Here is a 72,089-nt window from a genome sequence, read left to right as displayed (position 1 = left end):
CAGGAAATAGAGATCATTGTGGCTACTTTTAGAAGAATGAGGATTAATATAAGGACCTAGTGCTTACAAAACCTTTGGAAGGGCTATAGGTTTCAGATGTCCGTCAGGCCCCTGGGAAAGACCTCTAGGAAAGCCTATTAGACTTGCTGTCAGGGAAGCCTCTCCCCTTGCCAGGAGGAGAATGTGGGGAATTGGGAGGCTGTCACTGGAACAGCGTCCTCAGGAACACCTTGCCTGTGATTCAAGGCCAGCTTCCTGATTTTCTCTACCCCAGTCCCCTGAGGCTAGGGGCTGGGCATCAAACGCTGCCGCAGTAAACCCCAGTGTTTTCATGACCGTGTTTGCAATGGCAAAAGCAAACCATAAAGAAGACCTCTGCCTCGTGCTCACCTTCAAAAACCACATGACAGTGCTTCTAATTTAGTGGAAACTAGTTTATATGCAAAATCTCTCTTAAAGGAGTCTGGGAAAGGTAGCTGTTAGCTGTCCGCAGTTTACGGAGGAAGTTGGCAGGGATGCTGAGTGAACTGATCTACCAGAACCCATCACAAGCCCACGTCAAACATTAGGACGAAACTGCTGGTTCTCACTTGGATTTCAGAATTTCAAAGGTGTGTCTGGAGAGTAGGCTAGTTTCTTTGCAAGTGGAAGTATTGTGTCCTAAGGGACCCCATCCCCTGACTATGGCTTATTGGTCCAAGGAGGAACCCCTAACCAAAGCCAGTGACTCCATTGTCTCACCAGTAGCTAATTGGAATCTTTCTGCTTGGAATTTGAACTAAGACACACAGAACGGGGTTTAACAAGGGGACCCAATCTGAAGGATCAGAGGCTGAGGTCCCCATTACGGGCAAGGTGTAGGATGAGTAAACCAAGAAACTCAGGAAGAGAAATGAAGAGAACAGAGCACAAAAACAGAGATGGAGACAGCCCCTGAGAAACAGATAGAGAAGACTCAGTTTCCGAGTTTACAATTTCCAGGAAGCCCCCACTTTATTTACTCTCCTGCCTTTGAATGTTCAAATGCCTATTATAGCCTTGTGGTAACACCCACCCTTCCCCTCCCCAACCCCGTTTTTCTTGAGCTAGTTTGATTTTCTGTTGCTCACAACAGAAAGTTGATTATAGTAAAAAAAAGTTTACAACTTTTAGATGGCATTTAAATAATGGCATTGCGCTAGAGGAAAACAGTTCACATATATTATTATCCTCAGTTTCCCAGCTGCTTCGCTCTGCGTTCAAGGAGAAGGAAGATCGTTGTTGGCTGAGAGGTTTATCAGGCCAGTCTGCACAGTGATACACACAGAGGCCACAGGAGCTACGTGAGGCAGAAGGGTTTTGGCCACTTGGAAATAATCACTGTTGGTTGAGAGAAAAGCATAAGGAAAGGGAAGGAAAGCTTGGCGCTGTGTAGATCACAACGGGCTTGAAGTACGTTGGAACCACTTAATAGTTGTGCTGTTTTTCTTTGAATGGAGTGTTCTTTTTTTTTTAACATTTTTTTATTGAGTTATAGTCATGAATGGAGTGTTCTGATTGAATCACGTGAGGTTATAGATTTCCAAGGGCTCCATCTATATGTTTTTATAGAAAGACTTCTGGTGTATTTTGGCTACAGGTTGAAATATATGCGTATATTCCAACAGCATTGGGTTGTTGTATATTCATACTCATGCCCACACACACACGTCTCAGTGTTCCTTTGAAGAGAATAGAACTATTTGGGAAGTGCCCCCACCCTCCCCTTCATTCGTGGAACATTGAGTTCACATTGCTTGGGTGACAGATTGTGGGGAACATTTGTCTAGAAGGTGTTTTGTGGTCTTTCCACAATGATGTAACCTCTTTTGCAAGTGATGCCTGGTTCAAATGACTAAACAGGCTCTGTCCATAAATATGATTAAGTTCCGTAATAATCATGAAAACAAAATTTTCAATAGGAGTTAATTGTGGCTTGGATAGGTATAAATGTTGGTGACCGGAACAGATGAACATATCCTTTTAAGATAAATGCTTGTACGAACCATGAACAAGTACATCTAAAAGCCATTTCATGGGGAATTTTTTTCACCGACTCATTGCCTGGTTTTAACTACATACAGAAAAATACTTTAACCCTGCACCTTGCAAACAGTCATTGGGAATGGTTCATCGTCCTTTGCTTGGCAGAGAGACAAGGTGCTTTGAAGTAAAAAAAAAATCTGATCTCTGTCTCTGCTGTGTGGAGCACACTCTATTTCAGAAAATACAAACCCTTCTTTGTTTTCAGGGAAAATAATATACGAGGGCCCAACTGTGGTGTTAATTGCAAAGAAACGTCTACTGGGAGAAGGGCTTTCAGAGTTTCTGGAAGGCTAGAGGTGGAGGTACTGTTCACTCCCTGGTTGAAGAAGTGGACTTTCCAAACCTTAGATGCTGTTGGGTTTAGTTCAAGAACCAGGAGAGCCCAGTGTTTGTAAATAACCCCTTGTGTCAATAGTTGGTTCTTTTGAAATAGCAATGGCAACAGCAGAGCAAGAAAGTGTTTATTTTTAATTTTTTAAATTATTTTTTAACATAAAGAATATCATTGGCAGCTGAATTCTCAGGGGCAGGGGAAGAGCCCACGCCAGGTATTCTGCATCTGTGCCCACCCTGTGCAGCCCTTGCTTTCACTAAGATTTGCATCTGGTCTTGTGGATTACAAATGGATTTGAACTACTTTTTAATCAAGTTGGTAAGTTGTACTGTTTTTTTTTTTCCTTGAATGGGGTGTTCTGGTTGAACTACACAGGTCTCCAGGTTTAATAATGGCCAAATATACAAAGAGTGTGATACTTCCAGTGTTTCTTTTCTTTTCTTCTTCTTTTTTTTTATTAGCCATGTTCTTGGCAGAGGACAAAAAGAGGTCCTAATTGGTACTTTAAAGACAACTTAATGACAAGGCTATTTATAGATGTGTGGGCAGGGTTAACGGTCCCAACAAGAGAGACTGAAGTGCCTCAGACCTAGCAAAGAGGAGCTGTTGTGTCCCTGAGCCTCAAAGATCAGGCTGAAGTTCTCAATGCTCAGGAATCAGGAAAACACTCAGGAAGAAGACATCCCTCTTGGACAGCTAGTGTGTAGCTTTGACATCTTTCTATAAGTCCTAATCCATTGATGGGGATCCTTGAAGTCCAGAGTTAGAGACCAGAAAGTAGCAGTTGATGTACATTAGGTTAAACATGATAACAGCTAGGACTACGATGCTAAGGACTGAAACAGAAGAAATGGATTAAGAACAAGTACATTGTGAGAGTATACAGTATTTGGAAACTGATCTGTAGACAAAAGAGATAGGTGAATGAAAAATTATTTTCAACAATGCCAACCTAGATAGACATAAAAGTAGCGATTGCTAGGTCAATGGATAGGAAAATTGAGAAGAGCTGGATTTATTGGCATCAAAGATGTTGAGATTGGTTTTTGATATATTGGCTTGAATTCCAAGCAGAACTGCCCTGGAGATGCTTAGAAAAGTGTCTGGGGAGCCCTATCAGTGGTCATTTAAGCTGTGGAAGCAAGTGAATACCACAGAGATCGATGAAGGCATAACTGCAGAGGGAGAAATATCTAGAACCGAATTCTGAAGAATATTCTTGGACAACGCAAAACACATTCAGCATAACATAGGTTCTGCTTAGAGAAGAATCAGAAATAAGATGAGAATGATTTCAGTACATTAAGATTTAAAAATGTATTTATACATTTTTTTTTGCCTTTTTAATCCTTCCTTTTTATTGGTATCTCTTTTTAACATTTGGGTACATGCTATATGGTACCTGTTCCTTTTTCAGGGCAAAACAGTTGGCATTTAATTTATGACATAACTTGATATATTCAGTAAAGTAAAACAATGATCGGCTTATTTTTTTCTTACTCTCATACAAATCGTTATTTGACAGAGCCTTGATCTGTAACCTGTGTCTTTGTATATCTATATAGAACAACAGATACTGAATCCTACAAAGGAAATCACATTTCTCATCTTACTTTCCACACTATTAAAGGAACTACTTTTAATTTTCCCAAAGTTACTTGGTTCTCTTTAGCTGATTTTTAAAATAACCCTCATTTTATTAAAAATAATTGGATGAGTTATGATGATGAAGCAGGCTTGTGAAATATATTTCCTGCCTTGCGTTGTTCATTTGCTTGCATGGCTTTAACCTCTCTCAAAGGCAGATTAACAACAATTAACAACCCCAAAGGAAAAGTGAAATAATTAATAATGAATTTAAGCAGATGGCACTGTAGCAAAAATGTGAGAAGTAGGAAGCAAAAGGGACTGGTACTCAGAGGAGGTAATTCGGAGGCATTTTATTTTTCTTGATATGTTGCATAACAGCCTCTTTCATGATGGACTTTGAAGAAATCCTCTTAGTTTAAAACCTCTGATAGGAACGCACCAGTGGGCTTCTTCAACCACAGACTCTGCCCTGTATCTCTCAGTTTTTCCACAGAAACATATCGGTGAGGATTTAATAAAAAGGAAGATTAGAAAAAAAGAATTTTCTGACACAAGTTGTTTTAAGAGACTGTGGAGGGATGGGATTCCGACCGAGGAGGACCAATCTCTGATCACTCTCACGAACTTGAAAAGTTTCCGGGGGTACTGGAAGCACGAGTAAAAGTATCATATTTTTCTTATCAGTCATTGTTCAGTAATGAATTTACTGATGAAAGTAGATGTGTTTGAATGTGTCATGATAATTAGTAGCTGAACTTTTTTTCCTGGAAGTTTCTCTAGGGTGTGTGTGTGTGTGTGTGTGTGTGTGTGTGTGTGTGTGTAAACAGATGAAAAGACTCTGGGATTTAGGCACCATTATTAAATTAAAAATTATCAAAAAGATAAGGTATTTTGCTTCCCTGTAAAGACAATATAGCCTCTTATTTTGACTCTTTGTTTCCCCAAAGTATAACAGAGAACAATGGGGGAGGCTCAGGTACTGTGGCTGGAAACACAGAATGCAGTGTGCACTGAATATGATTTTATGATTTGCTTTTTTATTCAACAAGTATTTAACGTGTCCTGGTGTGACTCTAGCTCTCATTCTGAGAATCCAAAACTTACACTAGGGTTCTCGTTTATTGATGGTGAAAGCAAAGAGAATTGAAAACATTTCGCATAAACTGATGTCTTCCACCAATGAGTTAAAAGGGGACATGATATCTATATCTTGGCCTTCAGGTTTAAAGAGTTTAGATTTCTTACTTCTGTTTCCATTTATTTCCTTCTGTCCCTGAAAATATCTGAGAGTTAACAGGGAAACCCTCCAATCTTCTCTGAATGTGACAGAATTTGTGTCTCAATTGATTAGAAAGTCGAGCTGTGCTAAGGAGTGGGGGTGACCTTGGCCTTGCTGACTTGTACAGAGGTCTCTGGGGGTCAGTACAAGTCTCAGGGTGGGGACCTGTTCCCCTCTGAGGAAGCTGCTTCTAAGGCATCTCTGAGGAAAGGAGAATGAAAAATCCAGGCAGAGCTGGGAGGCTCTGTGGGTCAAGGGAGCACACACAGAGCAGGGGCCTGGGGCTGTGGATCTCCTGATGTTGCTGAGGGAACTAGCATCTGGCTTCAGAAGTGCCTAAAGGGTCAGAGGTTAAAAAAAAAAAAAACTAGGAAAAGCTACATGTGCCTTGAAATTGTATATGATACTTATCAAAATTTAGGAGGTTTTGAAGAACATCTAAGAACATCTATATTACTACTTTGCAGATCAGGAAACTGAGGATAAATTTAGAGTTTGGGTTGGAACCTGTATCTGCTGGCAGATTTCACTTTGCAAAGCAGAATTAGAGTTAAAGGCCTGGAACATTCAATAAAGTGTTTCTGCATGTACTGCACCTGATTAAGATCGGCAATTATGTTCTAACTAAAACCAGTGTAAGAAAAATAAACTCAGAGAATTTCAGCATTTGAAAACCTTATACATGAGTGTTCGAATGATAACCAGATCTCTAGCGAACAAGAGGCCCTAAGAAAACAAGGAGTAAGCAGTTGCCTGAACTTCTTATATTGCTCAAATTCAGGCTGGTGCTTGATTGCGAGACTCAAGCAGGGAGTCTGGGGGTTCTGGCTGTGTGTGTGTGTGGAGCTAGGCTTGGCCCAAGTCTGCAAAATGAGGAGCTGAGAGAGGTCAGGAATTCCATATCCTTGCGTGATGCTGAGTTTGACAGCCCATGCAGACAGGATAGACTAAAACAGGTAACTGAAGATACTGGTCTGAGCAGAAAAAACTGAATATGAGGCAACTGGTTGAAAACGAGTACAGCAGAGAAAGAAAGGCTGGGTCACCCAGATTATGGGTTGATTATGGGTTGACATTCTAGGGACTTTCAAAGAAGAGCCTAAAGCCGCACCCAAGGAAGGAAATTTTAAGGGTATTAAACCAGTTTGGACCCCATTGTCTGTGACTGTTTAGAGGAAGCTGGGCCATGAGATGGAGGAATACGGAATGGGATAGGTGTCCTCGGATTTGCTCTAATGCTTGACTTAGGAAAACGTCCTCTGGCCCGATGTGCAGGTGTGGGTCTGGGTGGCTAGAGTACAAGATGCTAACTGGGAAAAGCTGTTGGCTGTAACTTTTTTCTTCAGGCTACAAAGGTTTATCAGGCACCAGTTTTGTACCAGGCACCGGAGATGCAACTGTGAGCATGACAGACAGGGGCTCTGTCTTCATGATGCTTATGATATTTAGAAAAAGGCAATAAGCAAGTAGATACATGAATAAAAGTAAGTCCAAATGTGCTATGAAAGAAATAAAGAATAGGATATCACATAATGGAGGAGATTCTTTAAAGTAGATGATTTGGAAAGATGTATCTGATAAGGTGATGTTTAAGCTGATGAGAAAGATTTAACTACTTGGAGAACTGATGAGAAACATTCCAGACATAGGAAAGAAGAAACAAAAAGGAACAGAATAAGGAAATATTTGGGGGAACTGTGTAGGAACTGTCAAAAGACCATGTTACTGGAACATAGTTTGCATGGGTGAATGGGAGAGAATGGCATGAGGTGAATTTGGAGAGACAGGCAGAGAGGAGATTACACTGGACATTATGGGTCTTGGTAAGTGTGGAAGCCAGCATCCCAGATGGCCCCCAATGGTACTCGTCTATGGTCCTTTCACACATTGTACTAGGGGTGGTCTGTGTGGCCAGCAGAATATGACAGAAGTAATGGCATATGACATCTGAGACTAGGTTATGAACAATACATGAGTTCTTTCTTTTTTAATTCTCTCTTTCTTGGATCACCTGCTCTGGGAGAGACCAGCTGCCACCTTGTGAACAATCTTATGAAGAGGCTCACGTGGTAAGAAAATGTAGCTTCCTGTCAACAGCCGCATGAATAAGCATGGAAGTGGTCTTCCAGTCCCAGTCAAGCCATCAGATCACTGCAGCTCCAGCCAACAGCTTAACTGAAACCTCATTAGGTTACCCTGTGCGGGAACCACTGAGCAAACCACTTCCAGATTCCTGACCCTTAGAAACTGTAAGATAATAAATTGTTGCTTTAAGCTGCTAGATTTGAGGACATTTGCTGTGTAGCAATAGTATGTAACATAGTAAAGAATTTGATTTTATCTAAATACAATGCCTTTTTCGAACTAAGGGAAAGAGGAAGGGTCTTGGTAACCATCAGCGGCTTGAAGGTTAACCAGTTAACCTCTTGAGATTGCTGTTCAGTGACTGTTTGCTGGACTCCTTCCCTGTAGACAATGATGTAGTCAGCCTCCTTGTGTTTAGGGCTCAAGTATCAACAGCATGAGAAAGTCGTTCTATTTGCAGTTGCCTTGAAAACAAAGACAGAGCTACATTTAGAACTTTAATAAAATAGTGTTCCTCTCTTCAGTTACAAACTGGGAAAAGGGACACTTGGTGTATTGATGTCTACTCTAACTCAATCCAATAAACGTTTGTAGAGTAACCTTGAGGAACAGCTCTGCGTTCAGCATTGCGAGGAAAGGACTATGACCAGACTAACAGTTGTTCCTGTCCTGTAGCTGCTCACAATCTAGGGTGGAAATAGACCATTTTAGACTCTGTGCAAATTTGTGGTACCTCTCTTCTCTTGGCCAGAAAGCCCTTGATTCCTACCAATGACAAGGAGACTAAGATTGCAGAACACCAAAAGACAAAGACTGGTTTAAGGGTTTTCCTTCCCTTTGTTTCCCAACAAATGTAAGTACTATTTGTATAATTTCCTGACCAGTACAGAAACTGGGACTTCTTCCGTCTAAAGAGTAATGGGTCCAGGAGTTGCTAAGGCTTTCCTGCTGTTAAGTTGGGTGCTTATGGGGTTAGTCTGAAGCTTGTAACCAAGTCCATGTAGAGGTACCTGGTGACTTATCTAAGACCAGAGATGCTCTTACTCCCTTTACTGCTTCACTCAAGACACAGAAACTTTGCATTTATCCTGACATCCAGTCACTATCTTGTATTATCATCTTTAGGACATTGAGCAACAAGCTTTTCTCTACTTTTCCAAGCCCATAGAAAGCAAACAATCACAGTTTAAAAACAAAGAATCTTGAGCATCTACACATATCTCTGCTGCAGACACTCTATCTCTTAATGATATACAGAGGCCTCTGCACATCTTCCTTCAGAAAAATGGACAATAGAAATTGTCTTTTAATTCTTCCTGATCTCCAGAAGAAGCAAAAATCTGTACCTGGAAGTGACAGGGAGGCTGATGGTAGGAATTTTTTCCCAAGGGCCTCCTAAAACACAAACACACTCAGAACAAACAATATTATAAGATAAAATCTGATAGGTGTCCCCTTGGAGGTACATATTTCAAGGTGCCTTTGAGATTTGGGGACCTTGTTTTGAAATTCTGAGCAGTCTTAATAGGCAGGTCCATCATCTCAGTGAAGAAGGAGGTCAGCTGGGTGCACCAAGGCGGAACTGATTAGCTAAATTGCCGGTGGCCGCAGAATGATCCAGCAACAGCCTGATGCCAGGGAGATGGAAACAGCTGTACCCAAGCTGCATGGAAATCTGTCTCTAGTTACATCCACCCAATAAAAGGCTGGTTATTTACCATTGGAGAAGGGGTCATAATGGCACTTACATCTTTCATCCTTCAAAATAATTTCACTAGTTTTTTTTTTCTTTGGCACATAGTTTTGAGGTGCCAAATATTGAGAGAGCACATGTCCTGTTTCTTGCCTGGCAACAATGTGAACTCATCTAGCGGTTGTGAATGCTAAGGGGGTGTGTCCTTCTTGAAAAAGAAAGCCAGTCTGCTCACCAGAGCATTGCCGTATCTGTGTCGTTGTCCCAAGAATATGAAGCAGCCAAAGTTCTTCATTTATCTGATGGCAGGCAGCCCAGGCTAACTGTATGTTTCTGAGTTAGTCCTAGTGATTGCAACTGGATACAGATTTTCACAGTTCCATTGTTGATAATGTGCTACTCCGTTAGCACTGGGAGTGACATTAACAAGTCAATAAAGACCCCATAAAGTGCTTTATATACCAATGTCAGTTAGGCGTAGCAGGACGCTGGTAATCATTAGGCAGGTTGTGTCTGCTGAATGGTGTTCATTTTCAGTCTTGTCAGTGTTATGTTCCTAAACAGAAGTGTTACCATGACACATGGGGATTGTACTGTGTTCTGAAGTCTCAGTCTTAGGCCAACGAACTGCCTGGCTGTAATGTGAAAAATGACATTTAGTGGTTTCTGTATAACATAGTGGTTACTCTGATTAGCCTTGGGACCAGACAGACTGTTTTTTATATGATGTGAGCATGCGTTCTTTAACCTTTCTGAGTCTTGGTTTCTGTCATGTACCAAGCGGGGATAATAGTACAAATAATGTAACAGGGGGATGACTTTTCACCATTCCTGATTCTAAGGGAGATATACTCCTGGCTTTGATAATATAGGCAAAATGCTTAGAATGTCTAGTACATATGTTAGATATTCAATAAGTGATTGTTATCATTATGGAAAGAAAGTCAGACCCCTTGTTTACTATTAGGGAAATTGAAGGCTAGTTGATGTCTCTGGTTACTGTGTGAATTCATTGTGAGGACAGGGTTAAATGTCCTGGTTCTTGATTTCCAGTCTGATGTGGTTTTCATAACCTTTATCTGAGGGTTTATACTGAAACAATCTGTGTAGGAGGCATCTTCACAGATTTTATGCTAAAATAAATAGAACAAATTTCTCCTTTTTCTCTCAAAATAAGCACTTTGCACAGGTCAACCCACTCACTCTCCATCCTTTCCATCTTATTTTTTCAGCCCACATGGGCCCACTCTTCATTCTTACTCCTCCTGAGACTGAAGACTTGTCAGCAAGCATCTGCTGCTCTCAAATGCTCTAGTTTTCCTTCATTAGGGAAGAAGCCCAAGAAGCATAATTAAAAGAAGCACAGGAACAAAACACAAAATGTAGCTCTTTGTTTTTCAGTTTTCTGCTTGCTTTGTTTTAACCTCATTAAATATACTAGTAAGGCTGAGAAATAGGCAACTAGGTTCCAGTTCCCTTGCCAGTTTGGATCAGTTGGCAGTGACCTTCTGGAGTGTTGTCTTCTGAAGGCTTCTGATGGTGTGTTTAGGTTTGACAGTGAAAAATTATAGTGGTCAGTTTAAAAATGACTCCTATGAATGAGTGAAACAGAGGGGATGTTTTCTATCCATTCTTAAGATTTCGGGTTAATGGCAATGATAGAAAATCTTTTCGAACAGGAGTCATTGTTGACCCATCTTGATTCATCCCAACGTATATTCAGTGCTTTACATTTTGTTTCTCACACTTACTTATTTATTCAGTAAATATTTGTTGAGTACCGACAGCATTTTAGAAACCTGGCTGTTCAAGCAGGAAAGTGGGTTCCACTGACAATACACAAGATGTACCACATTCTGTAGCTTATCATCCACTAGTTCTATATCTTTCTCTTCCTTTCATTGCTGTTGTCTCTGTTCAGGCCCTCATTATCATGACAGGGACTGTTATCTCACAGTTTTCTAGGGAAAGGGGAAACCATGTCTTTCTACCAACTGCACGCTGTCCAAGGTCCTAAAACACACTTACAAGTTCTCCCAAGAGTGGGATGACACAATGGTGAGAGAAAAGAGAGAGAGAAACAAGAGACAAAAGGTAGAATCAAATAGATAAGTACCATAACTGAGAGATTACTGGGAGAAAAAAAAACCCTATAGTTTTTTGAAGAGAGTTTTCAATGAAGCACAGATACCAAGAAAGACAAATTTTCTCTCTCTTAAAATTTGGCATGTGGGCACATGCCCTTTTTGTCTTTCTTTGGAAGCTGTAACAGCTTATGACTGCTACTATCTCTTAAATGAGGTCCTATCCATCATCTTGCCTCATTCATTCCATCCATCCATCCCGTGTTTCTAGAGCAATTTTTCTAAAATATGCCTCTTCAGTTCCGTTACTCCTCTGCTTAAAATCCTTTGATGGCTCACATGACTTACAGTAGAAGTTCTTTGTAAGGACCTATTGGTGCATTAGGGTAATTTGTGAAGTGTGAACTGAATGTCTGCTACTAATTGAGTTAAAGTATCAAAGATCAAAGTAGTGATTTACTTTTTCTAATAGGAATTTTACAATTTTGAACTCCAATATTCTTTCCTGAATGCAACAGAAAGAGATGAGACTGTGTGTAATCTTTTTCTGTGTCATGGGGTCCATTATGTGGTAACCTCCAGCAGTGATTGTGATGATGTTACACAAATTCTGGGATTGTCCATGGATATGTATCCAAAGATGGTTTATTTCATCATCAATTGTCATAGATTTTACAGTAGAAAATTCTCTGTCTCATTGAATAAATTCCAAATTCCATAAAGACTATATAAGGATTTTCCTGATAATTTTATCTCTGTAGACAAATCTTCAAGAGTACCACTCCCCCCCATCTATTTATTCAATCTGCTTTCTCTTTCTGAAACATTTTCACCCCTTCCAATCAATTTGGTAAACTCCTCAAATATTTTAAGATCACAATTCATTTCAAGCCTTCCTTCATCTATGAAGTCTGCTTTGATACTCCCTCCCCACCTCCAGTAGAATTGAGTGCTTATACAATTGCACAAAAAGGGGAAGAATGAGGTCTTTTCTTTGTGCATCTTTCTCTTTTCATTTCTCCTTCATTCCATCAGGTCCCAGGAGGAAGTCTCTGTTGCATGAGTCAGGGCAGTTCAGGGTCTGCTATGGAAAGAAGCAACTCCAGCATCTCAGGGACTGCAATGACAAAAGTTTACTTATTGCTCATGCTCCGTGTCTGTTGTGGATTGGCTGGGGTCTCTTTCTATACCAGCATTCAGAGACTCAGGATGAGTAAGCAGCCACCATCTTAAAATAACTGGTTACTGTGCCAGAGAGAAAAGAGAGGACTTCTTTAAGCCGTTAAATCCCAATGTTATTTGTATTCCTGATCTATTAATTATAGATTCCATGATTCCATCCAAACACAAAAAATGCTAGGAAGGACAAGACTACCTTGTGCATGTAGGGCAGAGAAACATAAATATTTGGCAAATAGCACTAATTATGACCATATATGTCCCAAATAAAACCAATCATGGTTATCCCGTCATGTTTTGAGGGGATATTTACATGATATTGAGAGAAGACCTCTGAAGGTGACTTCAAAACTTGAGTTACTTGTCTGAGAAGTGCTGGAATGGCAGCTTTATCTACCTGATCATGCTGTGTTGCTTCAAGCACAAAGTCCATTCTCCTTATAATGGCAATAGTAGCAACAGCTCTGAACCAGAAGAGATGCCTACCTTGGAGCTGGGTGACCAAACTGTGAAAAAGGGAAAGAGAGCAACAAATTTTCCCTAGGTATATTTACATGACGTATCTGGTTGCAACTAACATGTCCTTAGCAAGGAGGAGGGAGGAGAGGTGATTGGATAGATAACCAACAGTGACTCTCATACGTTATCCCTTCAACTCCTGCCGCTCACTTCTGGGGTTGCAAGGGTCTAGGAGCACCACAGAGCATATCATATTTTCAGTTCCATGGAGAGCCATGTCACCTTGAAACTAATAGACAGCCAGATATTTTTCCAGCAACAATTGGTTTATTGGTGATTATCAGAGAATCGTAATTTGGGGTCTGCAACCATGGCTAGTCATGTGCAAGAACCACCCCCACCCCCCAACCAATGGCCAGGGAAAAGGACTGCTTTTATAGAGGGGAAAAGGAAATTGGGAGGGCACTAGTAAACAAGCAGTCTGTGGCTTTTCACTGGCTGTGTCCTTGCCAGGAAAGAAAAGGCATCTTCCTTTTTCCTGTTGGGCTTTGCTGTTGCAGGGTATGAGGGCTCACCCTTCTGGTCGCTGAACTCTATTTAATTAAGGTTTCTGTTTACTAAATTTTTACAGCTCTGATAAGCTTGGCATAGCTGACACTGCTTTGTGAACTGTTGCTTTGGGAACTTCTTATATAACATCTACCTATAGTCCAACAACCCGATGAGCTAGGCATTATTTTCCAGATGGGGATACAGAAGACCAGAGATGATAAATAGCTTACTTAAGGTCACAGAGCTAAAATGTGTTGGAACTAAATTTAATGCCAGCCTGCCTTGTGACTCTGGAACTCTTGCTCTTTTCTTCATTTCTGCAGATTCTTACATGAAACAACGGGAATTATGTCAACGTCTTTTAATGTTAAACTTATTTTTAATCTGTACCCACTATTATAGGAGGGTTCTTTAAGTTTGTCTTCTGCTATGTAAACCACATTTTTTTGTTTGTTTTAAACATTTCTCTATCTATAGTTTTGAGAGAAGGTATCAAGGGTTTATCTTTTTACACAGTCCTGTTCTGACAACATGAGGGCATTTTGCAGTGACAGTGTGCTTTAATTCAGAAAAATGGATGGCACAGTGCTTATCCTGCAGGAGGAGATTTATACTTATTTCCTCCTCTCTGTTAACAGGATTTATTCATATGCCCCGAACAACACACGCCAAAGGCTGCATTTTTTCCTCCCCACCCATCCTCCAAAAGAGCCATTAATATTTAATAAATAATCATTGTTATGACTTGAAATGTTTGCTATAACCAGATCAAACAAGGTAATCAGTTTTTATTTCTTAAAGCAATAAAAGGCAGTTAGCTTATTGTGTCTCTTTCAGAGAGTTTAGGTGAGGGTTTCAGGGTTTCAGCCACAATGATGTCACCGTGTTATGAATATTAGTGGAATAGACTGAAATTAACATTTGATGACTTCTTCATTGATACCCTGACATTTTTTTCATAGACAGACCCTAATAAAGCAGTCAGTTAGAGCTATTAGACATATTTTAGGAGAATTTTTTTGATGCATATCTTCACTTAGATTATGAAATTTAAATCATTGCTGCTATCAGTGTGAATACTAATGATATAGCCTGCCAGATGGAAACCTTTCATAAATTTTCACTTTTCTCATGCAGTCAGTTGTAAATCTTAAGTAAATGACTTCTAGGGTGAACTATGTTGATGTCAGCTTTAATGCCTTATGTCCACACTGATTTCAATGTCATAAGTACCTGGAAGGCAGGCAATTCTTAATTAAATGTCATTTTCTTTTTTCATTATTGAACTAGAGCGGAGATCAGACTCTCCCAGCACTGTCTATGGCTTCCTGGAGAATCGCTCAGCTCTAGCTTTGTCACAAGTGGGTTTTTTGGAGCTATTTTAAATGCTTTGGTGTCATGCAGTTTCTCCTCTCTTAACTAGAACTGTCTCCCTCAATGTGTCTTTCATATAGTAAAACACCCTTTCCTTAGCCCTTTGTTCTTCATTTTGACAAAACACATTCTGTAGATTCCTGCCACATTTTAACTATTTTTTTTCCTTCAGAAATTGATGTTTTAGTTCTCTTCAGGAGTGCTAATCTCCATTCAAGAACTGCACTGCATAAAACTTCCCTTTTCCCTATGGGAATATATCAGTTTTCAGACCCAATCTTCCAAAGGACTTTTCTTACCAATTACAAGGAGCCTCTCTTTAACTTGTGGTTACTTATCACTTATATTTCTTGTGGAATTTTTCCCCTTTATTTGCTTTCTCAAACAGAGCCAAACTTTGAGAGGTATTATCCTTTTTTTTCATTTAAACTAAACAAGAGACAAAACAAAATTAAATTAAATGAAAGATTGTTCAAACGATCTTATCTTTGGAAACCCAAAGGAAAAAGATGATAAAAAAAAACAAAAACTCAACAAAAATACTTCGGTCAGTCAATAAATATTCCCGGTAGAAATCTTAGAAATCCTATAGGTAAGACAACTTTGTACAGTTATTGAGTTATTTTCTCACCAGTTGTTTATTTATTGATTTGTTTTGCCATTAAACCTATGAATCTGGTGATAAATGTGCTTTCTTTGTTGTTCCAATGTAATGCACTGAGCTCTCCTTGAAGCTTCATTAAAATTATATCTAAAGCACTGATTATAAGAAAATGATTAATAGTACAATAACATGGAGCCACTGCTCTGTGGAGCTGTTTGGGGTTGTGGGCTTTTCTATCAGCTTCATCATCTGTTTTGTTCTCTGCTTCCATCCATCCAGGGAAGCAAATGCCCGTCATCTTTTTTTTTTTCTTCCACCAAGCGACCAGAACCATCCTTCTGTAGAAACAAAGGCACCAGCAAAACATTCTAAACCATTAAAATAATTTTCTGACATGGTTTCAATAATTAGTGTATTTCAGTTTCAACAACTGTAATTAAACCTGACCTTTAAGCTAATTATGTCTTGACATTTATGATTTTAACTGGCTTTCCCTGTGGGGATGGTGTGTGATATTCTGGTTCCAATGAATAGTTTGTAGTATTTACCTGTTGTCAGAGGGTCTCTGTTGTGGCTTGGAGGGGACCACCTCACTCAGCTTCCTGTCACTGGAGACATAATAGTGCCACTCTGTAAGAGTATTATCTGTCACAGTATCAGGCTGGGATTGAATTTTTGTAAGAATGTTTTGATATAATTACAGGAACAGTAAAATCTTTGCTGGAAATTTTCAAAGAACAGGCCAAAAATTAGCTCAGAGTTTGAGTGCTGATGAAGCGGGCTTTCTTGGGGCAGGTGAGTAGGGTGAAGCTTCCTAACTGCCAAGAGAGAAAAGCTGTGTCGGAGAATCAGGGAGGGAGGAGAAACCAAGATGGCAGGCTGGGTCTTTCTGGCTCTCCTTAAGCTTGAGTAGTGGTGGAGTTTTACTGTGTTTTTATTGTCTCCTAGGCTACTTCCAACTCAGCTTCTTCCTTCTTGATAATAATAACAGAGCTCACATTTGCCAAGCACTTACTATGTGCCAGGTAGTGTGTACAGCGCTTTACATATATTTTCTTAATGTTTTAACAGCCCTATGAGGTAGGGGAAACTCTGGCATCTAGCACTGTCCATCCATAGTCTTTTGCTTTTCTTCAAGTGTTAAAAGCCAATACTTCGTGAAGTCTTTCCTCAGTTAAATGCCAATATTGGGTGAAACCAGATAATATTTCAAAGTATTAATGTCTATGCTTCTTTTATCCCAACTTTCTTTTGATGATCACCCCCACTTCCCCACCTCACCCTGTTAATCAGAGGAATCCACATTGCTTTTAGGAACTGTAAGAAACAATCAAGTTTGCTTTTCTGAACTTGAAAGGAAAGTGGGTCCTAAGAAAGCAGGACCATAACCAGAAAACTGGACAGAGGTTAGAGTAAGACCTAGAAAGTCAGGCTGCCCCTCTCCCCACCTCACTAAAGGCAGGTGCATGCATGAAAGAGAACAGGGCGGCTGGGTGACCTTAGTGGAGGGGAAGTGGGAGGAAGATGAGTTAATGGGGGAAGGTGGTGAAGACCAGGTGGAGAAGTGGTACAAAGTAAATAATAGGAAGAGCCAAGCAGAGCACCAGGGAGTGCCCGGGAAACCCAGCCATCACAGGCAGACCGTTTGCTGCCAATGGAGAGTGTGGTTGGCCTTCCATATCCATGGGTTCTGCATCTGCAGATTCAATCAACCTTGGATCAAAGATATTCAGGAAAAAAAACCCAGAAAGTTCAAAAAAACAATAACTTGAATTCACTGTATGCTGGCAACTATTTACATATCATTTACATTTTATTTACAATTATTTACATAACATTTACATTGTATTAGGTATTATAAATAATCTGGAGTTGATTTAAAATGTATGGGAGGATGTGAGTCGGGTATATGCAAATACTATGCCATTTGATATAAGGGACTTAAGCATCTGCAGATACATTTTGGTGTCCACAGGGTGTCTTAGAACCAATCCCTGACAGATGCTGTGTAATGTTCATTTTCAGATAGGCAGAGAAGCCATGTTGGTGGGGCTATTAATCTCATTGCCCTTCGTGAGATGTGGACTTTTCATAAACAGTTCCCTGCAGGTAGCTCATGGATTGTCCAGAAGGAAGACACCTGTTATAAGGCCATCTAACTGCTCTGGGGGGACATTCACCTTTTACTGTGGCCCAGGGCATACATAAGGGTTCCAAAATCTAGCATAGAGGTCATTATGCCCAGAGAAGCAGAGATATTGTGGAAAAAAAGTCCAAGCTTCATGCTTGGATAGGATAAAGATGGTGAGGGAACCCTCTCCTACTATATGAGTTGAGATTTAAATTCTCACTGAGTATTTATTTTTAACTGAATAATTTTGGCCAACAATAGCAACAAAAAGCAATTTTTCTTCAAGACGCAACCAACAGATCTCCCAAACTTACTTTGATTAGACTATGTGTTTCTTTCTCTTTGCATAAAATGAAGATGAATCTGCTTTCTGGGCAGCACCAAGAAAGCACCAGAGTAAAATGCATGATTCACCATCACATGGTGTGAAGGAACAGGTTAGACCCATTGTGTCCATGGAGCAGTGAGAGTGGACTCGGGGAGTAGGATCAATAAGCAAAAGGGGAGCAGGCAGATATGATGTGGTTGAAAAAATAGGATGTAAATTTTGCCAAAGCTACTCTCCAATTTCAGAGTTGTTTTGTAGTTTTTCTTTAGCATCATGTTCTTGAAGATATGGAGCCTCTGTTTGGACTGTAATACACCAAGTGTACTCTAGGTTACTAACCAAGTAACTTAGGTTACTAACTTGCTTGGTAACTAAGTTGCTAGAACATTGCATGAAGAGGTCTCACTTTGGGTAGATTTCACATAAGGTCATTTAGCTTCATTTTACTCATTTCATCTACATTGGAGGGAACTGATGGAGGGTTGGTGACTCTAAACTACTGGTAGTGAGAAAGGGGGAGGACAGTGATTAGAAGAATATTAAAGAGCTTAAATCAATTGCTACTGGAATTTGAGATCAGCCTTGGGCATTGTCTTAGCCCAGGGGTTGCTGGTGATGTCAAGCATCATTTACTGTTTGCCTACGTCCCTAGAGTGAGAGCTATGAAGTCAAGGTCGATTGTTAGTTTTGTTTTGTTTTTTCATTTGCAATGCCTGAAGCTAGTTATAAATGCTTCTGGTTGAGTAAGTCCAGCTTTGGGAAAATATTTGCCCTTTCATGAAATGGTCATCCACATGTGGCCTCTCACTCCACTGTTCTAAACACCATCTCTCTATTCCAGAACCTGAGAGGAGTCAGCTTTATGAGACTGGAGGCTGTAAAGACTTCCAGAACGTTGACTTCTTGGTGTTTGAGAATCTCCTGTTTCCACCAGCATGTGGACAAGACAGTGTCAGCCAGCTGATAACTTCCAGGTACACCTACAGTGACAGAGGACCCTGGACCACCCTTGCTGTTGGCTTCCAAAGGAACTAGGTGGATGGACTGGTGGTTAATTTGTTCTCCTTCTGGGGAAGCCTCTATAGAAATGGGTCTGCTACGCAACAGCACCTCAAAGGAGACAAAGAGACAAATCCAATCAGCACAAATGTGTTTTTATGAGTCAGATGTCTGACCTGATCCCTGTAGCTCTGACCCCTGGTGGATTTATTATCTGGGTCTTATAGTCCCTTGGTGTCTGGAAGACTATCGTCTGTTAATGTGTGGTGGATAAGACAGCTAGCCAGATTGCCATTCCTGACATGTTAGTGGCCTGTAACTCTGCCAAGAAGGCTCAGAAAGCCATAAATCTGATGTGAATTTATAGTGGCAGACTGAGGGGTAGTCAATGACAAGATGTCTCCATTACTTAGTAACAGGGGATCACTAACATATCCAGACCCAGAGCGGATCTATCATGAGTTAAACAGCATCCAGTTTAAATTGCTCTTAACCCAGGCCAGCTCTAAATATTCACCATGTGTTTATTCACCTCTGTGGCTCCAACTCTTTCCTGACCCACATCTTTACATTTCTGTGCTTGCAGTTCATTCTTTATCAGTGATGATCTTTCCCGAGCTGTTTGATTTGTCTGTGCAGTGGCACATGCTATTTGGATAAACTGCTATTTATTTCCTCTCTGGCTTTTTGCACATGGAGCTTGGTGACACATTTCACAGGAGGTCACCTGTGATGAAGACAAAGGTCAGTGGAAAGCTGTTCACACAGAGAGGTTTGGCCTCGAGAAGGAGTCTGTCTGAACCTCACCGCTCGACCTGTCCATTGACTGTGTTTGTTAATTGGGTCTTCAGTGCAAAGCAAAAAAACAAAGTTCAGCATTGCTAACTATTTGTTTAGCCACAACATGAAAATCAATCTACCGATGACCAGAAGGGCATAGCAAACAACATCCCTATGGAGTTGAATGTTTTTGGCCGTGACATTCAACAGATGTGGTCTGAGAGCGCCCACAACCCGTGTGCAGATGTGGTTCACATAATTAATGCGATGGTTGCTTCTCGCATGAAGATTTTCTTTACGACAGGTAAGGCTGGTGGGAGATGGATAGAAAGCAACTGAGTCTGAGGTTAGTAAAAATAAGTGACCTGCGAAGGTTGTTTGAATCCAATTGAAATGATGGTGTGCATTCTGATGTCATGCAATGTATTCTTTCCTTTAATCAGTGAGATGGAAAGAATTTTACAGCTGGTGATGGAAAATAAACGATGCAAACACAATGCAAATGCAAAATAAACAATTTATTTCTCTGAATAAATTGCTCCATTAGACTCTGAGGATATAGCTTGTCTCGCTGGAGAGAAACAACATCAGATGGACCTAGTGGATTTTGGGTCCCTAAGTTTCCCTCGTAGTTCTCCTGATGTTAGCATCTGAGAGAAATAAAACAATTAATCTCATCTAAAAATCGCATGGAAAGTAGGAATGTTTTTATCATACAAAAAATGAAAAAATTAAGCCTTTGACTTTTCTCAAGTTAGTACTGTCAGATCCCGAGGAAATTAAAAACGCTTATGTTTGAATTTAAAAATCTGATTAAAGAAATATCTTGGAAATTAGCCCCCTAACACTGGACCTGCTCAGGTAAAATTTATTAGAAAGATCCTGAGTGGCAGGCATCTCTATTTTTTCCCCCCTATTTAAGGTTGAAAGCTCTTTCTCAGAATGCTTGATGCTAAACTAAGTACAAAACGGGAAAATATATTTTAATCAGGGTGAAGTATTTTCAAGATGTGTAACAGTAAATTATCTTGGATCTATCCAGGAAGACATTTTTCTTAATAACAGCACCTCTTTCCCCTGCTGTAACTTTTGAAATTTTTCCCCTGTCAATCCCATTTCACCTGCTTTCTTTTTAACAAAGGAAGGAAAGAAGAGAGAAAGTAAAGAAGGAATAAATCGACTGTAATGTGGCAGATGACTTTCTTTCTGCTTGTAATTGTGTAAAGTAACAATATGATGCAGTAAAACTTGGCAGATTTTATTTGGTTTATTAGCTCTGACTGCATCTCAAGCCGTCTCACCGCTCCAATTTTAGACAACACATGACATCATAATTGCTTCTGGCACTTTACAGTAATAGATACTGGTGACAGTTGTATGAGTGTCCCTCCTTCACTTTATGGGTACTTTTTTGGAAAATAGCAACCTCTTATTTGCAGAGCATGCACATTTTGACTAAAGTAGATTTCCACTATGTTGCCTGCAAAGAAAGCCTACCTCATTTATGTATGAAGGTAGCTTTCTCCAATCCACCAAATAAATTCTCAGAGTTTCCCATCACACCTACCAGCTTATTTAGTGCAGTACACCTGTCCAGGGTCCTGAACAACTAGCAACAAACAGCCGAGATGAGGGCAGCAATTAATCTATCCTCAGAAAAATCCAGATTCCTAAAGTGACAGCTTGGACCACTTTGTAGTAGTACTGAAGTAGTATTTAGATTCTCAAAATATATGGAGAGATTTACTTTCCCTCTGAATGGGTGATCTCTGTTATGTCCTGGAGATCCAGCTAAGGAAGCAGTGGCAAGGAGATGGCTAAATGAAGTCACCAAAGCAATATATATATATAAAATATAGTCAGTTTGCAATGTTGCATCAATTTCTGGTGCACAGCATAATGCTTCAGTCATACATGAACATATATATATTTGTTTTCATATTCTTTTCCACCATATGTTACAAGATATCGAATAAAGTTTTCTGCACTATACATCATGGACTTGTTGTTTATCTATTCTATTATATATATATATATATATATATATATATCAGCTAGTATCTGCAAATCTCTAACTCATAATTTATCCCCTCCCTTATCCCTCCCCACCTGGTAACCACAAGTTTTTTTCTGTATGTCTGAGAATCTGTTTCTATTTTGCAAATAAGTTTGTTTGTCTTTTTTTTAGATTCCACCTATAAGTGATATAATTTGGTATTTTTATTTCTCTCTCTAACTTATTTCACTTAGAATGACAATTTCCAGGTCCATCCATATTGCTGCAAATGGCATTATTTTATTATTTTTATGGCTGCATAATATTCCATTGTATAAATATACCACAACTTCTTTATCCAATCATCTGTTGATGGACATTTACAATGGTTCCATGTCTTGACTATTGTAAATAGTGCTACTATGAACATTGGGGTGCATGTATTTTTTGAATTAAGGTTTCCTTTGGATATCTGCTTAGGAGTGGGATTGCTGGATTATGTGGTAAGCCTATTTTTAGTCTTTTAAGGAATCTCCATACTGTTTTCCATAATGGCTGCACAAAACTGCATTCCTACCAACAGTGTAGGAGGGTTCATTTTTCCCTACACCCTCTCCCATCAATGCAATTTGAGTTTACAATTGATTCACCAAGCACTGGACGATAAGGATATCTTCATAAGTATATGAAGCTGAAGCAGGCTTTGAGTGCCACACAGTATATTAGCGTTGTTAAATTGTGATGCATTCCAAACAGTGCCTGGCTGGAATATTTATTATGTTCCTTAACTTTGCTGACTAAACAGAATAGATTTATCCACAAAGGGAAGGAGCTCTCCTTTTAAGAGCCGATGTGTCCAGAAAGGCTTCATAAAGACGTTCATTGTTAGAGCTGGCAGGGTTGGTGAAGATCATTTAAACCCCTCCTTAACAAGTTGGGGGAAAGAACCAGAGATGGTGAGTGACTTGTCCCAGGTCACATAGCTATTATGTAGTGGTGCTGAGACGGGTTTTCTCGTCTTCTGATTTCCAGAGAATCATTATTCTCATTGACGCAAACACCCTCATAGCTGGGGAACAGACTATGAACCTATAAACAATTTCTGCTACCCTGCGAAGTCATGTAGAGATAATGGCCCTGAGATGCATTATATACATTCTCTTGGACACCCCTTAGCACTGGCCTTTGGGAAGACTAGCTCAAGTTCCTCCAGCCCTCCTGCTGCCTGAGCCACAGCTGGAATGCTGCCACCTAGCTTTCTCTCTGCCTCATAAAAGTGCATTTATGACTTCTTCCTTCAAGACCCTCCCCTTGCTTGTGGCTATAAATGGTGTGGGCATAAATAGTTACATATTACAATATGAGGCCAGAGCCAATTGGAAGTAAACTCCCTATTGGGTCTCCAGAACCCTATAAATCTCTTTTATGGTTCTTAACATTTTCCACTTTGAATTATCACCTTATACTACTCTTTACTATATCACAAATGTCCAAGATTGGTATTATTACCTTAATTTTATAGGTGAGAAAGAATTAAAGAGACTTAACCAAGATAAATAAAAACTAACTAACCAACTAACTGGTTGACTGATCAGTGTTGAAACAAAGATATCTAGTTGCTATCTAGTCTTATTTCCATCCCCACATTATGACATCTTTCTACAATGCCTTACACACAGACAAGATTAATACGCTTGTTTCCTCATTATCTCTGGGTGACACGAATGCAATGATTTTCTTAAATGACTCTCTCCCTCTGGGCTCACCTCTCCTCTGCTCATTCCTTACAGAGCTCCAGTTCTAATTCATGAATCTAATTGTGACACTCTCCACCATTGTGGAGCCCATTTTTCAATGGTCAGAATCTTAAACTATTTGGAAGTCATGCCGTACCCTTCATGAACTGGCCACTGCTTGCTTTTATAGAGTTATCTATTGCCAGTCTTTCCTTCTCACTCTGTGCTCTAGCATTATTGACCAGTTGTCACTTGTCCCACATGCTCTTTCATACTTTGTCTTTGCAGGTGCTGTTCCCCAGAATGTCCACCTTGTTTGACAAAGTTGTACCTATATAAATAACATTGTGAAACATGTAACCAATTCTTCTATTATTAATGTCCACGTTCTTTTCATAGTGTCAAAGTCTCATTTTAAAAGTACCTTCTAGGTCCTTTTTGTTTATCTCTTTTATATAAAGTAATGTGTATTTATTAACCCTAAACTCCTAATCTATCCCTCCCCACTGCCTTTTCTCCTCTGGTAACCACAGTTTGTTTTCTATGTCCATGATTCTATTCTGGACTTTCACTTTAGGCCAGTGAGATATCATACATGCTTACTAGAATGGTTAAATTTAAAAAGACTGCCTATATGAAGTGTTGGTGAAGATACAGAAAAAATGGAACTGTCATACATTGCTGGTGGGAAAGCAAAGTGGTATATTTCCTTTTATATTTTCTTTAAAGGTTAAGCATATATCTACCATTTGACCCAGCCCTTACCTTCCTTGGTATTTACCAAAGAGAAACAAAAGTATATGTCCATTTAAAGACTTGTACACCAAAGTTCATAACAGCTTTATTTGTTATAGCCCCAAACTGAGAACAACCCAAATGTCCATAACAGGTATATTGACTTGGATTCCTGCTATTTCCCCATTCTCTGAGCTCTTTTATGGATGTGCCTATGACCCAGCTTCAACTATATGAATAAGGTCAATGATCAAAAAGATGGCAGAACCAAAAGACAGAAAGAGTCTGGGTCTCCAAATGATGGAGATCAACTGCTCATTTCAGGAATCTTATGTCAGAAAGCCAAACACTTTCACTTTGTTCAAACCACAGTGTTTCTGGGTCTTTTTGTTACAAGAGCTTAGTCTTTACTCCTAAGTCATTCTGAGAAATATAAGAAAATTGAGTGATTTCAGGGGAGAGAGATCTTTTCCTGATGCAGTGATCAGGGCATGCCTCATGGTGAAGGTGACATTTAGGTTCAACAATTTTTAGTGGGTTAAGAAAAGGAAACTTCAATGGAAGGCTGAGTTAAGCAAAAGTATAAGACTAGGAAAGCATCAATTAACCATAGAGTTGCATGCACATGTAGAGCTCGAGACATGTGTCCTCTTCTCCCTCCCACCATGTAAGATGTAGAGTTCTCTAATTTTAGAAATGTCTTTTTTTTTTTAGGTGTAGTCTAAAGATGTTTAATAACCTCTAGGATTGGCAATATAGTTAAATTATTTTTAGACTTTTTGGTGAAATTTGCCATTATAATTAATCTTCTTGATGGTACTACTCATAATCTGTGAACTATCATTGCAGTGAAATGAGGATAATTGAGATAATTGGCTGTATGACTCAGCTTCAAGTTTCTGGATGGCCTGGATAATCTGGGTTGTTTAGATTTGGTGCATTAATCCTCCGAACATCTCTCCATCATCTACTCCTAGCCATTTTTGTGGGTCAACAAGTACACTTCACAGTCGTCTTTAAAGAGATTTTCTTTGTTACAGGCTGAATTGTTTTCCCTAACCAAATTCATATGTTGAAGTCCTAAACCCCAGTACCTCAGAGGATGACTGTATTTTAAGACTGGGTGTTTAAGGAGTGGATTAAGTTAAAATGAGATCATCAGGTGGTCCCTAATCCAGTTTGACTGTTGTCCTTATAAGAAGAGGAAATTTGGATGCAGAAAGAGACACTAGGGCTGCGTATGCACAGGAGAAAAACCATGTGAGAACAGAAAGAACGAATCTGAATATTAGGTCTGTTTCTTTTACTTTAACCTTTGTATTCTATTGCTTGTTAGTCAATAAAGGGATGATGCCTCTAAGCTTAAATTATGCATAATGACCCATCTCTAGGAACCTTGCCTCCCAGGTAATGAGCATTAATCTGAAATACCTTTGTTTAGTCACAGGAATCATCCTGACCAGACCCACTTATGAATGGCTGCAGGAGGGTAAGAAATGAACATCTACCATCTGAAGTCTGGCCAGAACCAGGACTTTACGCCTTCCCTTTTTAATATAAAAATGAGCCTGAATTCAAATTCAGAGAAGATGGTTTTCTAGGACACTAGTCCACCATCTTCTCAGTCTGCTGGCTTTCTGAATAAAGTCACTATTCTTTGCCCCAACAAGCCATCCCTTGATTTATTGGCCTGTCGTGCGGTGAGCAGTACGAGGTTGGGCTCAGTAACAGATGGAGGCCATCTGGAAGCCAAGGAGGGAGGCCTCAGATGAAACCAAACCTTCTGACTCTTTGATTTTGGACTTCCTAGGCTCCAAAACTGTGAAAGAAAAAATTTCTGACGTTTAAGCCATCCAGTGTGTGGTATTTTGTTATGGCAGCCTGAGTAAACCAGTATACCATCCTCTTAGCCTCTTTTCCAAACATAAACCTTGAGATTCTCTTACCTTAGAGCTCATTACCATGACAGTTTGCTCTGTTGTTTAGAAGGTGCTTGTTCTACATAAGCTCTCAGTCTACTTTAGGTAACTGTAAGGTGGACTTCAGACTGATATCCTCATCTTCACTTTATAGTTGAGGGAAACTGAAGTCCAGGAAAGGTGTTGGCTTATTTGCTTGGAGTTTTACCAATAGATCATTATGGATCCAGGAATCAAGCCCAGGTCTCCTGATTCTAACTCTGGTGCTTTAAGAGATCAGTCCTCCTCTCCTGATCATAATTTGTTCCTATGAGGCTTGGCTGGCAATGTCTCCAGTGCAATATGGAGAGGTGTGTTGGTTTTTGAGCCGTATTGCATGGGACTAAATCCTGGTGTGTCATGTCCTAGCTATGTGACCTTAGGTAAGTTAGGTAGAAGTTAGTTAACCACTTTGTGCCTCAGTTTCCTTATTTATGAAATGGAGGAGAAGAGTGATGCCAACCTCAGAATATTTGGGGAAGATTCGCTGATACAGTATATGTAACATGCTTACCATGTGTCAGCTCCAATCATCATTAGTCTCATTTTCTGCTTTCTTCTGAAAAATCTAAGTCCTGAAAATTCAAAGCTAAAACTGCTCAACTTTTAAACTGCAAATTCCAAATGAGGACCCACTAGGGAATTTCTGATTCACTAAATTCCAATGCTTCCTCATGAAAAGGGAGCTTCTAGCACAGAGACATCAATATCTGTAAAGATGTTTGTTATTCGAAACCCAATGACAAAAAGCCCTAAATTGACTAAAATGTTTTTCTTTTTTTTTTTTACTTTGTTTCTAGGAGAAAGAAACAAATCAGGAGAGAGAGTTGATAATTATTCATACAGTTAATATTTAGCAGCATCTACTTTGTGTAACATATTCTGCTGGGTGCTATGAGGGGCACAAAGATAAATTAGATGCTTGGTCTGTCCTCAAGCTGTTTACAGTTTAACAGCTAAGAAAGGACATAAGTTTAAAGGGAAGCAAGGGTTATGAGAGCGATGGGAGGGCTATAAGTATTTTTCCAAATTGCTGGAAATCTGGAACTTAGGTGTAAAAAAATTTTTTTTAATCAAGGCAGATCACAGGCTCAGTGGATTTTGGGTTCTGTCTCCTACTGTCTGTACAACGAAACTAATGTTAAGAACATGACCCCTGAGAGCCAGCAAGAGCCTCACTTATTATAGCAAGATACACTTATGATTGACTGGACTGATGTAGGAAAGGTTTATGAGCAAACAACTAAAACAAGATATTTGTATTCCTGCACCACCCAGAATCACATCACTAGGGTATTCTGCTCCCATTAGTTATGAGCCTCCCTGACTTCACCTAGAGGCCAAAAATACACTTCTTTAGTGGCTTCAAAACTTCTGTGTTTTTGGAAATTTTCACAGGGAACTTGTAAAAGCTCTTAATACTTGACTAGGCAGACTGGCAAAAACAGAGTAAAAGAGAAGTGATAAATAACAAAGACAGTTATCTTTTAATTCCTATAATAATTGTAGTAAGTGGAAGCAATACTATCAGCCCATTTTATAGGTTAAGAAATTGAGGCACAGAAAAACCAAGCACCATGCACTAAGTCACATGACTAACAAGTATCAGAGCCAGGATTCTAGCTAATTCCAGCAGTATGCAGAGAAAATATACCTAACCTGCTTTATATTCCTAAAAATAGTGAAAAAATGAGCAAAGCAAATGAAGAGGCAATTCACAGGTGAGAAAATGTAATGGACAGTGAAGATATGAAAGGATATGCAGCCTTTCTAGTAATCAGAGAAATAAAAAAAATACCAATGTTAGCCTTGAGGGTCATACAACATCTGTAGTGATCGTTCAACTCTGTTGTTAAACCAGGAAAGCAGCCAGAAAAAATATACAAAAAAAATGAATGTGGCTGGGTTCCAACGAAACTTTATTCACAGAAACAGGTGGCAGGCCAGATTTGGCCAGTGGGTTATAGCCTGCTGACCTGTTCATTATGATAGTCTATGAAACATGATATAAATACAAAAAGGAGCAGATAAGGGACATGAAGGAATATCCCAGAAATAATATTAAGGAAAACACCCCACAAGTTTCAAGGTAACACATCTGGTAGAACTTGATTGTTGTAAAGAACTGTAGAGTAATATGCACATGACAGGTGTATGCTGAAACGTGTATCTCAACATACATGTTAAAATATAGTTATATGGCCGTGTTAATCTATAGGTTGAGTGCACTGGAGCAAATGTGGGCTGTGGAGACAGACTGGGTTTTGACCTTGCTTCTATTAACTGTGTGACCTTGGGCAAGTTACTTGCCCTTGCTGAGATAAGTTTCTTTACCTGGAAAAGGTAGATAATAATATACCTCCTCCTGTTGTTATGAGGGATTGGTAGACAGTATGAGTGCCTGCACGGGGCCAGCATGTGGTCGGCATCCACACAGAGCAGTTGTACTGCAGCTGACCTACATGCCCTCCTGGTCCCATTGGTTCTTTGGTTGCTCACGTGCTCTTCCCTGTGGCTGTTAACATTCTCCTGTTTGGTTCCACTAGTAGCAAGCTTCTCTTTCCCCTGCAGTTGTCTGCCACACTCTTCTTTTCCTGCCTCTGCACATTCTCTGCTTTCAGCACTGGCTGCTCCTGTCCCACCTGAGTCTCTCTCTAGTTACTACTACATCTCTTATAGAGGCTGACATCGTCGGTATATATTTCCTGCTGCCCAAGAATTTGGAACAAGCATCACCAGCCTCATAAAGCATCCTTCAGTGATGACCCTGAAATCCTGTGACTCTAGGCAGAATCTGGGTACCTTGATGCTCCTTTCTGTAGGGTGAACATCTGCCACACACAATCTCCAACCCCCACATCCCTTCATATAATTTTTGGCCTCATTTTTTTCCTTCCAAGAGTGTTTATCCTGATGTCCAAGGATCTAACCATCTTTCCTAAATTCTCTTCCCATTTCTCCCTAAAATTCTACAAAGGGAACTCTTAGTAACCTGTCTTAATAAGTTAGAATTTGAGGGAGCGTATCTATCAATAGCACTTCCCCGCCTGAACTGAAGTCAGACCTTTGCTATGCGCTGCACTTACAATTTTTTTTGGAAATGTGATTGTGGGGCGAGGTTGGGGAAGCAAACTTTGAAAATGAATGTATTCTTTTTCTTCCAATTTTTAGTGTTTTTGCTGGTGGCAACAGACTTTGCAATCAATTAGAAATGACTGGGGTTTAAGGTTCAGGAAAATGTCTCCAGATAAGAGTCACAAAATACCGATTCCTTCTGCTATCTCAGCTGCCTCGGGTGGCCTTTCCTGCATGTGAGATTAGTTGTAAAATTCACGTGTGCCTGACTTCATGAACATTTACCTCTCCTACCCAGTTCATCAGAAAACAGAAGGTTAAAACTTGTACTTAAACCTTCCAACCACTCTGAAGAAGTCTGGCTTTTCTTTTGTTGAACAGGAGGCTTCCCCAAGGGGGAATGATGATACTTGAACCCACAGGAACACACGTCTAGAGATCACAGAACAGACTGCACAGGAGTGTGACATTGAAAATTCATGCTGTGCCCCAGGAAAAAGCCAGCCTAAGGACCAAAGTCCTAAACAGGTTTTGTTCAGTACTCATCCATCTGAACAACTCTTTGTTTTTTCTCAACTTTTCACCCCCATTCTTCCTCATTGGAAGAGTTTGGTCTTGGAATTCAGATGGGTTGGTTGACTTATTTTGTATGTGAGTTGGGAGAATTACGTAACCTTCCTGAGCTTTAGTTTACTTCTTTGCAAAGTGGAATAGCCATAACTACATCAAAAGGAAAGTATAGACATTTATTGAGTTCTGACATGTACTGTGTATTTCATATGGTAGTGGACTTCTGTCATCTTGGGTGATACATGGTACCCATTCCTCTTCCCTCTGATGGAAAACTAGATATCCAATGGGAGATTTTCCTCTCCCCAAGCACTCGTACTTTTGGTGTGAGTGTAGATCCAGGGATCTCCTTCTTTAACCTTGGAGTTGATGGTCCCTTTTGTCAGATCTTTCTTTGCTTTACCCAATATATCTGAAGGGAAGTCACATAATCCAAATATGGTTAATCAGAACTTCTGGTTTGAGGATCTTAAATATTGAGCAAAGTGGCAGGAAGATATTGCTAGAATTCATTCCCAAGAGGGGCAGCTTCCTGCTGTGAATGAATTCCTGGGAGTTGCCAGACTCCCAGCCAGCTGGTGAAAGCTTGGTTCTTTAACTTTGTCATTAATCTTTTTACTTCCTTCATTTTTTTCTCCAAACTTTTCTTCAAGTCTTTTTTCATTTGTTTGCAGCAAAAAAAAAAAATATCCTTAATTTTATACACAAGCCTTATTTTATTTGATTCTGACAATAATCCTATGAGGTAGGATTGTCCCTATGAGGAGACTGGGTTCCAGAATGTCAGGTAATTTATCCATGTGACGGAGTAGGAGGAGAAGCTGGAAGATTAAATAAAGGAACAAAAGGTTAAGTAAGATAGAAGCATTTGAAGGCACTTTGCACAATCCTCAGCCCATAGTATGCACTTATCAACATTAACTTCAAAAGGAATTCTGAATCTTTGTATTCAGTGAAAAGTGACTACCTACTATGAGGGAAAAAAAGTAACCTACACAGTATGAAAATGAAAAATAAAGTGGTGATTCGGTGGTTTCTAATTTTACATGAATATTATTCATTTCTCAAATCTTGGGCTTTTTGAGGGCATGTTCTTGCTCTGGAATCTCATTGCATTTCTAGAGAATAACAGAAAATTTGAGTACTCAGGCTACATTGAACAAGGACTATTAGAAACAAGCAACAAGGTTTGGATGCAAATCCTTTTCTTGTGGCTAGTGTGGTCCAGGCTTTGAAATGGCCACTGCCACAGTTTGAAGATCCCGCTGACACCTTTGTTCTGCAATCAGCAAGAACAATCCCCAAGCTCTCCCAGTCATCCCCAGAAAAGCATAAACCAACAGCAGCCAGGAAAACATTTCTAAGCTAATTACCCAACAGAAATTTCACAATATAGCAGTGACTGCTACTCACCAGGTGTTTGAAACTGGTGGAAATCTAACGGCATGGCAACCATTTCAGTAAACCCTGTGATTAACTGTGTCTGGACTTTCTTCTGTTTTTCTCAAGAGGTCAGTTTGATTTATTTTCAGGCATATGTTTGTTGAGGCAGCTTCAATTTTTGATTCATTTATTGCATATGCTTGGTGCTCTACCGATACACAATAAAACTCCAGAAACTTGAGTGTTGATTGTGCAAGGAAATATCTTTTAATGGGATAGATTCCAAGGGGAAAGTCCAACAGTGTCTGCTTTTTCTTTCCTTCTTTAGGTGTTTGCTACTTTTCTTTGTTTTCTTTCTTTTCCCCCTTCCTTCCTCTTTCTTTCTTTCCTTCCTTCCTTCCAATCCAAAGCAAACATAGAATGGGCTCCAGGTTCCCTGTGAGCCATTGTACCAAATTAAGTCTCACCTTTTCCAAATGGTCATTCTGGTTATTTGGAAATGATGAAGGACTCACACTTGTTTAGTACAATCAGCGTCATGCTTGCAAGGCTATTTTCCGTTACCATAAAGTGGTGTGGACTTGGAAGACTCAGGGATGGCCTGACTTTCCAACTGTTCTGCCTCGGTCAATATGTCAATAATCAGTAGGGGGCCTGCTCTGTCTAACTTAACCCCTGGCCTTTGCACACTCTCACTCTTCAGCTGAGTCCTCCATCACGCTGGGGCTGTCTTTCACATGCACTTCTTGTTAAGGCTGGGGCTGTGTTTTAAAATAATGAGGCCAGTCTGAGTGAAATGCTCTGGGGAAGGAGCAGGCTTCTTCAGTGCTCGGTAATACCTGGGCTTGGGCTCTGGTAGTCTCAGGAAGTTCTACTGTCAGAATTTCACTGCAGCCTGACCTGCCATAATTGCTGAGTCTCTCCTCTGAAGGGGCAAAGCTTTCTTTACTGGATGGGTATCCTCAAATGTGGTTTCAAAGGTCCTCCTGGAGGGTCTGCTGGCAGAATCATAACATACATTTGTCCTCTGATTATTAAAGGACACTCCTTTGGGGGTGGGGAGTGTGTAGCTCGGCAGTAGAGTGCCTGCTTAGCATGTACAAGGTCCAGGGTTCAATCCCCAGTACCTCCTAAAGTATCTAAAGGACATTCCTTTGGGGATGATTTATTTTACAGAATAATTTGCCCAGAGGAACTTGGGAAAGGGACTTGAGAAAGTTGTATTTATTCTCCATATAAAGAATAAGTTACATTCCGGAATAACGATCAGTGCACCGAAAACATGTCTTAAACCAAAATAACATTGCTGTCACAGAGCTCTAAAGAAATGTTTATGGCCTTTCTTTATGTGGGGAACCACAAACACAGATTTTGTTATCTTTTTTGAATGTTAACTTGCTACTCTGAGTTTAAGGTGCATCTGTAAGGGTTAAAGGGGTGATAACTGTACTTATGACATAGAATACATTTAAGGTATTTAGCAGAATAATCACCCAATGAATGTTAATATTATTACTATTATTCTCTTGAAAGAGAAGATACCAGTAGAAATGCAGTTGAATTAATTGCTGTTTTATATTTGAATTTTAGACCTCAAAGTAGATATTTTCATAATTTATTGAATCATAAAATCTTCAATATTAAATGACTTGACCAAAGCCAACTTGGTGGCTTCAAAAATCGTGTTGTGAATTCTCTGACTTTCCTCCCGTCATGAAGTGGGAGCCGTCTCCTTTCTCCTTAAATATGGACAGACCTCAGTGGCTTGCCTCTACTAAACTTTTAGGAACACAGGGAAGTGAAGCTACATGACTTCCCAGGTCGTAAAAGGCAACACATCTAGCTTTCTCTATCTCTTGCAGGACTCTCTCTTGAAATCCAGTTGCCAGGCCTACAGGATGTGCAGGTGACATATTTTGGGCGACATGGCCTACTGAAGTCCCAACTGATTTCCAGTGGCAAAACCCAGTCCTGTGAGTGAGGAAGGCTTTGAGATGACTCCAGTCCCACGTACCATCTGATGGCAACTACATTGGAAACTCTCAACAGGACCCACCTACTGAGTCCTGAAACTTTCAAAACTGTGAGTTTTATTTGGTTTAAATTAGAATTTGCAAAATGCTTTTATTTGAGGTATACTGAGGGTCTTAATTAGATTTACAGAAAATGAGATAGCTGGGAAGGATATCAGAGATTATTTATTTGAAACTTCTCATTAGATTGATGAATGAATTAAGCCTTAGAGGGCATTTATTATTAAGACCATTGTCAGTGGTGAGACCCAGTGCTCATTTAGAACTTGTTACGTGTCTTCCTGCCGCATTGTGGATGTCACTGATAACAGTCATAAGCAATGGCACGCAACCAAGTCGCTCCACCACGCAATTGCCCGGCAATGCAGAGTTGGTTATTATCAGGTTCACTTAATCAAATAATTTGGGCTTCTGCTTGATTTTGGAAAGCCCAAATTATGCCTGAGGAATGAATTTATTTTCTGGTATCCACTTCATTTTATGCTTTGTCGACAGATTCAAAATACTCACTTAAATGCATCTACAGAGTGCACACACATACGATTATTCATTTGTACACTTTCACATTAGAGTTTGAAAGCATCTTCCCCTTTTCTCTTGGAAGCTATTGGAAGAAATGGATTAGAAAATTGAAAAATAGAAAAGACAGAATCAAGGTATGTGAAAAACAGGATGCTTGCTGAAGAAGCCAGGCTTCTGTGGTCGGGTGAGGGAACACATCTTGCTACCGTCGACAGCTCAGCGGTCTTCAAGACTCCTGGGGGAAGATTGCAAGAAGGCGATGGGGAATTTCTATTTTTCGCTTTTGCCCACTCTGCATATATCTGCCTGAGGGATAGAAAGTTAATCTCAAGTTACCCAGGTTTTTTTTTTTTTTTTCTTTTTCTGCTGCTGCCAGTGCTTTTTAGCGGGTGCTGCATCTCTGGATCCCTGAGGCTGAGCGAAGGAAGAGGCCTTGAGAGGTTCAGGTGCCACCATGTGGAGCACTGGATACATTAAATACAGAGCCAGCTCTTCTCTGCTGGGTGCTCAGTGTATGGGTGCAATTTTATTGGTCTCCAGATATTCTTTTCTTAATGACACATTCTTAAATGTCTAAGCCTTTCACACCTTAAAGGAAAGTTGAATTATGCCGGTTTTTAAAGTACCTTTTGCTCTGATTTTGGTCAGCATGTTGATGGACTGATTTGTGATTTTTGTAGGTTGTATGCACTTTTCCACCAGCTGTTAGGGAGGAAAAGTTGCCCCTGAAAGAGAGGACACTGTAACTTTCGGGTATGTCCGAGGTCTTAGCGGAGACAGGCGTGGTCAGAGAGAGGGGACCTGAGGGCGTTTGCTGCTTTATTTTCCTGGGCGGTGGCCCAAGATATATCTCGAGTCACAAAAAGAGACTGAAATTCGCTATCTTTGCTCTGGTCCTGTGCTTCAGAGAGTTGACTCATGTGAGAAAAAGCCAGTTTGGTGTGAGGAAGCATAGGTTCAACCCCAGCTCCGTTATTGACGAGACCACAGTACGTCACTTAACTTCCTGGAACCTCAGGCTTCCCATCTGTAAAATGAGAATAATACTAATAACTTCATCAATTAAACGAGACACAGTTCAGCAGCTGTTCACCCAGCACTTGTGATTTGTTTTTTTTTTTCCTTTTTGCTTTGCTTTGCTTCTGGATGATGTAACCTAGGCTAACATTTGAACTGAATATACTGATAATCAAGCTGAGAAAGAGGAAATAAGATAATTCCATTTTTATTCTATGTATAAAATAAAACTTCGATGTTAAGAAATTTTAACTCTAAGGAAAATAGAAATTTTATCTGTCTGAGTCTCCTCTGTGTTAAAAGCTCTGTTTCAAAAAGTCTCTTTAAGTGTCTCTTCCCTCCTCCTTCCTCACACACAATTTCCTGGGAGAAGGAATACTTTAACCCATTCTGTGTAAATTAGTTCCAGATAAATTTAAAGCAAATCCTCCTGATGGTGGTATCAGTTTCCTAGGAGAAGATGAAAGCAAATTACTATAGTTAGGCTCCTTTATTATTATTATTTTTTTTTTTGCAAAGAAAGTACTTCTGCCGTGTTTCATTATTGCAAATACTATGTTCCATCGCAGGAATTCAGCCAAAGTCCAGTGGCTGAAGAGTTAGTGTGCTGTGACTTGTGTAGGATGAAGACATGATAATTGTTAGGGTGAGTGAAGCAGTGATAAATAACCCTTTTACTTTTTCTTACACAAGACGGCAATCCTATACATCATCAAAATACAATCCAATTAAATGCGTGGATGTGGATTTTCAAAGCTTGATTGCTTGCCTTACTGAAGGAGGATTGACGTTTCTTTCTTCTAGGTTATAGTAATATCCAAGGAGGAAGGGCTGTTATAAAAATTCTAAGAACACAGAGCAATGGAGTTGCATCTACAGTGAAAATCTCCTATTGTTGAGATTACCTTTGGAAATCCCAACGGATTGGAGGCTGACATCTGTGTCAGGAGATTCCCTGCAGCCCATTTTCCCTCCCGTGTTGGAGCAGATGGGTCTTGCTTTGGTTGGGCATCAGGGGAAAATATTGGCTTGCATTGGGGGCAGGTTGTATAAAAAGCAGCTCCTCGTTACCCCTGCATTCACACGGTGCTGAGGTGAGAACTCACATTGGAGAAACACAGGGATCTGCGGAGGCGTGGCCGAGTCGCAGCCTTGTCACTCTCATCCCCAGGTGTAAGAACAGGGGGTGGGATTGTGACTGGGATCAATTACATTCCTTTGTGGTTATTTCCGTATCTCCCTGTCTCTCTGACTTTCTCTCTCTCTCTTTTTTTAACTGTAGAGCACACATTTAAAATTTAAAAAGTTAAATGTGCATATAACAGAACTCCCCTGGACATGCACTGAACTCTGTCATTACTTCTAAATTCCTCTATTTTCAGACTTGGGGTTTTTTGGTGGTTCTGACTGACATCCTCTTCCATCCCTGGAGCTCAGAGTCATGGAGACCGATAGAGGACGACACGAGTGTGTTGAATGGCGGGCGTGCAGTCTAGCTTCTCTGAGACATTGATCCTTACCTGTGTCTGCTCAACTCCACGGGGGATCACAGAGCTTTTTTAGGTGGTCTGGGGCTGTCTCTTTTGTTCAAAAATGTTCAACCTTTTCCTCTGTCATAGTGAATAATTTATTTATTACAGTCAACTACAGTCAGGCACATACACAAGAAATTAATTTGTGTTTCATCAAAGCAGAGGCAAATCCTCTGTTCGTTCTGGTAATGAGTTTTTTTTAAAACAGTGCCAACCCAGAGAAGTTCTGTCTTCTGGTTTGTAAACTGGACATTTGGTGCATCAAAGTTGAACCTGGCAACTCTAATGTTTTGAAGTAGCACGGAGCACTGAAAAGAGTAGAGGACTTGCCAATTGAATGTGACTTGTCTGCCAAGCTTTAGGTGACAAAAGCTGATGCTTACTATAAGCTAGATCCTGTTATAAGAGCTTTTCATATTTTAGCTCATCCTTAATCTTCCCCCAAATCCTAGGATGTAGGGCTATTATCCTTATCTTCATTTTAAAGTAGTGGAAACAGAGGCAGAGAAGTTAAACAACTTACCCCAGGCCACCCAACTGGGAGGTAGCAGAACTGGGATTTGAACCCAGGCAATCTGGCTCAGTTCCTACGTGTGCAGCTGATGCCTCTCTGTTTCCCCTTCACTCTGTTTCATCTAATCCTCATGACAACTCTGCAGTGCAACCACTATTACCCATATTTCAAATATGAAATTACAAAATGAGCTCAAATCCATCCACTTATAAGAGGAAGATTCAAGGTTTGGGTCCAGGCTTCTCCAAAAAGCAATAATTGTCAAAACACTCTTTCAAAGAGGGACCTGAGTTTAAGCTGTGGCCCTGCCTCATACCATCACCATGACCTCACGTCCTTCACTGATTCTTCTGGAGCCTTATCCATAAATGATGATACAGCTTGCCCCACCTCACAGGGGTGAGGATAGAAGCAGGTGAAATAACATAATAAGAGAAATCTTGTTTCTTTCCAGTGTCCTTGGCATTGAGTAAGGGAGCCTGTTTGGATCATTGCTCTCTTTCATTTCCCTGGAGACGACATAGCAAGCTGCAACCTGGCAGAGTCCTTTTCTAAGCATGGAAGTGACTTCCCAGGAGGGACTTGGGTGCTAAAGTCCTTGGATCTTCCCCATTAAATCTATATGGTAGAGAAGTTTCTAATTTTCCTGACTCTGCTTGGGAGCCCAGGCTCAGGTACTGCTTGGAAGATAAAAGGAAGCTACTAAAAATAACCCCAGCTATTTTTGTAAAAATGAGGAAATATTTTGAGGAAGAGAATTGTCTCCTAAAACAAGCTGCTATGGCAGTTCCTCTTGATGAAGAAGGTTTATTCCCATGACACCTTTATAACTTTATAATCTGGGCTATTAGGAAATAGAAGGTCCAGGCATGCATTTATGACTTCATATAAGGGCCAATGTTATTTTAAAAACTCATTAAACTGTTGAAAAATATTCTTCAAAACCTAAAAGTATGGTTCTGGGAGCCTTGAGGTGGAGACAAGTGAGGACAAGAGTTGGACTATGATTGTGAGGAAGGGGATTTATGAGTGATAGTCCGGTATTAGTGGAAGGAATGGTAACAGTGGTAGGCTGATTTGTAGAGTAGATGGGGAGGTAGGCTGGGTCCAGATAGTAGAGAAGGGCAATTAAATTGGAGCTTAACTTTATTTGTTCTCAATAGCTCCTGGGATCATGCTTAAACTAAATTCTTAGATCCGTTACTTATTGCTGTGAAATTATGCTATTGGTTGGCTGTGTGGTCTTCTGTTGATTTTGCCCATGCATTCATGAGACCCCATTGAACTAAAGAGTTGGCAGGAGATTGAGCTCATTTGAAACAGTGGAGATGGCTGGGCCTCTTTCTCTACTAGACTGAGTCACGGTGAGGGCAGCATTACAAGAGGACAACATACAAGCTCCTTTTCAAATCACTATTTCATGTTTGTTGATGTCTTATGAGCCAAAGGAGTTCATGTAACCAAGCTCAGAGTCAATGCAAGGAGACTCTACAAAGGTGTGGATACTGGGAGGTCGTATTCATTGGGGGAGATTAATTGAACAGTCTGTGATAGTCTACTCAAATATACTCACCCCTTTTAAGATTTTCAATCTCACCCAATAATGACATCATGGGAGAAGCTTAATGAATTTATGATTTGATTCAGGTCTAGATGAGGAAGAGGTCCTTGGGGTGTGGTTCCTCTTGATCTGAAGACCTGCAAATTGAAGAGATGTCACCTGACTGCTACACACAATATACAATGGTGAGACGGAGGACAGAGGCTAGATAACCACAGAAGAAGCTCTCATTCAAAAAGGAGAGGTAGAACGTGAGGGTGACTTGGCAGTGACATCTGTCAACCCATTGATCACCAGGGCTGATCTGGCTGGCTAGGCTAGTGTTCTGTTCCTCTCTAACCGCTCTGTGTGCATCCCTCCCCAAACTGTGTGCTCGGTGGAGAAGAGAGGAGGATCATTCGTCCATCAAGGGTATACAAGTATACAAGTAGCTGAGCCCCCTGTTAGATGCTCCAAACAAGCTCTCAAGGTTCATTTATAGGGGAACATTGGGCGATCAAACTTCTGAGACTCCAGACACATTCAAATGAGGCGCTGCCTATGGCAATCTGCCTTTCTTTAGAAAAACAAAGCAAGATAAAATGAAGCAAAATATCAAAAGGAGAGGGGTAGGAGGGGCTCGTAGCCATCGTGGGTCCATAACAACTCTGAATTCCAGCTGGGCACACAATGTCAGTGCTCCTTATGCCAAAGAAGGGAATGTTGCTGGACTGGGTCCCAGTTCTGCCCCGGGAGTGGCTTCCTAATCCATTGTTCTCTGTGGCTTCTGCCTCTACCCTCTGGTCTTTCTTTTTCTGAAAAAACGTAGCCTGTGTTTGCAGCTAAGCAATTTTCTCAACCTGCTTCCTGCTCCTGGAGCCCAGAGCCTGTTCCTTTTGCACTGTCTCTGCCCCTGTGGGTCCGAGCAGCTACAAAACTTTCACATTTGGCCACTCAGTGGGAATTCTATGAATCTGACTGGGTTCACCTCATGCCCTTAAAGTCACATACATAATTCTTTTTGAGACAGACCTCTCTCTATTTCGGGCTGAGTGTCAGGGTGCTGTGGGACCTTGCCTTTAAGATTTCTAGAAACTCTTTATTTTAGTTGAGAAGGTCTAACTAGGCACTAGGCTAAATCCTTCTGAGGTCTTAACAAAAGGTCTTATAGATAAACTTCTGATTTACGCTCAACCCTGAGGTCATTTCTCACTTTTTGAATCTTTCACTGACTAAAGACACTGAAAGTGTGAAATAGTTTTGTTTTTCAACCCATTACATCCTGGTTCTTCTATATGCCCTTGAAATTCTACTTACAAACGAACAGTTCTTTCTGTGATTACTCTCTCTCTTCCTTTCACAAGACAGCTAGTTGGCACTTTCAATATTCTGTCTGGAAATCTCCCTAGTAAGATATCCAAGTCCGCTTTCTGTCTTCTAAAGCAGTAGAGGCAATAGTTTTGCCAGCTGACTTAACTACAGACCATGAGTCCCTATCTTCCCAGCCTCCAAAGACAGTTTTCACACTGGGGTAAATAGAATAATGATTCCTTTAACTGATCCCTGTCCTAACCCTTAAAACTGTGAATATTACCTTACACAACAAAAGGGACTTTGCAGATGTGAATAAGGATCTTGAGATAGGAAAATTACACTGGATTATCTGGGTGGGCCAGATGTAATCACAAGCATGGGTGGTGGGATAGGCAGAGGGAGGGAAAGAGAGAGAGGAGGGGGTGAAAAAGATAGATACTGATTTAAAGATAATACCCTGATGGACTTGAAAATGGTTGAATGGGCCACAAGCCAAAGAATGCAGGCAGCTTCTAGAAGCTCCCTGAGAGCTCCCAGAAGGAATGCATCTCTGCCCACACCTTGTTTCAAGTTCTGCAAGACCCATTTTGGACTTCTGACATTCAGAACTGGGAGATTATACATTTGTGTTGTTTTGAGTCACTAAATATGTGGTAATTTGTTACAATAGGTGATTGGATCCATCCCATGAACGAGTTGAAGTAGACAGAAGTCTAAGTTCAGAGACTCCCAAGAGCATCGGGACTCAGAGAAACAAAGGTGGCACTGACTTTTCTTTCTTTCTTTTTCTCTCTCCTTTTTTTTTTTCTGAGTCCAAGCAGCCACTGGAAGCTTTTGAGTTTTTACCAGAGCGTGCAGTTGGCAAAGAAAGTGGCTTAGGATCCTACTAAAGCTTCTGTGAGCTATAGGTCTTCAGTGGGATATTTAAAGAATTTTCTACATATCTTGGTCCCTATTCAATCCTTTTCCACTAAAAAAAAATTTAAAGATTCAGAAAGGATTTTGGTTTGGTAATGCAGCTTGGCAGAAAAAGAATTAAGATCCATGTAAGTTAGCAGAGCAAAAATTTGTGTTATCTTAACCATGAAATTTTAATAAATCAGTGAACAAATGAAACTGGTGTGATAGAGTCATAACCTGCAAATCTTTTGTCTGTCAGTTTCACACTTGGGTTTTTATTAATGATGGCTATTAATGCATTCATGTGTGAAAGACACTAATTCATAGCAGAGAAATAACAGCTCTCACTTTGGATCCAACTCTGGGGTCTATAGTATATGAGCCAATCAACACACTTGAATGCTAAATGTTTACTGGGGATGGGGCATCAGGGACCCGCCTGCCAGGAGACTTTGCTCACTGATCAGCACAACCCAGGAAAGAGCCACAGCCATTCTGAAAACTTTAATGGTTTGACCAATGGATATGTGAGCAATTTATAATAAGCTGCCTGAGAATTCCTAATTTAATTTCTTATTCTAACTACTGTGAGAGTTCAGGGTGTCAATGTGGCTTGGGAATATTAAAGTGAAAATGAGAATGATAAGTAGAATTTCAGACTTTTCTGAGGATAGAAGAAAATGCCTTTCATTCAGGAGTCTAAGATTAGTCTTTTATGAATTAATAAAGAAATACTTCTTGAGTGTTCCAAAGAGTATGCCTCATGATCAGTCAAAGGCTCACCTCTGTACCGGTGATGCTCGGTTAGAGGAGGCAAATTACTGGGCTGTGAGCAGGGGCAGGAAGCTTGAGGTGCTGGTAAATGTCTAACAACTGTCTCTCAGGGAAAAAAAAAAACCTGATTAGAAGCATTTGCCAATTTCCATGGTGACTCCCTGTCACCAATTTCAAGCTACCTAACCAACTATGATTGAATGTGGATTTGGGAAGGGATGTGTCCCGTTGGCTGTCAGCGGTTAGTACAACCTGGCATCAGCAGTTATATCCCTGCAAAGAGATTTCAGGGACAGAAGCCACACAGAAGTCATTTCTGTTTGGACTTTAAAACAATGTAGACACAGAGGAGTTGAGCCATTTAAGGATTTCTCTTCCTTTCTTTTGATTTTTGATTTTGGGGATTTTTTTCCCAAATGAAAAATAAATGAAATCTTCACTGCTAACATGAAGGACAATGCTGTTTATATCCTCTTAGATATGTCTTACATTAAAGACGGTTGAGATCAAGTCCTGAGCTGTCTCAAACATGGAGCGGCTTAATGAAGCAACCGTACCAAATGACACATCCATCCAGGTGATCGGAATGCTCGCTGGATTTTTTTAAATTGAACTCTGATTCCAGTTTTAATTTTTCAGAGGCATGTTGTATGAGATTAAAGGACTTTTTTCAGTGATTCATTTGAGTCTATTATGAGTAAGTTGACATCTCTGGAGAGCCTTTGAATATTTTATGATGTGTACTGAGGCACTGCTAATTGGAGACAGTTAATACTCACCTACGCCAACTCACTCTTCCCCCAGTGCAGCCTCTCAACCCCATCAGTCTTAGAGCTGCTGCGTTGAAAAATTATTCTAAAACCGCTCAAAACAGAGGGGGCATAAGAGAATGATATGATGTGCCCTCATTGTTCTGAATTCCTTCAAGTAGATGCTGGAAGTGTCAGTTTTGACCCAGATTCTCTGTAGTTTGGGGTGGAGTTTACCTTATCAGGTGTCTCCCCCCACCCTAGGCTGTGCTCAGTCAGGCTGAATTAGCTGATCTGCCTGAGAATCTTGTGTTCTGTGTGTTCCCCACAAAGCAACTGTTCACTCATCATGTGAGGATGCTGGAGCCATCAGAGTCTCGGAGGAGGCCTAAAATGACCCATCTCTTGTAGGTTCTTTGATATGTGGTGCTTGCTTTCCTTTACTGCAGGCAACAGCCCAGACCTACATCATCTATCGTAGTCCAGGCACTGAGACTAGGGTCAGGGTGGGAAGGGTGATAAAGTCAGCCCACTAGGATGTCTAAAACAATGTGCAGAAATGTGTGTTCAAGGATGCTTTTCCTGGTTGCTTATAATAGTCAAAAATTAGAAAACAATGCAAATGTCCCCAAACAGGAAACTAGAAAAATTAAGTTATGGTTCAGCAATATCAACTGAAATAAATGCGCAGCCTAAAAGTTGAGTGTTATGTTTTACTTGGCGGAAGGACTTGAGCCAGGATGACAGCCTCTCAGATGACTCTGAGGGACTGCTCCCAAGAGGTAGGAGAGAAGCCAGGATATATAGGAGCTTTACAACAAAGACCAGGAAGTTGGAACAATAAAAGGTTACTTGTTAACTAAAGAAAACCAGGCATCTCCAGTTAAAGAATTTAGCACTTTTCTATGTATGGGAGAAAGCAAACATTTGGGCTCATTGAATTCATTCCTTTGACAAGCCCCTAGCTATCTAGGGCCGGTATCCTGTCCTTTCTTATTCTGAGTCCCCTCAGGGTGCACCACTGTGAGTGGCTGCAGAGGCGTGGCTGCAGAGGCCGGGCTGCAGGCTTGTCTTCACTGGGGGGTGGCGGCAGCCGCTGATGACTTCATGGTTTCAGCATTCTTTGTTTACTGATATGGTTTGCAGAATTTTTCATTCACAGCAATATAATGAGATTCTATGTAATCACTAGAAGTATTAACATAAATGTATATTTACATATAAGGGTTCTCCAGAGGATATGTATGTATGTACGCATGTATGTATGTGTGTGTGTATGTATATACATATAATTGAGAGAGAAAGAGACAGAGAGAAGGGAGAGGCAGAGGCAGAGACAGTGAGATGAGAGGGAGAGAGAAGATTTATTATGAGGAATTGGCTTACATGATGCTGAAGGCTCTGATCTGTTGTCTGCAAGCTCCAAACTCAGGAAAGCCGGTGGTGTGATTCAGTCCAAGTTTGAAGGCCTGAGAACCAGGGGAGCTGATGATACAGGAGAAGATGTTCCAGCTCAGTCAGGCACAGAGAAAGAATTTGGGGATTGGATGAGGCCCACCCACGCTGGGGGGGGGGCTGCCTGCTTAACTCCGTCCACTGATTCAAATGTTAATCTCAGCTGGAAATGCCCTCCCAGACACAGCCAGAAATAACATTTAGCCAAGTATCTGGGAGCCTATGGCTTGGTCAAAAGGGCGTATACAATTAACCATTGTCACTTTTTAGCCCCACATTAATGAACGATCCATAATTAAGAAAACATTTGTAATATATCTCATTGATGTAAAAGATATATATATATATATATCTATATATATATCTATATATAGATATATATATATATATACACATACGCGCATATAAATGAGTAGAAGGATTAAAGCATTTGGGGATTATGAATATTCTTTTTTCTGTTTCGTTTACCTACATTTGTACATCGGACAGGCACCATGTAATAATGAAATAATGGCAAAAGCTGAAAAATAAGAAAAGAAGATGGTTAGAAATGCTCCGTTTAAGAGAGATCTTTACGAGGCTCTGGCGGTGCGCCTGCCGCCTTAGACTTAGTCCGCCTGGTCCCCTATTCCTGCCCTTCCGCCCTGTTCCCCCACCCCCTGAATCCTGAATCCTCCCTTCAGGCAGATGCAACACAAACCCCACAAAGACAATTGAATGGCTTTGCTATTTACGCCTAAGGATTCTCCTCAGGACCATAGTGTGAAGACCCGGATACCAGAGTTTTCTCATGAAAGTTAGGGAAGCTGGAACTATTTCGAAAATGCCAGCAAGGAAGAAGTCCCTGCTGGAATCTCCCGGCTGGTGTGCCGGTGATGACCCATCCTGGTCAGCACCCTCGCTGACTCAGACACCCAGCTGTGCTCTCAGTTTCCCTCGGCGTCTCCTCTGTCCCTCCCGCTGACGTGCTCCTGCCACAAGAGACCGCAGAGCCCGGAGAAATGCTCGGGTCGCTCCTCAGGGTGCAGCCGCCCGGTGGCTCAATCCTACTTGACGTCTGTGGCAGCACCTCCCCCGCCTCCTCTAAGTCTCAGTCCCGGAGCTGTGTTTTTAGCTTTCCTAAATGGAAGCATGTCTCAAGAGGAGGATTAGCCAATTGGCCAAAGAACAAAGAATCAATTTAGTTTAAAATAGTTCCTTTAATGGAGGTGCTTTGCAAATATGGTAACTTTCCAAGGCACTGCGTGCTTTTGTCTGAAATCCTTGGGGAGCCAGGAGGGGGCTTGCTTTTCACCTAGGCAGGGAGAGGTTGCAGTGGACCGCCTGCTTTCTGTTGGATGTAAAACTGGGCGAGAAAAGGGTAAAACTTTTAAACAACCTGAAATGTGATGACAACTGCTTAGGGTGTTTCTTTCCTTTTTTAAAATTTTTTAAATATTGAAGTATAGTTTATTTACAATGTTGTGTTAGTTTCCGGTATACAGTAAAGTGATTCAATTATAAATACCTATGTATATTCTTTTTCAGATTCTTTTCCATTATAGGTTATTACAAGATATCGAATATAGTTCCCTGTGCTACAAGTAGGTCCTTGTTGTTTGTCTATTTTATATATAGTAGTGTGTATCTGTTAATCTCAAACTCCTAATTTATACCCGCTCCTTTTCCCTTTGGGAGCCATAAGTTTCATTTATCCTATGTCTGTGAATCTGTTTCTGGTTTGTAAATAAGTTCATTTGTTATATATATATATATATATATATATTTTTTTTTTTTTAGATTCCACATGTAAGTGGTATCATATGATATTTGTCTTTCTCTGCCTGACTTACTTCACTTAATGTGATAATCTCTAGGTCCATCTATGTTGCTGCAAATGGCATTATTTCATTCTTTTTATGACTGAATAATATTCCACTGAAATTATATACCACACCTTCTTTATCCAGTCATCTTTTGATGGACATTTAGGTCGATTCCATCCCCTGGTTATTGTAAATAGTGCTGCTATGAACATTAGGGTGCATGTATCTTTTCAAATTAGAGTATTCCCCAAATATATGCCCAGGAATGGGATTGCTGGATCATATGGTAACTCTATTTTTAATTTTTAAGGAACCACCATACTGTTCTCCATAGTGGCTGTACCAGTTTAGGGTGTTTCTTGGGTGTTTTATCTTCAATAAAAAGAAGAAGGAGAATTATCAAAACCCATAAAGAAAGGATAGTTAAATAATCTATAGCCTTGTCTATAGATCAACTAATTGATTACAAGAATGATCTGACAAGGTCTTCTGGCACTGAAATATATCCCCAGTGACACAGAGGTTCACAACTAATGTTTTAAAGTAAAAAATCTCTTATCAGACAATAAGCCAAATCATTAGGAGATGTATCTCATAACTGCATTTGGGCAACACTGCCTAATAACTGAAATCAGAAATATTGCCAAACTTTGAGACACATGAAGATAGCACTGGTTAATTCTTTAATGGCACCACAAGAAATTACCTTCTAGGCCCCCAAGATTAAATGATACATGTGATTCCAGCATTTTTGTTTACTTTGTTCTCCAAGAGTTTAAAATGTAAAGCAACCACACATGTTGATAAAGATGAAAAATTACATATAACACATATTCTAAGCAGCTACTAAATGTCAAACACCAAGTATAAGTTGTTTCTTTTCCATTGGTAATTGTGAAATGTAGACCTGAGTAGCATTCTGCCTTCTCAGATCCAAAAACCAAGGCCAATGAGTTTCATCTTTCCCAAAACCTTCCAGCCAGGAAGTGGTTGAGCCCAGTTTTGATTTTTCTAGCTGTAAAAGTGCCTGGATTCTGATGAACCCTGTGACCTTTCAGTTATGTAAACAGCATCCATGCATAAAAAGAGAGTTGTATTTTAGAAAACTCAGAGGTGAGAATGAAATTACCTAAAAAAGATTTGTTCAGCATGCGAGTGTGAGGTGAATCAAATATGGAGGTTGGAGAAAGGAAGTGTTAGGGTAACGGAGTATATCCTGGATCGTTCCAAATGCTAAGTCATCCTACAACCCACGGAGAAAGGAGGAAGACAAGATTAGATGATGGACAGAAATGTTAGGATGAGAAACAAGACAAGGGAGTTAGTCATGAGTTCCTGGGAGGCTAAGTCCTGCCAGAGCCCAGCACAGAGCCTTCCTTACATAACCTTGGTGTTCTACAAGTATTTTCCAAGTAAAGGAGCAGAGTACTTCATGACATGGATATTGAGGACTTAGACTGAAGCTAAAATTACTGGGACGTGGAGTCCAGATCTTCCTGTCCCTGGTAGTTCTCATACCACCTGGGACCTGGCTTTATTTCAACTAGGAAACAATCCAACCTGGGAAATTTTAGCGCAGGACTTCTGCAGCGGAGTTTCATGGATGGGCTTTTCTGGGGAAGGAGGGTCTACACAGGGGTGTCTAGTGTTGTGTTTACGCACAATACAATTTTTAGAGTGTATGTACCTTTTAACAAAGAAAGAGAACCCATAGCCTGTATAAGATTCTGAAGGAGAGCTCTGAATTATTTTTAAAAAGTAATGATAATAATAACATAAAACAATGGGAAACCAAAGAAGATTCAGAGACGGGCCTTTCCGTTCTATTCACTTTCTTCTCTCCAGCTTCAAAAATACCAAAGTTATTCTTAACTGCAGTCCTTTTTTTCATGCTGGACTCTAAAATGCTGTCACCTCCACATTTTGTCCACTAACTCCTTCTCATCGTTTGGAGCCCAGAATTTTCACCAAGTCTTTCCTGAGTACTTTAGTTTCCACTGATTTAATTTCTTCCTGCTCTGAATTTCTATAGAACTCATGGTGCATCCTGCACAATTTCCCTGTCCTTGTTTCATAAAGTGGACTTTTTCTTGCTAATGGATTAAGCAGTCCTTGTGCACAGGGACCACACTGTAGATTAGTGGCTCAAAGCACACACGGGGCTGAGTTTTTTTTTTCTTACCACGTGCCCTTGGACAAGTTATTAAACCTTCCCTATATTTTCAGACTGAAACATTACTCTCATGTTGTGATGTGTAAAGGGTCTGAGATAAGAATTTCCAAGAACAAAGCTACCAAATGTTTTCATCGGGGTTAAGAGAAGACACAGCCGAGACCCAGAAAGAAGCTGACCTGGGAGAGGGGGAAAGGTTTGGATGTGGTGATCCCATGGGCCCCCTCAACCTGTGCTGTTTCCCTGCCTTTGTTGACTCAGTGACTTCAATGCCTCCACTGACCTCCATGCCCTGCTTTTCCAAAAAAGCTAGCTAGAGCCAGGTACCTTTCTGGGCCTCAGGAGTAGCCACTGACTAATACAGAGGGAAGACAAAGCCAGCTATTGAGCAAGAGAAAGAATGGGGCAGGGGCACCAGTGAATTGTTCTCTCTTCATGTTTTGTTTCCAATCAAAAGAGCAAAGGAAGAGATCTTAAGACACTTCAGAGAGAAGGCAGGCAGCATCCCTGCCACTGCCCAGGCAGAGCAGAGGAGGGGCCGACACTCCTCTCCAGGGAGTCTGAGCTACATGTTTTCCCTGGACTTCCTCCAGACACTCGGGAGAGCCCTTCAATGTGGTTCAGGGTTCAGGTGAAATTCCGCTCCAATAGACTCTAATTCTTTCACAGGGCGGCAGCAGCAGCAGCAATGTGTGTGTGTCTGTGTTGCGCGTGTGTGTGTGATGAGGGAAGCATTGATTACAAGGGGTGGCACCTTTAGGAGAACAGCCACGAGACAAGGAGAGGCCCCCACGTAGAGCAGCACATCAGTGAAGGAGTAACCACCAAAGCTGGTGGTAAGCAAGCGCTCAGAAGCCTTCCCTTCCATTTTGGTAAGAAGCTAAAGTTTTGGGGATTGAGGAAAGCTGGGGTTCCATCACCCCTGCTCATAAGGCTCTTATCAAGATGTATTTGGTTTCGTGACCATAGAAAGAAGGTTACATACGTCTTTAGAATCTAGGGCTCAGACTGCCTTTCCAGGAAGGGAATAAATGTTACCTAAATGCCTCAACTAAAACCCTGAAACTACACTCAGAGCTTTTGCACACACATGTGTGCATGCACACATGTGTAGGAGGTACATTACATATGTACATACAGCACCTACATAAAACTGTATCTTAGAGCTACAAACACGTGGAAGACTTGTTCTGTGCAGCTTTCCCTCCTCTCGATGCAGACGATCATTTCATAAAGCTAAGGCTGTAGGGGTCAGCGGGGAGCCTACTTTCTATGGATTTCTCAGACAAGAAATTTGCCTTCTTGGAGGCAGGGTCTTAGAGGCTTCTGAGGAGACTTCATTTTTATACAACTGATTTCCAAACAAGCGACTACGAAAGTAATGAATGTTCATGTCAGAGAACCTGAAAAAAAAGTGTATAAAAGGCCAAGGAGAAAATGAAAATCACCCACAACAAGACCTTTTTGAGAGAAAGGGGGTCCTTTTGCTATTTCAATATAAACTCCTTGGCATTCAATTCAATTGGAAAAGCATCCACTGTGCCCCGTGACCCCTGTGCAGGGAGGCCGCTGCTGGGACGCGTGCTGGAGTAACACTCGGCCCTCTTCAAGGGCCTGGGGATGGAGGAAGTGCTCTGACCACTCTCCTTGTATGGGATTCGGCGCTACCTCGATGGCTGTTGGCATGAGGTTCCAGCCTAAGCACACTTGTCATATTTGCCAAGCCACTGAGGGCTTTGACGAAGAACAGAAGCCTTAAAACTCCAACAACAGGCTAAATCAAATGGGAGAACAGCTTTTTATCCTTTGTGTCTAACATCAGGATCCGAAGGGTGGAGTTCAGCTGAGACAAGACTGCATCGCCACGAAGAACTGATGGCGAAGGTGTAGTAACTTGCCTTTTTATTTGGATGACTTGTGGAGGAGGCCGTTGCCAGAGAGACCTGATGCAGATTGGGGCAGACTATGAACCAGCTGGGTGTCTCCCACGTGTGGGTTGAAATCACCCTGACCAAATTGCCTGAGACAGGTTGTACAAAAGCTATCAGCTGCTCCTGCCTTTTCACTTGCCACCGGTTTCTTCTAGTCATTTCTTATTACTGTCTTTGTGCATAAATGCTTCCATAAGATGGCTGCATTTATTCTTTGGGTAACACATACTTGGGAGGAACTTATATTTTCAGGGGACGATTTGGAGTAGAAGAGGAGGTGGTGGCAGCTTGGAGGCTACAAATGACTTTGGCAATTATGGGTGTGCACAAGGCAGCTTGGTTTCCAAATGATTCCAAGAAACCAGGGAGCATCTGTGCCTCCTGGAGGTTGTTTTCCTGCCTCTGTAGTGGGATCTCTGCTTGTAGGTGACAGTGCTGTAGGTGAGACAGATGCAGGCAAACATCTCCACATGTACCCACCGCCCCCCACCTGCCTAGCCCACATCCAGCTTGAGCAGAGCAATCAGAGAAGGGAAAGAAAATACAACATAACGAAACAAAGCAAACGTTGCACGCGGTAATGAAGAAAACTCACAAGTGGAGGAGGGTTAGCAAACAACTGGGAATCTGAAATGAAATCCCTGTGGGTTAGGAACAAGTAAGCAGCTCCTTGTGAACTGTCCACAGCTGCTCAGATGCTAATTTTCTTTCTTTTCTGCAGGCATTTTGGGGAAATAAGCAAGGAAAGGAAATATACCTGCACTGTTTGAAATGCCTCCTTTCATGCCCTTGTCTGCTGACCATTAGCATCTCAGACAGCCTGTGTTCACTGTTGCCAGTTGTGCTGTGAAGTTGGAAGACCAGGAACTTTAGCATCTTTCTCCGCTAAGGATTCAGGAGGAAAGTCTCTATGACTGCCCATGTTCCTTCGGACCACTGGAGCAAGTATGACCCCATCTGGGTGTTGTGTGGCTTCAGTTCTAAGGGGGCCACTCCCAGAATTCACATTTCATCCCTGCATCCATTCCAGAATTAAATCCTCCTGATTTTTTAAGGATTTCTTCTCTCCCAGTTTTATCTGGGGTCATTGACTTTGGATTATGTGGCAGTTGTGGTATGTTTTTCATAGCCCCTGGCTTCTTTGTCTCTTGCCTCCAGCCCACACATTTCCAAGCTTGGCTCCTTCGAAATGCACCCTCCACTTGGGTGCCTCCTGGTTTCTCAGAGTGCGTGGTGAGAAGCCAGCAATTAGGAATGAGTGATGCTCCAGAAATCAGAACAGAAGAATTTTGTTCCCGTCACTAGTAAACAACATCCTTATCACCTGGGGCAACCTATTTAAATTGAAAACCTTATTATTATTATTTTTAACTTATCTCTAACATTGGGAAAAAGGAGTGTTGTGAGGATCAAATATGACAATGAATCATTTAAAAACCTACGAAGATAGAAGTCTTCTATATGACTGAAGTAACATGTCTCTGTGGTCTCTGTTTTGACTCAGTTTGATATTGGAGAGAATGTGGATTTCTATTTGAGATAGATCTGCACAGCTAGGATTTTGGCTTCTAGATTCAAATTTGAGCACAGTTAAAATGGAGGCTGCCACTCACCACACGGTTCCATATAACTTTCGGATGTGTGTTTCTGTGGTACCTTCCTATATTCTCCTATTATTTGAGTCTGGTGAAAAGAAAGCCATGGACTGAGGGTAATTTTTTTATAGACTGTACTTCAGACAACTCAAAATCAATAGTTTTCTTTGTTGAAGGCACCTGGGAAAGTAGAACATAAGGACTCATAGGGGTTTCCTATTGCTCTTTGAGGCCAATGGTAACACTTTATGGTATCCTCATAAAATGCGTGGTTGAGCACAAGGGAAATTGTATTTCATTATAGTTTATCATTGTGTGATGGTGGATAATCCTGCCTGTTGGAGCACTTGACATTCAGTATACACGTGGGTCAGAGAGCCTCTGTGTCTCTCCTCCTAGTGGCTTGGGGTTTATCAGGCAGCAAGAGGACCTGAGGGTGGGTTGATGGAGGGATGACAGACTGCGCGAAGGCAGCTGTGGCTTTTCAGAGACCCAAGGGATGCAAATAAAATGAATAATAACCCCTTGCTTAGAATGCTTGGGCATGAAAAAGTGGATAAAACCAGCAATAATAGTAACAACAACAACAACAACAGTAATAATAACTAATGCATATTTATGAAGCACGTAGAATATCTCAGGCTTGGAGCTTACCGTTTTTACATGCATTTTCTCCTTGGAGCCCCATCTCACAGCCTCCCTGTGAGTTAAGCGCCATGATCATCCTGATTTTACTGGTAGGAAAGCTGGGTCTGAGGGAGACTAACTTGCCCAAGCTTGCCCAGCCTGTAAGAGGAAGTCGTGTTTCACAGGAGTGGCAGAGGCTGACTAGTCATTTATCAAACCTGTTTTTGCTTCTTCTTGGGCGCACAGCTAGGCTGTATTTCCCAGCTCCCCATGCAGGTAGGTGCGGCCATGGGCTGAGTTCCAGCCAATGGGATGAGAGGGGAGTGATGCACAGAAACCTTGCCAGACCTGTACAACCTCCCATAACCTCCCGTCCAGGCTCCTTGCCTGTGTTCCCCCTGGACTGAGAGGACTCTCATCTCCAGGGGACAGTAGAGACACCAGACTGAAGGAGCCTGGGACCCTGAATGACCACATCGAGGAGAGCCACCTGCCCACGAGGAACACTTGCTTTCTAAATTCAACTCCATCTGAATGAGAAATAGATTTCTATTATGTCCTACTGTTGAAACATTGACGCCTATTTGTTATAGTAGCTTTTTAGCATTTATCCTTAGTCCCCAGTTAATATATCCCTAGAAAGGATAGCCTATTAAACAGTACATTGCTCTCTACTTCAATGTATTATCATAGAAAGAAGTTCACTTATGAGGAAAAAATGAAATCAACGGGTACTCCATATTTAAAATGCTTGGTGACTGAGAAGCCCAGGATGTCTTAGTCTGTTGAAGTTCAACAACGTATTTTACTATAACATATCTCAGTCTTTTGTTTTCTTTTATTCCATCCTTCTTCTCTCCTGCCTTCCTTCCCTTCCTTTCTGTTAAGTGCCTACTGTGTTCCATACATCATGCTATGTGGAGACAGAGAAAAGAAGAAAAGAAATGAACCCAGTCCTTGCCCGTAAGGAGTTCAGAGCCGAAGGGTGGGTCAAGATAAATAAATGCATAATTATGCTACACGTGGTGATGACAGAATACTTGCACTATGGGAGCAGAGAGGAGGGGTACTGACCTGACCAGCGAGGGGCAAGGAAGACTTAGAGAGGGTGGGGACTGAGGGGGAATTTTCTGGGATGTGTAAACCCTAGAAATTTTCAGGCAAATCTGGATGAGTTAGTCACTGGAAGTAGAGGTAATGCCATCAGCTATTCTAAAGGATGAGCATCCAGACCAAGGGGCAGCATGAGTGCTGGAGGGCGAAGTGCCAGACTGCGCTGTGGAAGATGAGGCTGGGGAGTTAGGCAGGAGAAAGGATGTGAAGGGCTTTGGAAACCACAGGAAGGGGCATAGACATGTTTTAAACAGATGAGGGGCAGATGGCTGAGACTGAAGGCAACAAGGTAAGGAAAGAAGCCATTGCAGAGGTCCAACCCAAGGCAGGCAGAGAGGAGAGGTCATTTCCAGAATATTTAGAAGACAAAGTCTTTAGTACTTGGTTGTTGATGAAACAAAAGGGTTGAGAGAGAGAGAGACAGAGGGAGACAGAGGGCAGATCCAGGATGACTGGCAGGTTTTTAGAAGAGTCATTTCCTAGTGACTAGAAATATGGCAGAGAGCCTTCCTTTCTCCAAGTCTGTGTGTTGTGCTACCTGCCTCGTCTGTACCCTCATGGTCCCCTGGGGAGAGCGGCCCTTCATTTGAGGTCTCAGCAGGGTGCCTCTCTGCACACCTCCTGGCATCATAGTGCTAGTGCTCAGTGACCACTGAGGTCACTCGATGTGTAAGCCGCTCTTTGCAGGAAACTGCTCTCAGCAGGAAACCCCCTTTGCCTGTCTCTTTAACAAAGCTACCTTGTAACTAACAACCAGGCACCCACATGCTCTGCTGCTCTGACCCAAGCACACTTCTCAAATCTTGATCACCTGATACCTTGCCTAATGTGTTGGTTCTCTCTGTAGATCAAAGACATGAGAATGAAGAATAAGTAATTAACAGATGACCAGATCTCTTTCCTAGCTTCCCCTTAGTAATCTCTCAAACAAACTGTGAGCAAGACAGCATCTGAAGAAAAGGTCACAAGTTGCATGCAGTGGAGGATGGCAATGGCTCTGCCCCCCTATCTCAATGATTAACTGGAATTACTTCCCCTTTTCCCTTTAAAACTTCCATGGCTGAGTGGAATCTTGGGAGGTGGTTTTTGGGGGACACTGAGTCTACCATCTCCCCAGATTGCTGGCATTCTGATTAAAGGCAACTTTCCTTTCTACCAACATTTTCCCTTCTCCAGTATCAACTTTTGAGCAGCAAACAGCCAGACCTGAGTTTGGTAACAAATGATGAGGCTCAAGCGTTACCTTAGAAAGGCAGACCAGTGCTGAGCAAATGAAGGGCCTACGTAAAGGAGGAATTGGTATTTAGAGTAGAAATTCAGCAAAAGCTTGGCTTTCAGAAAAGGAAATTATCTTGGCTTTTGCTTTATCCACTCAAAGCCTTCAAATGGAAAAGGATACCCCAAGGCCCTCTCCTCTCCAGATTCCATTACAACCTCAGTCACCCATCATATTACCGTTTGCACCCATCACTCAGGAAGAGCTGTGTTTCCAGCACTCTGAGTGTCTGCACCCGGGGGTGCCGACTCCATTGTCTTCTGCTGGGGCTGGTGGAGCACTTGCACTGTCCCCGGTTTTGGACTTAGCATTTTACACGTGTGACCTTCTTTGAGGTTCATTTCACAGCCTCCTGGTGAGGCTTATGCTATTCACAGGCAATTAGAATCAGAAACATTAATGTAACACTGAAAGCAGAAAAAGATTTTTTTTTATCTGGCTACGAGCTCCTTGAGGTCAAGGGCTGTATTTATTATTCACTTTCACATCCGGCGTAGTGCCTGGCCACTGTTAGATGCCTCAGGAATGTTTGCAAGATCAGTGGATGGATTGGTCCCTCCAGGGAAAATAAAACGAATGGCAGGAGGAGAATGCAGCCTTGATAGCTCATTGTCTAAAATCATCTTAAGCACTTTGGGGGTGGGGAAACCAAAGGACTCTCTTCCCAAGTTTCTCTATTTTTAAATATTTGACCAAAGAGCTATTGTAATCTATCACATTCTCTGTTTAGATCAAATAGCATATTTCTATAGGAAAAGGTTGTTGTACGCTCTAGCTCAGTGCAGAAAAGAACAACAAAAAAAAAAATCCAGTGTAAAGAAAAGTGAATAGAGATCGCTGGAAGTTATGTGTCTCATTAGATGACCAAAGGAGACCTAGAGCTTGGCTGTTATTTGCTTCCTATGGCAGTGGCTGGAGCTCTGTCCTGATTCACTGTTGCATATTCCATAGACCTAGCTGAATCTGGGACCTAAATGTCACCTTGCTGAAGAACTTCAGTCAATCAATTATTTAATACCAATTTATCGAGTGTTTATTGTATTTATAAAAGTACATTAAGAGGGAATCAGAGAAACAAATATGTGTAAGTACTGCCTTGGTGAAAACACATTTTAGTTTGGATTTTCAAGAATTCATGCATTTATTTTGATAGCTATCACTCAATTTGGCTTTTATTTTGAATTCACATGTTTTATGGCTGTTTATTTTGCTATACCACTAAATTATATAATCATCTTGATTAAAGGTACTTTCAAGCATGCCAGATGCTGATGAGGAGACTGAGACATGGAGAAGATTGTTGATTTATCAAAAAATTTGTGTTGGAGCAGAGGCTAGAACCTCTTTTGTTCAAATGTAAATGTTTCTTAAAGTTCAAGCATGGTACATCATGACTTGTGCTGAAAGTAATGGGCAGTCTTCTGGAGCCTGGCAAAATGTCTGTAATCAAGAAGTTTATATTACCATTATGCCTGCTGTATTACTATTAGTTTCTTGAACAGTTTTAGAAGTAAAGAGAAAAAAAATCTATTCTTATCAACTTCAGCTTATTTCTGACTTAAAAAGGAGCACCCATTTTAGTTTTCGTAGCCATTTTGAGGATATGCCCTGCTTTGAAATACAAAAGCATAACAATAATTTTTAAAAACCTACAAAATCAGAATTGGGAAAGAAAAAACCTTCAAAACAAAAAACCAACCTGAAAGTAAATCATTATGACTTTTGCCAGTTGTGAATTCTTCTCCTGGGTATGTGTAATTTCAGTGAGAGTAATCTCATTTCTTTAACTAAATGCAAATATAATATTGGTTCTAGTTTTAAAGAAGCAAATTAATCAGTAAGGCAGGTTTCAAGCCAAAAATTTCACTAAATGTTGTTGGTTGCGAAAGTATAAATTAATCGAAGTTGAATTTAGAATGACTAAAAAAATAATGAAATCTGGGAGAAAATCAACAAAAGAAAATGCTGCAAGTGAATTAGTTGATACAGTTGTTGGTTTAAGACGGAACTTTTCAGTCCTTGAAATGAAAATATCCTCTTTGCGCAAGAAAGTGGTAACAGAGTCATAACCTGGTTGCCAGCAGTTACAGGGATAGTACCATCCTCCACATGCTAATTATCTCAAACTTGGTTTCTCCCTCTCCAAAGGAGTAGCAGTTCACGAGTAAGTGGAAACGTGGTTAGTGTAAAGATCAGTTGCTGTTTGTGCTTTTCAAAAACATTCTTTAGGGCTCGGTGATTTGCACAAAGGATGCCGTTCAAGGCTTAACATGGACCAAGAGAACATAAGACTGAGAACAGCTTGTGAGAGGAACTGGAAACCTCTAACTTTCACAGCAGAAAGGGAGAAGATGGCTTAGACAGCAGAGGGGATCTGACTGTAAATCCTACTGTAGCATCAGCAAGACATTCTGGAGGTTTTGAATTTCCAGGGGTCATGGTCTACCATGATCATAGGGTCATGATACCATGTAATATTCCTTTATGGCTCTATGCTTAAAATCTTCCCTATTCTACATCATTATGACTATATATATATATATACATTTAACCATCCCCTCTCTCTCCAGCATAACAGCCTCCTGAGATCTCAGCCTCTCATTTTGTCTCCCCATACCTCCATCCTCATAGCCACCAGGGTGATCTTTTTAAAAATGTAGACTTGAGCATATCACGTCCCTACACAACATGCTCAGCATCAGACTCCCTGGCATGGTACAGGAAGGTCTTCGTAAAATGCTCCTTACTTTACTGGTCTCATCTTTGACCATCTCCTTCCTCTCAGGCATGGTCTGGCCATTCCAACCACCTCTGAGTACATCATAACACTAGTCCTTACATGTCATTCTCTTCTTCACCTAGAACATTGCCCTCTTCTGGGAGGCTTCCCAAGCACCGATGAGCTCTTCTTTTCACAGGGCTCATGCCTTCTCACACTGAACCCCTCCGGGGTGGGGATGGCCTCTTGACTGGGAGTCCAAGAACTGCATTGTGCTGACAAGCAATCCAAAGGGACAAATTAGAAAAGTCACACCTCATGGGAGCCAGAGCTTTAACTGTTTCACTAATGATGCAGAAAAATCCACTCTCCCCCAGACCTAGCAAGTGCCAAGTAAGGCCTTTTATTACCATCATCGTTATAATTATAATGATGATAGCCATCATCACCGCTTGCCTGCCGTGGCCCCGGCACTGTGCTAAGTGTTTTTACATGGACCATCTCCTTTCGTCTTCACAATACCCTCATTGTACGCACCCCCCACTTTGTACGTGATGGAAGTGGGGCTTAGAGGTCACATATGACCTGCCCAAGGTTACATGGCTACTGGGTAGGAAGCTGGAGCTGACTCTCAATTGTCCAACTGTCTTATTAATGTAGCACAATATTTCAGCTTTTAATTTTGATCCATTCATAGGATGAAAGGGCAGCTTGAGTTCCTTATAAAGGTTAATATCTGCCTTCCCTCTTTAAATATATGGATGATGTCTCCTTCAAACTTGTATCTCCAGCACCTCTCATTGTTCCTAACACAAATGAGCAAATGCTTAATTGAATTATGAGTGAATGCTGGCCAACGTGGACATTCTGATGTTTCAGAGTAAGTAGGTTACGGATACGTAGCACAGTTCTCCTAACATAAAAAGTGTTCTATCTTAGCCAACGAAACCTGAACAGAATGATGTAGAGCCCAGAGGGCTTGTTTAGTTATTTATTTGATCCTAATTTGGTTTTTGGCTTTAATTTTGAGACTTGTCAAAAGAATCAACATCCAAACAAAACTGATGTTCACAGGTATCCTCAGTATTCATCAAGAACTTTCAAGAAATGATTTTTTTTTTTTCTTATATGGCCTAAGACTTTAAGTTTACTTTTAGACTTAAAACTGCACTGAAGCTTGCTGGAGAGATTCAATCAAGAAAATGTCACACCATGGCTCCATCTACTGAATTATTTGCTAACACTGAGGTCCAGTTAACACTGCTGACGTGATGCTGGCTGGCGGGGGAGGGGTGTGTGTGGAAAGTCTCACCAAGATCCTAGAGATTTTTAGTGGCGGTAGGACTCCTTCAAGGAGAGTGGCTTTGAGTGCTCTGTCCTTTAATATAAAATATCACTCAGCAAGCTGCACTCTCTGATAATTTTTATAGCAAAACATAACATGTTTTCCCAGCAAGGTCAGAAATGTCAATAAAAAGGTACAAATGGACTTGCCTGTGATTCTCAATTTTGAAAACAGTCTGATCTCTTTAGTGCATTGGCGCTGAGGCTTGAAAAGCATGTCTATTTTCAAAGGGACTCTTGAGGCGACCCTAGACTTTTAACCAGGGCATCCGTGTGTGTGGCCATCGTGTCCTTTGGGGGATAATGCAATACGTTGACCCTGGGTCAGGGGATATCGACACACAGGAAAGAATGTGTTACATGGCTGCCCCTGGTTCCGCCTTTGGTTTGGGTTTGACAGTGGTTAATAGCTGTTTGGGGTGAAAAAAGAAACTTCACATGTAACTAATGGACTGCATTCGTTTTCTACTGATGCATAAAGTATGACCACAAATGTAGTGGCTTATTTATTATCACAAGGCTCTGTAGGTTATAAGTTAGGGTGGGCTTGGCTGTGTTCTTAGAGTCTTACAGGATGAAATCAAGATGTAGGTCAAGCTATGCTCCCATCTGTAGAATGTGGGGAAGAACCTACTTCTATGCTCACTTAAGTTGTTGGAAGAATTGTGTTCTTTGAAGTGCAGGTTCCTTGGGATGTAAGAACAGTGTTCTGCTGGCTGTCAGCTGGGGGTCACCCTCAGCTCCAGGGAGGCTGTTCTTAGGTCCTTCTGTGTGGCCCCCTCCATCTTCAAAGACATCAACTGCATATTGAATCCTTCTCACATTTGGAATCTCTGACTTTCTCTTTGATCAGCAGAAAAAATATTCTGTTTTTAAAGGGCTTATGTGATTAGATTAGGCCTACCCAGATATCTTTGTATCTTCAAGTCAGCTGATTTGGGATTTTAATTACATTAGCAGACTTTATTGCAGTACTTAAAAAGGATTATAGATTAGTGTTTAAGTGAATAGAAATTTTAAAGGCCATTTTGGGATTCTGCCTACCACAGGACCAATGTCAATGATTTGCTTTGCATATACTACTTAATTTAAACATTTCAACAATCTATAAGGACACACGTTAATTGTTTAATTCATTCCCTCAGTAAATGATACAGCTGATATTCCATCCCAGTCTATTCTGAATCTAAAACCAGTGCTCTGCCATGGTAATCAGGATAATGACATTAATAAGACTAGCATTCTCTATGCCCCAGGACCTGCCACTTTTCATGTACTAACTCATTTAATCTTCACAACAACCCTGTAAGTACGTACTCTTATTGCTCCCATTTTGTTGGGGAAGAAGCCATGGAGGAGCCAACCAGCTCTCAGGACTCTCATTAGTGTAATTAAACCACCCTGGTTCATCTCAACCTCTTTGTATCAGCGCAGTGTGTGGGAATTCAAAGAGAACTCAGTCACCACAGCGACATCCACTCTAGGTGCTCACGGATTTCCTAGCTTGCTCACTTCTCTCTCAGGCATGTTTTCCTCACCTGTACAATAGGATGGGACACCGTCTAAGACTTTCATGGTGTTAAAGCAAAAGTTGTTTAACAGGCAAGAAAGACCCTACTGGAGACTATTCCAATAGGGAAGAGAGGCCAGAATACATTATAAACTTAATTCTGCTGAAACAAAGGGCTGGAGGGCTTGTAAGAGCTGGGAGGGTGGTATCCCAGGCCATCTGTGTTTGCTAATTGGCTTCGCTTAAAGGAAAAAGTGAACTTCGTCATTATCTTCATGACAGCAGGTAGTTTTACAGCTTAGAGCAAGGTGCCTGCCAAAGCGAGGCTCCTACCCTCCTAGAGAAACTGGCAGAGGGGTTTCCTCTTCCTCAGTATTGCATTGCCAATGGGTGGCTCCCAGATCCTTGAGAAAGACATTCTTGGGCTGTTAAACTGGCAAGAAGCTTTTAAAAAGATTTTCATTTCAAAGGAGCAAAGAATTTACAGGTTTTTCTAAAGTAAATAAGAAAAGGGAGGTTGGGGTTTCAAGTCAGGAAGAAATCTGTCTGAAGCCTAGTCAGGTGAGGGTAATGGTAAGACCATCTCGGTCAACTGTGAAGACTAAATAGATAATGTGTGCTATCATGCTTTCTAATCTGAAAAGTACTATGCACGTGTCACTTCCTCCAGGAAGCTCTCCTTGACCTTGTATGTCTAGGTTCTGGGCTCTTCCTATGCAGTCGCAGAGCTCCTGACCTCTCCGATGTAATATTATATCAAGCTGCTAATAGCCTATCAACAGTCCTTTAAACAGGTATATAAATAAATAGCGCATGTATGTACTACAAATAGAAGTTTGTATAAATAGATCATGGTACCTGTATGTGCACGAACACTACAGCCATTGAAGTTTACATTGAAGAAGAAATGCAGTAACTTGGAAAAATGTTCATTGTAGATTGTTATGTTAAATAAAGGAAAATTACAAAACACTGAAAAATATGATCCCAATTAAGTAGTACACCAACAACAAAAACCACCAAAATGACAGAATTTATCTGTGGGTAGGGGGTATTTTGTTTTCTTCTTTGTGTTTTACCATGTTTTTGGATTTTCCACAATGAAAATATATTACTTCTGTCCCCAGAATAAAAAACACAATTTTACACAAAGAAATATGGGCCAAAAAAAGCTACAAAGGCAACTTTTATGACTCCCCAGCTCTAATCTATTGGAGGCAGACACAGCACTTAATAATGTTTCCTGAGTAATTTCTTGTCTTTCCTTTAATACCGTCCTTCTGGTGGTCCACATCTGGACAGAGACCAAAGTGATGAAAAGACTCCATTCTTCCTGATGCATTGTTGTGTGCACAGGCTGGCAGTCCTGGAAGAAAGAGGGTTTGTGGGAAGGATATATAAGAAGATTGTGATTCACTTCTCTTGCTTGGGTTATATCTACATCCTCATCTTTGACTTAATGTTCTTAATTGATTGATTAATTGATGGAAATGTTTATTTCCACCAGTTGCCTCTATGTGTCTGGCCAAGAAGAGTTGTCTAGAAATGGCATGAGAGACATTGGTAGGTAATGAGTTTGCCATTACAGGAGGTATTCAAGCAAAGTCGGAATGGCCACTTGTCAGGAATGTGATGAAGAGACTTCCAGCCTCATATAAATCAGCTAGCTACCTTTGTGAGACCTGAGAACCTCCCTTAAACTAGTTCAAGGAGAAAAGGGTTAATTGGCAGATTCCGTCTCCTGTAATCCCCAGACAAAATAGGAAGCACAACGAGGCTTCTAAGAACTGAGATGGGGGAACTGCATCTTGCATGACCTTTGCTAACCCAAACTCTAAGCCACAAAATCTTTCCTTTAGCAACCTATCAGAGACAGTGTCTCTAGGTAAAAAAGAGAGAGAGACAGAAAGTGAGAAAGACAGAGAGAAACAGACAGACAGATTCTGATTCCATTGTGCACCTGTGGTCGGGGGAGAAAACACAATCACAACTTAAATGAAAAAATGTATCAATTGGTAAATATGCTCAAAGCTTCCCCCGCAAAAGTACCTGCACAGGGGGGCACAAATTTCCGTTGACCAGAATCTACTTCATCACCTCTCCTTTCTCCCATCAGATTGTTTACTGCAGCAGTGATAACTCGAGAATTCCATCCAGGGTCCCTGCATAGCTGATTGGAAAAGCATTCTGAAGTTGACTGAATTGTTATTTGAAATATACTGTCTAGAATCCAAAAGGCTTATCTAAATATCTCAGCCCCATTATTCAGATTATAGGCATAAACTCGTATTTTTATGTTAATCTGAAGTCATTTCCTATATTCATTCAGTGGGCAGAGCAAGCTAATCAGGGAATCAAAAACACATTTGAATGAAAATAGAGAGGCCGTTAACAAATACAGAAAACACGGGAAGTAGAACCCCTCTCTGTGTAACAAAGGAGAGGCCCCAGGTTACAGCTGCCGGTTTGCTCTGTAACCTTTAACGGTATCCAGCCTCCTTCATTGGTTGCCTCTGCCTGGAGCTGCGAGCATTTCCTTAATAATTTATGCCACGTTTTTCATTTCCATTCACTTCATCACTTAATCAGCAGAGTTGTAAGTCCTCTTGCCCTAATACATCTTCATTTTCGACCCCATTACCTGTCTGGGCTCCAAAGCCTTGCCTGTTCTTGGCATGGTGTTTCTGTTTCCTAGGTGCTCTCCTGGGTCTCCGGCAATCTGCTCCCTGCTAATCGGTGCAGATGTGAGGAGGAGGAGGAGCAGAGCACACGTCGGGGAGGCAGATTCTCCTGGTAAGTAAGGGGCCCTGGGGGACCAAGCCACTCTGGGGAAGCTGCTTTCACGCTGTCAGGCACAGCGAAAGAGCAATATATGGAATCCAATTCCACTACAGTCTCTTACCCTTCAAAAGGATTATTTCCAAAGCCTGTGCTGGTGTTGGCTGACCCTCCTCAGGTCTACACCTATACAAGCTCAGAATTATAATGATAAATACCCCTTATTGACCTTGACATGTGCCATGAGCCTTGCACCTATTAACCCTTTTATTCATCACAAGATATCTCTGAGGTATGTGTTATTATCCTGGCTTCACAGAGGAAGAACCTAAGCCTCCAAGAACATTAAACAATCAGCCGAGTGTCTTAGTCCATTTGGGCTGCTGTAACCCAGTACCATAGACTGGGTGGCTCATAAATGATGTAAACAACAGAAATGTGTTTCTCACAGCTCTAAGGTTGGGAAGTCTCAGATTAAGGTACCAGCATCCTCTTTGTCTGGTGAGGGCCTGCTTCTCCATTTTGCAGGTGGTTGGAGCAGGCAGAGAGCTAGATATGGGCAGAGAAGGAGGGGCACGAGCCAAATGGCGGGAAACCACACATCTTGTGAACAAGGGGAACCCTTGTGCAGACAGAAAAGTAAGAGCCTCTCGACTGATAAGAAATCACACATGTTGGAGTGATGAATGTCCCGGAGGCAGACATAGAAAGGCGGGAAAAGGCAGGCATCTCCAGTGTCTGAATGAAACCATTTGCTCATTATGCCCTCATCACAATAAAATTAGCCTTGCAGATTGGAAGTACCCATCATGCACCAAGCCCATGACACTTCCAATCAAGGTTAACTAAGGATAAAAATCCCTTCTCCCCTCAGGAAGGCGGAGCTGGGATAGAAATGAGGGAATGCCACCCTAGACCACTCTCCGCCCTATGAATATGCCACCCATTCAGTTTTGCACCCTATATAAGTTACCAGCTTGCCAAAGAAACTCAGCCCAGCTACTCACCTGAGTCTGTCTGCTCTTCCCTTTGGAGTATACTATCACCTAACAGTAAATCCTCACTTTACTTTCTTGATCTCTGTGTCTTGTCTTTGCATTCTTTCTATGATGAGACAAGAACCTACTCTCCAGCAAAGATAAGAGAGACCAGGGAGTTCTCTTTTACAAGGGCACAAATCCCATTCATTAAGGCTCCACCCTTGGAAGTGAATCCCCTCCCAAACGCCACCTCCACACACCATTCCATGGGGAATTAGGTTTCGACATAGAAATTTTGGGGAGGACACAAGCATTCAGCCTGATGTGATGAAGACAAACTGGTGTGGGGGATGTGCTCCTTTTGGTGGGAAAGGCTCACTGAGGAGGTGATAATTAGTGAGAACTGAGTGGTTCAGTAGCATCTCCATCAGGAGTTGGAGCAGCTCATTTCTATGTGAATATTGCTCTGTTGTTAATCCCATCTTGACTCTTCAAATTCAATGGCACCATGAAATCTGTAATGTGACCTTGATATGGACAGGCTGTGACAAGGGTGTCACTTTTCTCATCCGTGGGAGGTCTTCTTCCAGCTAGGATCAGGGCAGCCCATAGGAGGTAGAAAGAAGGAGGTAGGAAGACCTGGGTCTGGGAGCCAGAAAAAGGCACAATTAACTTCTTGAGAAATCTTAAGAAAATTGTTTCAGTGTTAGGGATCTCAGCTTTCTCACCTGTTAATTTATAAAACGGGGTAGAAGGGGAGTGAACATTGGAAGGAAAGCCTGCTACTTCATTTCCATTGTACATCCGTGAGTCCTCACCTTTGATTTATCCATTAAAGATATCCCAGAGGTATTTACCTTTGCAAAAATAACTAAAGCTGACATTTATTAACCTCCAGCCTACTGTATAGCATAGGGAGCTATATTCAATACCTTGTAATAGCCTATAATGAAAAAGAATATAAAAAGGAATATATATATATATATATATATATAATTGAATCACTATGCTGTACACTAGAAATTAACATAACATTGTAAACCGACTATACTTCAATTAAAAAAAAACCTCCAGCCCCCATACATTGCATATATATTCCCTCTTAGCCTGCAGAACAACTCTTATTACAAAGTAGCAACTCTTATTACTTCCATTTTATAGATAAGGGAAATGAGGCACAGAGAGATTAGGAAAAGGAAAGGAGTCTGACATTTAGTGAGCGTTCACTCTTACAAGGGCTGCCTGTTTTGGCCTGAAGATGTGATCTTATTTTATAACCATACTGTCTGCTGGATCTCTTGAAGTCTTCATTTTAAATAGGGGAATCAAGGCTCAGTGACTTTACATGATTAGCTCAAGGACGCAAAGAGAAAAGACGGAGCCAGGGTTTGACCCCAACTCTGTGCTGCTGCAACTGCTTCTTTTGTTACACATCATGTATAGCTGGCAGATGGGTGATGTTTCTTTACCAGCAGTGAGGACTGTGGCCCACTCTCTGCTCTACTGGATACATCACTCCTAGAGGGCTCTTGGCGTATTTCTTAGTACGATGCTGGGCTTTGTAAATGTCATGTGAGTTATGGGGCTCCAGTGTCTAACTGTACTCATCGATATCACCAGTGAGGAACTAGTACCAACCTCACAGCTTTTTTATGAGGATTGAATGACATGATAGGTCTAAAATGCCTCATCCATGGATACATAAAAGGCACCTGATAAATTATCTCACTGTTACTGTTATTGGGAAATGTGCCTCTTTTTCTCTCATCTCCAAACTTCAGCTCAGCACTTTACATTAGATTAAATACAAATATACATGCTTGATGAATAAATAAATGAATAAATGTAAAAAGTAATAAGTTAAAAACTTGGAGATTGGGGACCTGAATAACTAGTCCAGGCCCTGCCATCCTTCCTGTGAGACCATTCGGAAGTTGCTTCTCATTTCTGAGTTTTCTCCTCTCATACCCGCTTTGTTATTATCCATGTGAGTTTCTTCGTGTGTAGACTGGGCTTTACATTTTGGGCTTTAGGACGAAAAGGGTATCTCTCCTTTCCTTTCATTTAATTTTATGCTACTGGTTCTCAACTGGGGCCAGTTTGACCCCTCAGGGGATGTTTGATAACATCTGTAGATACTTTCGGTTGTCATACTGGGGATAGGATGCTACTGGCATGTACTGGGTAGAAGGCAGGGATGCTGTTAAATATTCTACAATGTACAGGACAGCCCTCCACTCCATCTAAGAGTTACTCAGCTCAAAATGTCAGTATCTTTGAGGATGAGAAGCACTGTTTTATGTGTGGAGAACATACTTGCAATGAATGAGGCTCTCCTAACACAGACCTTGAGAGTGCCACGTCCTGTCAGCTGCCCTGATGGCAGGATACTCTCAAGCAAAAGTCTGGGCTTAGTGATTAAACGTGCACATAAAATCCCCTAGTGTTTTAAAGGATTCAAAGTCACAATGAGGGAGGCTATTATCGTGCATCAGACTCCTGTACAGAGCAAACACTTTACCTACCTGTAATGAAGGATTTCTGAGTGGATAAGGGTTGCAGCTTCTACAGGGAAATGTTCTAGCTGGGGGCATGCCGATTTTAGCTACATGAATAATATCATCATTAATGGGGATCATTATGCTGCCCCGCACTGGAAATTTACCCCTGAATGAGTAGCAATATCCCGCAGATGGAGGCCATTGAAAACCTGCTTCAGTGGCAGGATACACAGAGAAGGATTGCCTGGGAATTAGTGTTGGCAGCCAGCTCGTGAATGGCTTTGGGCCAACTGGTCTGTGTAGGGACAGAGTAGGGCCAACAGGGCAACATCATCCAACTACCAATGTGAGCGGAGGTGACATTGGGACTGGTCATTGGTCTCTGGTGCCCCCTCCTCCCCTTTGGCACCTTTTCTGGTCATGTCATAGCACTGCAGCTCTGTCTCCTGTCACATCCCTACGACAGCAGCCTTCCTCCCACCCCCTGCCCTCAGGAAAATGGGTAAATAAATTCGCTCTCTCTAAGGTGTCAAGGATGCCAGTATTACCTTCTGCAGGATAATTTGTGATTTGGAGGAATGCAGTCAATGAGGCACCCACCGGGGTAGAAATGTTTGTTTTCCTAGAGGGTCTGTAAGGGCGCCCCCAAGGGCACAAGCTGCCTCCGTGCAGATCCCTCCGATCTTGGAGTCATTTCCCGTGTATCACAATCTAGACGTTCACTATGTAAATCAGGGAAGAAGTGGGGGGGTTGCCCAGGAGTCAGGCCCCTGGGTTCCTCTGCCACCCCAAATCACTCCATAACATACCACATACACCACAACACAACACACCACTTCACAGCACAACTCGCCGTGCCAAGCCATGCCATGCACGCGGTCCTGGGGCACCTCTCTGGAATCACGCAGGCTCCCTGGAGCAGTGCTTCTCAAGCTTTTCTTCATCAAGGCCCACATAGAAAGAGGTGCTGTGTGTTTGGAACCTAGAGTCTGGGGAGAGATGTGCTCCAGGCTGGGGACAAAGGCCCTGAGGGCTGAGCGGGTCAAAAATGGGCAAGATCTGGCCTGGGAAGCTGAGACTGGGAGCTGAGAGTGTGAACATCACTGTCCTTGACGACCTTGACAAAGCTTGGCCACTCTGATGCCTGAAGAAGGAAGTAAGTACATGATTTTAGCCACAGTGTTAACTGGAGCCGTATCACAGTCAGTGGGACCAAATTCATTCTTTAATGCACTGAATACATATTCAAGGAACACTTACCAGGTACCAGCTACTCCTCCAGTGGCTCAAAGGCAGAAGTTAACAAATGCTTGTCTTCAGGGAGTTTATATTCCAGTGGGATGGGGGTGGGATTGGGGTAGGATGGTGGCAGGAAACAAGTAAATCACAAATAAATACATAAAACATATAATCAGTGGGCTTCATAAAACAATGCAGGACGAGGGACTGGCTCTGTGTGTGTGTGTGTTGGTTGACTAAGCGACAATGGTCAGGAAAAACCCTTCCAAGTCAGTAGTTTGGTTTTTGAGCTGGAGCAGAAGGCGCTGGTGGAAGACAGTTCCAGACACGGAGCACAGGGGATGAAGGTCTGAGGTGAGACTATGGCCAGCGCACCCAAGAAACAGCAAGAAGCCCAATTTTTGTCTTGGAAGGTTTTTAATCACCCCTGCCCATTTTTAGCCCCTTTTGACATTTTACAATTTTCATTTTGACATTTTTAGTCCTTTTGGCATCTGATCCTGACCTCAAGCGTGTGAGGCTTACTGTAATCCATCATTTGCTCTTTTCACACACATGGAGACAAGGTTTGGGGACGTGGAGTAACTTGGCCCCGCTGTGATGCTTGGGGGCTTGAACGCACTGGGCTAACCACAAAATTTTAACTCAGCTTTACCTAGAAGCCAAAAGATATATGGGTGTTTATAGACAGACTATCATTTTGAGTTATATTCAGGACTTTTAAAGGAAGGATTTATTTATTCTTCATTACAACCTTAGGTGGTAGGTCCTATTATAATTCCTATTTTATAGATGAGGCAAACGAGACACAAAAAAGCCTAAGTAACTGGGCGAAAGTGATGAGCAGCAAACGCAGAGGCAGAGTTTGAACCTGGGCAGACTGACTCCGAAGCCCACGTGCTGAAGGTGACCGGACGTTCCGGCCAGTGTGTTCAAGGCTTTTAGGTGGATCGGGGGCGGGGGGTGAATCAGCCTTTCCCACTTGAAAGGCAAGGACCTCTCTGGAGCCACTGGTGGGTCCTGCTTAATTCTGGCAAGATCCATCAGAGCCTGAGGAAACCTCACAGCGCTTGTTGTACTTAAACACAAGACCCGGTGTCTGTTTTCGTTATGAGGCAGGCTCTTCTGCCGGCTGGGAGGGAAGTCCCAGTCGTCACTATTTGGAGTGTCACCCAAGCCACTCTCCACCCACCGGGTCTGTTTATTGAGACGTAAGCAATGGAAGGTAGGAAGACTTGAACTTCAAAACATTGGATTCCTTCAGCCTTCTTTGAGTGTGACCCACTCAGCTCCTCGTAACAATAAGGAGCATTTCCTAAACACAGAGGTGCCAATCTCACGTTCTGCAATGACTTCTCCTCATTGCGCCTTCCTTGTGTCAGGGCAGGGTCTTGTCCAGCCTCTGCTCAGAAGAGCAGCAGAGCTTCCAAGTTCTCATGTGCTACAGCATGAAGGAAGATGTTTCTCTCCTCCATCCTCCACTCGACTTGTCGTGGGGTGGCCAGAGCTGGGGGATGGATGAAGCTTCCTGTATCTCTTGTGGTTGAAGGGCCCCAAGTGGGTGGCTTTGCAAGACAATACAGCAATGTCAGTATCAAAACACAAAGTATTCCATGAGAAGAAATTCACTTCTGCTTGGAATAGTCAGAGAACTTTAATAAAAGAGACAGCTCATGAACTTGGTCTCCTAACCTAAGTCAATTTGCTTAACAATTCATTGCAAACTGCAATTCTGGAGGAGGAGCCATTAGGCAACTGTCCCCCTGGGTAGCTTTCAATAGGTAACAATGCTGTTCAGACAGGCTTTGGGTTCCACTTATCAGAGCATAGAGAGAATCCATTGTCCACAGTTTAGTCACTTATGCACTGTTGCTTATGAGCTGTGTGACCTTGGAAAGGTCACTGGAGACCTCGTAGCCTCCATTTCCTTGATTCTATAGTAGAGATAATAATACTTGTGCCAAAGGATAGATTGTTGCACAGTGGATCAGTCAGGGTTCTGAGTTGCAAGCAACAGAAACCAAATCTGGCCAAATTAAGCAGAAAGAGGATTTATTGAAAGAATCACCTGAAGTGATGGGGAACGGAGTATGGAGGCAGAAAGAACAATGGTCTGCAACGGGTCGTGGTGGAATTGCTGCGTCTTTCTCTCACTGGTTCTTTGTTCAAACTCTCGGGCAGGCACAACTGGTTGCCTGAAACGGGAGCATTTTCTCGACTTTGGCTGCAAAGTAAGAGGCTGGCTCAGCCTCCCAGCAAGATTCATTAGGGGGAGAATTACTTCAATGTAGGAAAGGGAATACGAAGTTGGGAAGCCAAAAACAAATACAAATGTTTACTCTCTGAGGATTAAATGGCATTATCTTCCGCCTAAAAACTCAGCATCCAATTGGTTCTGAACAAATGTGAGTTCCATTTTCACCTTCCTTTGGGTCAATATGTTTACCATTCATGATAGTATGAATGGAATTTATAGAGCACATTCAAGTAATTTGTAGCATTTACTTGCTCATTTATTACTTCTTTGCTTCTTTATAGCTCTTCGAGGGGAACAGTGCCTCAGGCCCCTAAAAACAGTAAATATTTGAAAGACTATGAAAACAGCTTCATGCGAAACTTGAAAAATATCAGTTTGTTTCATCTGTATGGTTTGTAGACTTTGCTATAACTTCAGAAACTCTGCCCTTATTCTTCCCCCGCTCACGATGTAAAACCTCACCGTATACTTTGAGCATTTGGAATATGACAAGGCTTTAAATATGAACCTTGTGAGTACTGATCAGTGGACAAGGATACTTTGGAATGGGGTTTGTGCATCTGGAACTACTCTGCTTGTTTTCTTCCTTAATGACTAAGTCACTCCCTGGAAACAAATGATCATTTACCGAGACACACTCAAACCCTTAGGGACTTGAGGCACTCTTTTAGTGATGGGAGAAAAGTAGACTAAATGCACTGGTGTTGAGTCCAGCCCCATTCATCTGTCCTGTGTTTCCCTTTGGCTGTTTAAGTTGCTTAGGAAGCAGGATGACTTATTATTACAAGAACAGATCTGAGTCCAAACTCTTTTTCATCACTTGCTAGCTGTGTGACCTCAGGCAAGTTATTTAACCTCTCTGAATCCCAGTTCTTTTAGCAGAGGGTAAGTCCAAGAATTTTGTAATACACTGCCTATAAAGTGGTTTGTAGGGTACCTGGTTCATAATTTATTCTCAATCAATGGGTGACACAGGTGCCACTGAGGATAACTTTTTGTTCTGTTCTGCTAAACCCATTGCATTTATTTTCTTTCCTACTAAAGCTATGGAATGACAGCATAATTATGACAAAAACGAAACCCTTTGAGGACAAGAATAGTGTCTGATTAATTTGCCCTCCTGGGATGAGTAGAATGCTGTGCACAGAGAACAAAATCTGTGCCCATTTAAGGGAAGATGATGTAACTGGAACCCACAGATGGATCTTTAGGATTGATGGAAAAAAATTCTGGACTTTTAGACAGGTGTACAGTAGGCTCCAGACAAATTCCACAGTATCACAGGGTATGGTTAAGGAACAGGCTTCTTTTGGGAAACTAACAAAACAAGGGTGAGCAAGACAAGAAAGTACACAGTCCTGAAATCTCACATTATCCCCAAGGAGAGGTGATCTAGGGCCAGGGTACTTTGCCAAAAAAAAGGGATAAATTTCAGGACAGAAAACATGTCCCCTGCTTTCTAACAATGTCTGAATGTGTGTTTCCCCTCAAATTCACATGCTGAAATCCTATCTCCTAGAGTGGTGGTGTTAGGAGGTAGAATTTTGGGAGGTGCTTTGGTCATGAGGATGGAGCCCTCAAGAATGTGATAAGTGTGCTAATAAAGAGATCCCACAGGGATCCCTCATCCCTTCTGCTATGTGAAGACACAGAGGTGCCAGGGAGACGGCTCCATCAGAAACTGACCATGCTGGCTCCTTGATCTTGGACTTCCAGTCTCCAGACTCTGAGAAATAAATTTCTATTGTGTATAAGCTACTCAGTCTGGGGTATTTTGTTTTAGCAGCTCAAATAGACTGACAGAAAATCCACCAGGGGAAAGGGACCTGCCATGTGGGCGTGTTGTGGTGGGAAAAGACAATTATGCTACTTGGAATCCAGATACTCTGGATTCAAGTGCTGCTGTTACAGGAGTTGTCTGGGGAAACTTGTTTCTCAGGACCTACAAACTCGGGGACCTGTGGGTCATCACAGGTCCTCCTGCTGGGGGAGGAAGTCCTAGTCCTGTGGACGAATGAGTGAAGAGTAAGCTCTTCTTGCTGGAGGAAAGGGTAAGGCTAGCTCCTTGCTTAGACAATTCAGAGAGAACCCCTTGAGTCATTTTTAAATCATCTTGAACCAGTTTAATAACCACAACAGTACTATTGTTGCTTTGATAGCATTAATTTTACATCTCTGCTTAAGTGTTTTTGCTAAATTTTTCTTTTCCTCTCTCTGAAATTTTTACCAAGAACTACTATTTTCTAGGCTCCTACTTTTTATCAGTCACATGACATCAAATTCTCCCAAGAACCTTGAAAGGCAGACATGAGGAAGTCCATTTTGCAGGCGAAGAAACGAGCAGCACAGAATAGACATGATCTGCTAAAGTCCCTCGAGCTAGGACCTGGTCAGGCTGGAGCTGGAGGCCAGGTCTCTGCTGCCAGAGGTTGAACCCAATCTGCCAGATGCTTCCCTAGAGAGATCGAAGAAGGAGGAAGGGTTGTACCTTTGTCGTCTTTTTCTTTAGCCAAAGAAAACAGCAGAATGCAGTGGTTTTCTCCTACCTCTCTCTGGAAAGCTCAGAGGAGTTGGGATCTTTGGTGCACTGGGCCGTCAACACCAGGAATGCTAGTGAGGTGTCCCGACCAAAGAGGAAGCAACTATGTCCACTCTGCCCTCATGCCACACAGACTAGCAGGAATGTGGATTGGAATGTTATGGCTATCAGCCAAAATTATTCATGCATGTCTACAACCCTGCTAGTAACTCACTAACAGTCCATTTGATTCAGTTGGTCAACCAAATTAGCCTGAGCCTGCTATCTGCCATATTGGCTTCTGCAGTTGTTATGGAGAAAAAAAAAATCAGAAAAAAAAAATTGGATACCTGGAAAGCATGCCAAAACAACTGAGCATCACCAT

At 41.5% G+C, this 72,089-nt stretch overlaps 2 long non-coding RNA genes across 2 annotated transcripts; one reads left to right on the top strand and one right to left on the bottom strand.

Annotated features, from left to right (window-relative positions):
• Positions 1-18,676: 18,676 nt before the first annotated feature.
• LOC140700505 (uncharacterized) lies at positions 18,677-25,581 on the top strand. Its single transcript, XR_012078913.1, has 2 exons — positions 18,677-18,730; positions 25,444-25,581. It is a non-coding gene; the product is annotated as an uncharacterized lncRNA (long non-coding RNA).
• Positions 25,582-38,200: 12,619 nt separating this feature from the next.
• Positions 38,201-43,833, bottom strand: LOC140700503 (uncharacterized). The gene is made up of 3 exons (XR_012078907.1): positions 43,811-43,833; positions 43,270-43,368; positions 38,201-38,304 (listed from the first exon to the last, which is right to left on the bottom strand). It is a non-coding gene; the product is annotated as an uncharacterized lncRNA (long non-coding RNA).
• Positions 43,834-72,089: the final 28,256 nt, after the last annotated feature.

This window comes from Vicugna pacos, chromosome 2, assembly GCF_048564905.1.
Source record: "Vicugna pacos chromosome 2, VicPac4, whole genome shotgun sequence".
Classification (NCBI taxonomy): domain Eukaryota; kingdom Metazoa; phylum Chordata; class Mammalia; order Artiodactyla; family Camelidae; genus Vicugna; species Vicugna pacos.
The sequence above is the reverse complement of the archived record's forward strand: the minus strand, read 5'-3'. Positions and strand labels throughout refer to the sequence as shown.